At 59.3% G+C, this 69,263-nt stretch overlaps 1 protein-coding gene across 4 annotated transcripts; it reads right to left on the reverse strand.

Moving 5' to 3' along the window:
* Window positions 1-5,031: 5,031 nt before the first annotated feature.
* Window positions 5,032-58,907, reverse strand: TMEM51 (transmembrane protein 51). 4 transcript variants are annotated; one of them, XM_070077043.1, is made up of 3 exons: window positions 58,773-58,907; window positions 8,540-9,071; window positions 5,032-6,092 (listed from the first exon to the last, which is right to left on the reverse strand). In XM_070077043.1, the coding sequence occupies exons 2-3, from the start codon at window positions 8,878-8,880 to the stop codon at window positions 5,690-5,692; spliced, it is 744 nt and encodes a 247-aa protein (XP_069933144.1). In that variant the 5' UTR covers window positions 8,881-9,071; window positions 58,773-58,907; the 3' UTR covers window positions 5,032-5,689. The 4 variants fall into 4 exon arrangements, with proteins under 4 accessions (XP_069933144.1, XP_051692485.1, XP_051692487.1 ...); XM_051836525.2 differs by lacking the exon at window positions 58,773-58,907 and adding an exon at window positions 57,798-58,060; XM_051836527.2 differs by lacking the exon at window positions 58,773-58,907 and adding an exon at window positions 38,892-39,665.
* Between the last annotated feature and the right edge of the window lie 10,356 nt (window positions 58,908-69,263).

Consider the following 69,263-nt stretch of genomic DNA (forward strand, 5'->3'; position numbering starts at 1 on the left):
AAAGCCAGGAGCCAGAAACTGAATCCGGGTCTCCCACACGGGGCACAGGGACCAACCGCTGGGGCTGCTGGCTCCCAGGGTGTGCGTCAGTGGGAAGCTGCAATGAGAAGCAGATCTGGGACTCAAACCCAGGCACTCTGAGTTGCAGGGTCCCGAGCCGTGTCTCAATTGCTAGGCCCAATGCCTGTCCCCGGAGGCAGCCATTTTGATATGGCAGGTGCATCTGTGCCCCTGCTTAGGTCAGATCACGAGGTTTCTCCCGTGAACGCATATACTCATGGCTTGCCAGATTTTATCCAGAAAGTAAAAGCACTTTGCTATCCCTTTATTACATGATTTGTTTTCTCTTTTGTGCTTTGTTAAAGCAGATGCAAATGATTTTTCTTGGCTGGATGCAGTCACTAAGGACACTCCTGACATGAGACACCTCGCGGATAGATCCTGAGACACCTGCTTGGTTTCGGAGTTCCGGCGCGCGCCTGCTGGACTCGGCCCGGTGCTGAGCCCGGCTCACCTCAGGGAAGCACGCTGTGGTCTCCAGCACTGTTTCCTCCAAGAAGATTCATAACCAGAAGGAGTTACGCTGTGTGCACTCTTTGCTTCCGAAATTGTGTTGTTTTGTTTTGGTCTATGCCTTCCACTGCTTCTGAGCATGCTTTTTGTTAGAAAAAGAGTTGCAGATCGGTGCCTCCCCACACAGGGCACCAAAATGTTAGGAAAAAAAAAAAAGGAGTAGAATAGAGAGGAGGCAGTGCACGAATTTACAGCCAGACAGAATTCGTTCAGAGAAAGTAAATCCGCAGAGGTGGGTGACCCACTGCCCGTGTGTACAAGATGGAGCACGTGGCAGAAGGCCCGACCCCCAGGGGGCTGGCCTTTTTAAGGAGGGCTGGGGCTGGGGTGGGGGTAGGGAGCAGCAGCAGAGAGGAATTCCTGGAACTGGGTGGGGCCTTGGGATCCTGGAAAGAATGCGGGGTGGGGTATGCAGGCCATGGGTGTGAGACCCATTTGAGATTCAAGGGCAAGGAATACACCCCGATGTTTATCTGACTTTCAGGCAATGAGCAGGATAGCTGAGGCTTAGGTCCTTGTCCCATCAGTTTTAACTAATCTACAATTGCTCAGTCTGAGTCTGTGAAGCTCCACTGACCATTACCTGTCTCATATCGTTCACCTTGGAGTTAACAGCTCCCAAGTTTGGGGCCAGGATTGTGGCACAGCAGGTAAAGCCACCTCCTGTGATGCCAGCATCCCACATGGGCGCCGGTTTGTGACCTGGCTGCTCCACCGCCAATCCAGCTCCCTGCTAATGGCCTGGGAAAAGCAGCAGAACTTGGTCCAAGTGTTTGGGCCTCTGCTACCCATGTGGAAGTCCCAGATACAGCTCCTGGCTCCTGGTTTCGGCCTGGCCCAGCCCTGGCCATGTGGCCATCTGGAGAGGGAACAGGTGAATGGAAGACCTTTCTCTCTTGCTGGCTCTCCCTCTTGCTCTGTGTCTCTGACTTTCAAAATAAATAAATAAATCTTAAAACAAAATGAGCTCCAGGCTTGCATGCTCAGAGGGTGAGGCTGGGACCGGAGAGGGGAAAAGAGAGAGGGAAGACAGATCTGCTTCTGTCATGCCTGGGAATTCAACGTGCAGTTCTGGAAGAGAGGAGCAATGGGAAAACAGTGACAGGTTTTTTTCCCCCAAAATTTATTTATTTATTTGAAAGGAAGAGTTACACAGAGAGAAGAGAGACAGAGAAGGGTCTCCCAACCACCTGTCTCCCCAAATGGGAGCAATGGTCAGAGCTGGGCCAATCCAAAGCCAGAAGCCAGGAGCTTCTTCCATGTCTCCCATGTGGGTGCAGGGGCCCAAGGACTTGGGCCATCCTCCACTGTTTTCCCAGGTGCATTAGCAGAGAGCTGGATTGGAAGAGGAGCAGCCGGGACACAAACCAGCACTCATATGGGATGCAGGTGTTGCAGGCTGCAGCTTAACCAGCCCGCTGTGCCACAGCACCAGCCCCAAGTGACGGTTCCTAGACAAAGAATGACAAGGTAACGCTCAGGCTGGTCTGCAAGGATGCCAGCTGCTGGCGTGGACTCGGGGTGCCCGGCAGCCAGGCCTGGAGTCCCCGATGCCCAGCAGAACAGGGCTGGAGCTTGGTGCTCCTGACACCTGGGGCGGAAGCACGCGTTCTCGTGGGGACTGCCCTGGGCGATCCAGGATGTGCAGAGCATCCCTGGCCTCCTGGGTGCCAGCAGCGCCCCCGCCCCCTGGCCGCACTTGACCTCCAGGAGCCGGTGGGGCCATTTAAGGCCCTAGAACATGGGTGACTTTTGGTGTCATCTCCCCATCTCTGTCCTCACACTTGTGTGCACCTAAAACAAAAAGGAGACAGGGAGCAAAGGACGGGGGTCTTCCTTCTGGGTTTTATCTTCCTAGTTCTTTTTTTTTTTTTTTTTCTTCTTTATTCTTTTTTTGGTAGTCAAAATTCAGAGCTGAGATCCTGGAGGGTGGAAGTGTCAGGTCTTGGCCAGGATTGGGCCAGGGGGCTGACAGGCCGAATGTGCCTGGTACCCTGCCTGGACAGCTGTTTTTAACTTAGTGTATCAGACAACTTCCCTGCCTCTCCGGCACAGTTCAGGCCTCCGCCTTCACTGTAGACAGACGTCAAATACCCATTATACAAGGGGTCTCCAGAGGTTCTCGGGAAATATGTATATATGAGAAAACCACGCATGGGCTTAAAAAATAGGCTTTCACCAAAATAAACCTTGCTTTTTCAGAGTGTGTTTCATTGAGAAGCAGAGACAGAGAGCTGGGTCACTCCCCCAGTGCACAAGATCCCAGGCTGGGGGCGGACACTGGCAGCCAGGAACTCAGTCTGCGTCTCCCACATGGGCGGCGGGGACCCAACTGCTTGAGCCATCACCTGGTGTCTCCAAGGGTGTGCAGTAGCAGGAAGCTCCGGCAGGGAAAGAGCTGGAAGTTGAACCCGGGGGCTCCGGAAGGGATGTGGGTGTCCCAGCTGGCAGCCTGAGTCCTAGGCTTATCGCCCACCCTGAGCGTATCTTTTTTTTTTTTTTTTAATTTGAAAGTCAGAGTTACAGAGAGAGAAGGAGAGACACACAGAGAGATCTTCCACCCACTGGTTCACTCCCCAAATGGCTGCAATGGCCAGGACTGGGCCAGACCAAAGCCAGGAGCCAGGAGCTTCCTCCGGGCCTCCCACGCAGGTGCAGGGGCCCAAGCACTTGGGCCATCTTCTCCTGCTTTCCCAGGCCACAGCAGAGAGCAGGATCGGAAGTGAAGGAGCCAGGTCGCAAACCTGCGCCCATGTGGGATGCGGGCACCGCAGGTGGCGGCTCTACCTGCTATGCCACAGCACCGGCCCCTAAACTTATCTTTTAATTCCACTTTCCCACAGACTTTCGGCAGTACCCGTGTGTGCTGAGTAACAAGAATACTTTTCTCCTGGATCACTTCCACGCATACAAAACCAGCAGGGCTCAGCTGTGTCATTTCTAATGCTCCTTTGCCTGCCGGAGGGGGAAAGGTTGTTCAGGTCATGGGAGTGGGGGGCAGCCCAGTGTCGCTTTCCTACGGGGACTGTAACAGATGATGACAAACATCTGAAGCTCCTTCTCCCTCAGGTCTGGGGCCAGCTGTCCCCCGTCAGCTGGAACTGGGCAGAAGCACAGGTGTCAGCAGGGCGGGGCCACGGCCCAGGCTCCGGGAAGGGCTCCGCCCCTCCCTCACCTCCCGCCGCCTCCGGGGCTGCTGCTCGCCAGGGCTCGCCCACGCTCCCATGCAAGATCACACAGCTCCTCCTCTGCGTGTGCACCTCGCTGCCTCCGGCTGGGGCGGACACGGGGAGCTGGCATCCCTCCAGCCAATCCCGGAGCGATCGCTCACATCCCTTTAATTCAATCACCATCCTATGAGGAAATGGTACCCTGCGGGCCACTGGTCAGCCCGCCCCAAGTCGCCCACCTCTTCCTTCCCTGAGGAGGGGCCTGCAAAGGTGTGTCAACCAGAAGCCAGACTGAGGGACTGCCCAGAAAGACGTTCCTTGTCTAGGTCCTGGCTGATCCTATCTTATTTTCCCTCCTGCTTGTCCTGCGGCCAGGGAGAAGCAGAATGAGGGAAGAGCGAGGCCAGCACAGACACGGACACAGATGAGACACAGCACAGACACAGCACACAGCACACAGACACAGCACACAGACACAGAGAGCCACAGTTGGCCCAGGAGTGGGCTGGGCAAGCAGAGCAAGCCAGTCCCGACCTCTCCCCTAGTTACAATAAATTTGCATAAGCAAAGCGAAAGTTTGCGACTTTATCCTCTGCTGCCAGGCCTGAGATTAGAAGCCAATTCACTTCCGCTTGTGCTTGTGGGAGAAGTTACTCTTCTCACCAGGCTCCTGCTCACTCCCGCTGCCACAGCCGGCCAGCTCCAGACCCGCCAGTTCTGCGAAGGTGTTCTTGGCACTCGGGTCCGCCTTCCCAGAAGCCCGCCCCAGAGTCAGGATCCTGACCATGGACACCCCTGTTCCCGTGTCCCAGCCTCATCAGGCCGCCACCCCTGGGTGTTTCTCTAGGAGAACACGGGGCCCAGCCACGGCACGCGCTCACACGGCACTCCGTTTCAGGGCAGCTGAGAGGCTGTGCCAAGCTCCCCCCAGGGGAGAGGAACGTGGGACAGATGCTCATGCAGAGAGAGCACCAGAAGGTTCTTTTGGGGCCCCGGGTTGTTGGGGACAGCTGTCGGGAAGGGCGAAGTCAGGAGAGGCTGGTTACGGCTCGGAAGACCAGGGGCCCCGAAGCCAGCCCCGCCACTTGCCAGCGAGGCGACACAGGGCGCTTGAATGAACCTCGCGACAGAATGGCAGTGGTGCCGGGAGCAGGAACAGGCGACCTGGCCTGGCACATGCGCACCCCTGCACGGCGCGTGGCCCTGGCTCATCTGGTCACATTAGCTGTTGTCACCGTTCCTGTTCCGGAGCCGCGAGAGCTGCTCTGTAACTCAGCACCCGGACGCACACCATATAAAATCGTTTATTATAAAAAGCTCACCCGCGCGGCGCTGCGGAAGGAACGGAACAGCCGGTGCGTGTTAGAGCCCGGCCCGGGGAGGGGGCGGTGAAAGACTCATTTTACACGTCATGTGCCCGGGTTCATCAGGCCGAGGCCCTCAAAGAACTGACAGCATCGGGGGCTCCGAGAGCCGCCACCTGGGCCCCCACCTCCCCATCATCGCTGAATTCACAAAGCAGCCCTGTGTCCTCCGGACAAAGCCAGGCCTGTTTCTGACCCACACGCCAGGACTCCAGGGAAGAAAGCAGAGGCAAAAAAACGAGTTTCCAGTCCTAGTAGAAGCAAAATGAAACCACCACTACCTCCCAACCCAGCGGCGGGGGAGGGGCGCGTGTCCTGGCTGGGGAGGGGCATGTGTCACCACCACTGACTCCGGGTGGGGAAAGACCGGGGAGACGCCTGTGCCACACCCGCGCTGTGCTCTCGGGCAGCACGGCTTCCTGGTGCACCTGCTCCGTGTGGTTCTGCGAACGTCCCTCCTGGCACACGAGAGGCCTCTCCGCCCGCCCAGACGGCCAAGTGCGCCTCTGGTCCCCCTGCTTCTCGGCCGTGGCTCAGGTGGCTTCCTCGGCGTCTGGGGGTGCAGAGGATGTGAGGGCCAGGTCAGTCAGGTGGCCGGGCGTCGGAGGCCTTGTCCTGGACCTCGTCGTACTGGGGTGGGGGCGTCAAAGGTTCGATGGAGGGCGGGGCGACGTTTTTGTCCGGAAGGCTGATCCTGAAGTCTTTGAGGTGCAGCTTCTCGGATTTGATCCTCCGCACTTTGAGCGGCTTCAGGTGTTTGGCCAACCTGGAGTTCTGTCTGTCGGGGGCGTGCCCCGGGCCCGGCTCCGCCCCGGTGCTGGTGGGGGTGGCCTCGTCCAGCCCCGTCAGCGACTCATAGGAGGGGAGGGAGACGCTCATCCCCGGGTTCTGCCCCGCGTCCCCGCCTTCCGAGTAGTTGGTGTTCATGACCTCCTCGTAGCTGGGGACGTAGTACCTGGAGGACGTCTCCTCCTCTTCCTCCTGGCTGAAGGCGACAGACGCAGACGGAGAGGGTTAGCAGGCACTGGCGTCGGTGCAGTCACAAAGAGATGGGCCCCAGGCTCCACACTGGCCCTGGGCGCGCACACCATGAATGCTTTAACTGTTCATGGCGAACACGCTATCTAATGTTTATGAACCCATTTCGTATTCCTAACAACTCTGCGAGCTAAGTACTAGTGTTATACCCATTTTCAGGATAGGGAAAACTGATACAGCAAGGTTAAAGCTCACCCTGTTAGAAGGTTCACTCTGTGAACCACACAACTGACCACTGGGGAGTTCTGCTCCCTGGCCTTGAAGCCTTTCCCACTTTGCAATGAGCCCCACGGGCCAGGCCAACGTGCAGCCGGCTCCTCTGGCCAAAGGCGACACAGCAAGGTGTGAAACAGCCGCTGACCTGAAGCAGAGCGGCCGCCTGCAGCGGGCGAGGAACGCCTGGACTCTGACGCCGACCTGGACCTCACTTTGTCCTCCGGGGTTCTCCCGAGGCTTGAGATCAGGTCCTAAGCCTCACTCTTATTTGGCTGTCACCATGGGAACCAACACGTTAGGGTGTTTTTCACCCAATTACAAGGAGTAAGGCCAACAGCCACTTTCCAAGGTGCCCCTGGGCCGGGGGCGGGGGGGGTCTGTGTCCGGAACCTCCCTCTCGCTCTGCCTGCAGGAGTGAACCTGTGTGTGCTCAAGGCCGAGCAGGTAATTAAGGGCGGCTGATTGTCCTTCTTCCTCCTTTTCTTTTTTTTTTCTTTTTGACAGGCAGAGTGGACAGTGAGAGAGAGAGACAGAGAGAGAAAGGTCTTCCTTTGCCGTTGGTTCACCCTCCAATGGCCGCCGCTGCGGCCGGCGCACCGCGCTGATCCGATGTCAGGAGCCAGGATCCAGGTGCTTTTCCTGGTCTCCCATGGGGTGCAGGGCCCAAGCACCTGGGCTATCCTCCACTACATTCCCTGGCCATAGCAGAGAGCTGGCCTGGAAGAGGGGCAACCGGGACAGAATCCGGCGCCCCAACCGGGACTAGAACCCGGTGTGCCGGCGCCGCAAGGTGGAGGATTAGCCTATTGAGCCACGGCGCCGGCCTTCTTCCTCCTTTTCTACAATAAGATTCTCCTTCTTCCTCCTTCTCTACAATAAGCGTGTGTGGGGCCCAAGTGTATGGGTCAACTTGACCGGCCACGGGGCGTCCACACTGCACGTCCCCTCTGGGTGTGCCTGGGAGGGGGTTCCCAGCTGAGGTCAGCTACCGTGGACCCAGGAGATGGCCCTCCCCACCTGGTGGGCATCACCCAGTCCACTGGGGACCAGGACCGTGCTACCCCACTGGTTCCAGTCTCTGGGGAGCACTCCCTCATATAGCAGACGGTATCTTGTATTATCAGAAAGTGTGTTTAATTTTTCTAGGATCAAAACTACCAATGCTTCTAGAAAATCCCACCAACATAGGGAAGTCTGCTGAGGGAAAGATAAGCATCTTGGCTCCTTTCCCTTGGGATAAGCCCTGGGGTGGGCACCTCTCCGTTCCCCCAGCTACAGAATGTGACGTCCCCACCGATGCTGTGTCGCACGACCTCCTCTCAATGTCGTCCCCAAGGTCCCTCCCCGACTACAGATCCGCAATGGCCGTGCAGAATCCGTGATTCAGCTCACAGAACGACACTTGGGTGGGCCGGAGTGTCTGCTCCCTAAACGATGACCTGGTGAACATACGGGGCTCTGGTCACCAGCCCACCAGCTACGTGGCTTCCCTGAGGCTCCCACGCCCTGGGCTGCCTCTCCTGGCCAGTATGACGGACACAGGAAATTGACAGCTGCCCTGTGATTGCATCTCACGGCTAATGAGCTCATGCATCGCTGGCTGGGCATCTATGAAATGCATTCACCTCTGTCCCTCTTTCTCCTGTCTGTCCGTCTGTCATATTTGTTTGCGAAGGCTCCTTAACTAACAGAGCTATCAACCCTCACTGTGCGTCCCCCCCGCCCCGTGTCACCCCGTGTGTCACTTATCCCTTCCACTCCTGCCACCGCTGGTCAAACAGAATCCTGCTTCCCAACCTTCGCACATGGAAGCAAGCATACCAAGTGCACTAGAGGGAACAGAGAAGCAACACAGGAGGTCCTGCCCCCCAGACCCCCACCGGGTTCCCCTCTGTTTCCCCAGGGCTGTTGGAATCTTGGTAATCTCATCCGATCTCTCAGGCAACTCTGATACAGAGGAGGGCAAAGTTATCTGGGAAATGACAAACGGCATTAGGGAGGTGTGTGCAGGGGGGTGGGGAGGCAGAGCCTCGCAGACTGAGCGGGGGTGGGGCCGGGCCATCCCCTCCTGTCTTCCTCCTGGGCACCGGGCTCGGCGCCCAGGGGGTGGGGAGGCAGAGCCTCGCAGACTGAGCGGGGGCGGGGCTGGGAGGAGGGGCGGGGCCGGGCCGTCCTCACCTGTCTTCCTCCTGGGCGCTGGGCTCGGCGCCCGCCTGCTGCTGCATGCGGGCGATCTCGTCGCTCTGCCGCTGCTTCCGCTTGTCCCGGATGCTCAGGCAGATGGACAGCAGCAGCAGCATCACGCCGGCCCCCACCAGCACGTAGGCCACGGAGAAGGACTTGCTCTTGAGGATGCCGCTGCCTGTCTCGGTCTTGTTGCCCTGAGCTGCGGGCTTGTCAGCAGTGCTGAAGCCGGGCACCAGGTTCCACATGGCCATGATGACCCCGAGGACCAGCATCCCCAGGCCGATGGCCGTCAGCGCGTAGTGCGAGCCATTGGCTTTGGACTGGGCCATCATGGCAGCGGGAGGGCTGGGCCCCGTGCGAAAGAAAAAGAGAAATAAATAAAGGTGGCAGCAGTGGCAACAGCGGGTGCGGCAGCAGCCTCTTAAATGCACCGAGGAAAATCTATAGCACCACGCTCAGAAAAGTCTGCTGAAGTCTCCCAGCAAGCTCAAGGCATCCCGCGTGGACAGCGGCGGCCGGGGCTCTGGAAGGGAAGCAGAGCGGGGAGATCGATCAGTTCCGATTCAAGATGCTTTTGGGGCACGCAGCGGCACGTCGGGAAGCAGCAGCGAGCCCCGAGCCGGAGGCCTGGCGTGGCCTTGCCTGCGGTGCGCTCCCCGTGTCTGCACTCACAGCCGCAGCCTGCAGAGGAAGCCGATTGGCCCGGCTCCGCTGCAAGGCACAAGCCAAGCAGGAGGCCTGCAGGGGGCCAGGCGGTGAGGGCTCAGGGCCTTCCGACCTTTTGTGGGATTCACTGAAGAGCAGTTAGGACCTCGGCTCTCCTGGGAGACAGCAAGGAGAGGGGTAGGCAAGCGTGCGTCGCGGCCCAGCCACGTGGCAGAGCCGCCTCTGTGATGGCCCCCGTCCGGGCCTCCTGTGGTCGGTTCACTACCCTTAGTGGCTCCCCACTTCCTGCAGGAGAAATCCAGCTCCCCACAATGATGCTGCGGGCTGGGCTGCCTTTGGCTGGCCCTGGCCTCTCTCCCAGCCCTCCGTCGCTCAGCCCCTCCGGCAGCTGGGCAGCTCTCCGTTCACTCGCACCAACAATTGTGGCACGGCTGTCTCCTGCCAAGACCACATACTCACAGTCTCTGAGCCTGGTGATCAGCAGAGACGTGGGAAACGTGAAACCAGCAGAGGCGCCCGTGCCACCCGGCAAGCCAGTGGCTCCTCAGCCACATCGAGTTTCCCTTTCTTTTAAAAAAGATTTATCTGTTTGAAAAGAGAGAGAGAGAAATAGAGGGAGAAGGGGAGAGAGAGAGAGAGAGAGAGAGCGAGCTTCCATCCAATGGTTCACTCTCCCAATGGCTGCAATGGCCAGGACTGGACCAGGCTGAAGCCAGGAGCCAGGAGTGTCCTCCAGATCTCCCATGTGAGTGCAGGGCCCCAAGCGCTTGGGCCATCTTCCGCTGCTTTCCCAGGCGCATTAGCAAGGAGCTGGACGGGAAGAGGAGCAGCTGGGACATGAACTGGTGCCCATGTGGGACGCTGGTGTTGCAGGTGGTGGCTTAACCCACAGCACTGCAGCGCCGGCCCCGAGTTTTCCTTTTCTTAAAGTAGGCAGAAGCCTTTCTGTTCCCTATCTCAGTTCTGTGCCTGTAAAACAGCTTGGAGATGCGGTGCCAACAGGGGCAGCCAGGGGCCCCAGGGTTCCATAGCCCCACGTGGGCCCGGGCCACCAGGGACCAGGAAGCCAGGGATGGGATGTGCAGGTTACACTGCAGGGAGCCGGGGTGGGGGCGCAGTGCCCTGGCAGCCCCCTCCTCCCAAGGGCTCCCTGCAGCAGGAGCCTGCGAGACAGCAGGACGCGGTGTTTGGAGGGGCAGGGCCCTGCGGTCCGTGCTGCATTCTTTCCAGGCTCTGCCCGCGGCCTGAAACCTGAGGCCGCAGAGCTGTTTTCTTGTCCAGGCCCAGGATCCCTGTGAAAGCGACCCCACTGTCAAAGGCCGCTCTGAAAATACCCCGGACAACATCCGCGTCAGCGAGCGGTCTGGGCCTCCTTCTCTCGTTCGAACTCAGCAAGTACTTCTCCCGCATCGCACTGTCAGCCAAGAAGCAAGGCAGATACTGGAGGAGGATGGCTGGGGAAGTCGGGGATGCCTGGGGCTCCAGCCCGGGGCTGGTGCTGTGGCGGAGCAGGTAAAGCCGCTGCCTGCAGTGCCGGCATCCCATATGGACGCCGGTTCGAGTCCTGGCTGCTCCACTTCCAGTCCAGCTCTCTGATGTGGCCTGAGAAAGCAGTAGAGGATGGTCCAAGTCCTTGGGCCCCTGAACCTGCGTGGGAGATCCGGAAGAAGCTCCTGGCTCCTGGCTTAGGATCAGCACAGCTCTGGCCATTGCAGCCAGTTGGGGAGTGAACCAGCGGATGGAAGACCTCTCTCTCTCTCTGTCTCTACTTCTCTTTGTAACTCTATCAAATAACAAAATAAATCTTTTTTTTTTTTTTGACAGGTAGAGTGGACAGTGAGATTGAGAGACAGAGAGAAAGGTCTTCCTTTTGCCGTTGGTTCACCCTCCAATGGCCGCTGATCCGAAGCCAGGAGCCAGGTGCTTCTCCTGGTCTCCCATGGGGTGCAGGGCCCAAGTACTTGGGCCATCCTCCACTGTACTCCCTGGCCACAGCAGAGAGCTGGCTTGGAAGAGGGGCAACCGGGACAGAATCCGGCGCCCCGACAGGGACTAGAACCCGGTGTGCCAGTGCCACAAGGCGGAGGATTAGCCTAGTGAGCTGTGGCGCCGGCTACAAAATAAATCTTTAAAAAACAATGACCTAGGCCGGCGCCGCGGCTCACTAGGCTAATCCTCCGCCTAGCGGCGCCGGCACACCGGGTTCTAGTCCCGGTCGGGGTGCCGGATTCTGTCCCGGTTGCCCCTCTTCCAGGCCAGCCCTCTGCTGTGGCCAGGGAGTGCAGTGGAGGATGGCCCAGGTGCTTGGGCCCTGCACCCCATGGGAGACCAGGAAAAGCACCTGACTCCTGGCTCCTGCCATCGGATCAGCGCGGTGCGCCGGCCGCAGCGCGCCGGCCGCGGCGGCCATTGGAGGGTGAACCAACGGCAAAGGAAGACCTTTCTCTCTGTCTCTCTCTCTCACTGTCCACTCTGCCTGTCAAAAAAATAAAAAAAAAAAAAAAACAAAAAAAAAACAATGACCTATGAGGAGGAAGGGAAGAAAGGATGGGAACAAAGGAATTAAACAGCAGGGGCTCGGGGCAAACCTCGGTGACAAAGTCCCTCTGTCAGACTAGGGCCTGCACCCCGCATGCACAATACCACGTGCATTTGGGAGTCAAAAGTTTAAAAACGGGTCACACCGTTGGCCCTGCAATTCCTCCGAGGGTGATGTGCAGAAGCATGGTGACCGGAAGCCACTGCGAGGGCCCGAGGTCCCGATCGGGTCGGATAAATGACAGTCGCTCAGCAGGAGTGACAGAGGGAAGGCAGCGGTGTGTCCTGTGCGGTTCTGTACACACACAGCTAGCTACCAATATACAGGGAAAAAGACCGGGTGAGTGGACTTTGGCTCAAATGAAAAAGAGACGATACGCTTCCAAGCATGCAAACACGCGTGTAAAACTCCAGACTCGTACCCATGATTGCCGCTGGGGTGCAGGGGCGTGGAAGGGGACCCTCTATCCTCTCTCTCCAGCTTGAACTTCTCAGTGGGGACACGTGGGTGCAGGGCAGCGCGGCTGGTGGAGGGGGCGCTCCGGAGCCAGGCTGCCTGGGCTCAGCTCCTCGCCCTGTGCCTTCCCAGCCGCGCAGCCTTGGGCTGCACCTCCACAGCGGTGAGATGCCCACGTCACAGGGGAGTCCCGACCAGGACACAAGAAACAGTACACAAGGCGGGACCAGCACGCAGCAAGGGCTTCTGAAGGGCTTGTCATTTAATAGAACTCAAAGCTGGTGTTCGCAGCGGAGTGAGGTCATGCAGGGGGACAAAAGCTGGATTTTGGGGGAAAACAATCTTTGATAGGGGCCAGTGCTGTGGCATACATAGCAGGCTAAGCCACCACCACCAGCATCCGATATGGGCGCTGATTCGAGCCCCAGCTGCTCTTCTTCCAATCCAGCTCTCTGCTGTGGCCTGGGAAAGCAGTAGAAGATGGCCCAAGTGCTTGGGCCCCTGCACCCAGGCGAGGGACCCAGAAGAGGCTCCTGGCTCCTGGCTTTGGATTGGCCCAGCTCACTTGGGGAGTGAACCAGCGGATGGAAGACCTCTCTCTCTCCCTCTCCCTCCCTCCTTCTCTCTCTCTCTAAATCTACCTCTCAAATAAATAAATAAAGCCTTAAAAAATCTTAGATATGATCGTCGCCTGTGGCCTGCCACAGGGCACAGTACACAGGAAAACACTCAGCACAGCCTTGGCATTAAAACTTCCTGGCCGTGGAGGGAGCAGCCCAGAAGGAGAAGTCGAAAAAGACTCTGTGAGGAGGGGGTTGGAGAGAACAAGGCTGGGAAACACTGTTCAGCGTATCCGGCTGAGTTCTGAAGCACTCTCGGGGCATCCGCTGCCACGGTGACAGGTGACAGGTGACAGGTGGTTTTTCTGTGTGGTCTAACGAGTCAGGGTGATCTGAAACATTTGTAACAAATGTACTGGGGGGCGGGGCAAGCGAGGGAGCTCTCACCTGCTGACCTGCAGGGTCAGCCCCCTGCTGTCTCTAATGACCAGGACTGGGTCCAGCTGAAGCCGGGGACACAGTCCAGTCTCCCCTGTGGGTGGCAGGAACCCAGCTGCCTGCCTGGGCCATCGTGGCCGCCTCCCCGGTGACACGGCACGTGGGCTTCTTAGCCGCTAAGGTCTGCTCCTGGAGGCGTTCCCGTTGTCTTTTTCTTACTGAGAGACTAGAATTGGAAAAGAGGAAAGTGTTGCTTTCACACCCGAGGTGAGACGCAGGCCTGGCCCCTGGGCTCGCGGCAGGGCTGTGTGTCCGCCGGGGGCGTCAGCAGGCTCGGAGCCGGGTCTGGACTGCCCGGGCTGTGACATCCAGGCCCAGCTGGCCAGCTGTGGCCCTGGTTTCTGCCTCCTTGACCCAGGACGGCACCCGTGTTATATTTAGCACGGTGTTCTTTCCCTTGGAAAGCGATGGAAAGAAGCTAATTCTGTGCTTAGAGGATTCGGGCCACATAGTTTCCCCAGCAGCCTTGGGGGACCGCATGGGGTCCCAGCTTGGCCAGACTCACGGAGCTGGAGCCGTCACCGCTCACGGTTAAGAAAGTCCTGGGGGACACGCGAGGGACTTGTTTCTGGATTTTTAAGGCAGGGAAAAAAGTTAATGCTTTATCTTAAAATTTAAGTTTTTAAACAAGATTTCTTTATTTATTTGAAAGGTAGGATCGGAGAGTGAGCAAAAAAAAAATCTTCCATCTGCTGGTTCAGTCCCCAAATGGCTGCAACACCCAGGACTGGGCCAGGCTGAAGCCAGGAGCTTGGAGCTCCACCTGGGTCTCCTACATGGGTGGGCAGGGGCCCAAAGCACTCGGGCCACCTCCTGCTGCCTTCCCACATTCACGGGGAACTGGATTGGAAATGGACAAAACCCATTGGGCGTGGGGGACACAGGTGTCACCGGTGGCGGCTTAACCCGCGGCACCACAACGCCAGCCCTGATTTTGATATATTTGTATTTATTTATGAGGTACAGTATCAGGGAGCTTCAAATGTCCACAGAAATGGAATTTAAAGGTAAAATCCTTGGCTCCTGTGCTGCTGCTGGCTGAGCCCTGGCCATTGTGGCCATCTGGGGAGTGGACCAGAGGATGAAAGATCTCTCTCTCTCTCTCTGTCTCCCCCTCTCTGTGTAACTATGACTTTCAAGACAAATAACTTAAGAAAAGTTTAAAAAAGTAATCATTATAGCTGATGAGAAAACGTGTTAGCTAGTTAAGAGCGGGGCCTACGTGTTTGTTCCTGGGAGTGAAGGCCGGCCTGCGAGCGGCTCCTGACAAAACCCACAGAGACGCAGGGCTCCAGGCGAGCTGCAAGGCGCCTGTCGGGGAGGCAGGTGCAGGTGCAGGTGCGAGACAGACGCTACCAGAAGCCCCCACGAACCCAGCTGTGCAGCCGGCGGCCAAGTCACGGAGCCCCACGGGGGCTGTGACTCATTGCACACAAGCACCTCCCAAGGAAACAGGAAGCATGCCCAGGTCACGTCATCCAGGAAGCAGGACCTCCGAACAGAAACCAGAAACGGACAAGGCGGCGGGGACACGAGCGGCCGCTCCGACCCCCCCCCCCCCCCAGCCCACACTGGGTATCCCAGTCCAGCCTCAGCAACACTCTCGGGACAGACAGCGCACCACGCTCTGGCTCTCAGGGTCGGCTCAACACTAGGAAACCGAATGCACGGCCCAGGAGACGAGCGAAACCAGGCCAGTGTCACCGCGGAGTAGTAGCCGGCAGTGAAAAGGAGGGAGCGACAGCAAGGGCGTTGGCCAGGAAGGCCACCTGCCGGGGGACGTCCACGGTGTGACTGCCACCTGCGGGGGGACGTCCACGGCGTGACTGCCACCTGCGGGGGGACGTCCACCACGTGACTACATTCAGATGAAGTTCAAGACCACCCCAGGCCAACCAATCCACTGCTCCAGCTTTGCAGAAGAAAGGCAAAGCTTAGAAACCGAATTCACAACAAAGCGGGCCCCCTGGAGGAATGCAGAATGGGGTGGGGCAAAGTGACAGAGAGAGGCCTCCATCCTCTCGTTCACTCCCCAAATGGTCACGATGGCCAGGGCTGGGCCAGGCCAAAATCAGGAGCCTGGAACTGCATCCCATGTGGGTGCAGAGGCCCAAGCACTTGGGCTGTCCTCCACTGCCTTCCCAGGTGCATCAGCAGGGAGCTGGATTGGAAGTGGAGCAGCCAGGATTTGAACCTGCGCCCATATGGGAGGCTGGCATTGCAGGTGGCGGCCCAATCCAGTGCACCACAGCACCGCCCCTGAATGAAATATTTAATAATAAGAATCCCCAAATCCAATAAAGACTTTTTGTTATTCTTAGCATAAAACCCAAACTCCTTTGCTGCAGCCTTCAAATCCCCATAGCTTAGATTGGACTCTCGTCTCTGGCTCCCCAGGCCTCAGCAGACTTCATGTCTCTGTTCACACCAAGCACCTCCTGCCACAGGGCCTTTGCACAGGCTGTTCCCACCAGCGCTTGAAGACTCTTCCACCATTCTCTTTTGTTTGGCCACTTCTGTCTCTCAGCTCAGACGCCACCATGTCTGGAAGGATTTCCCTGATTGTCCTTTGGAAGAGCCCCTGTGAGCCCCCACTTAGCTCCTTGGTGATCATCGCCATGCACCCCAGTCTATGGCGCGACAGCCCCGTTTCTGCCTCCTGGTCGGTGCCCTGTGCCTCGCGGAGGCGGATGCTCCCCGACAGAAGTTCCTGGTCTTCTCGCTTCCCTGCTGCGCGCCCAGCACCTAGTGCAGTGGGCCAGGAATTTACCGGGTGCTTCATAAATATTTGTGGATGGAAAAATAAATATCTGGCGAGTTTAAAGCTCTACCAAACGGCCCGTATCAGTTCAGGGAAATTGCCGGGCCGGGCTGGTGCTGGGGCAGGTGCGATCAGGAGGAGTTAACTGTGTGGGCACGCGGGTACCCACATCTTATTTCCGTATGCAAATGACCTGCAACACGGGAAAGCTGCCCAGATGAAACGTGATTTGCTCTGTGACCTGACGGGACTGCCCAGTGTGCCCCGGGGGCCGGCGAGGTCAGCAGCTTCCTGGTCTCTCCAGCTGGCCAGCAGCAGGGCAGCAACACTGCAGGAGTCCCGAGCTGGGCTCCTCCCCCCGACGTGCGTCCCTGGGCAAGCGCAGCCTGCGGGGGCGGGGGGCGGGGGGGCTGTGCCCAGGGCAGTGGTCCCTGTTGGGACAGCTCGGTGGGGCCATCACCGTTCGTCCACACCTGGATTGGGTCTCCGTGAACTTGAATGCCAAGGCAATGATTGGCACAAAGATCAACGGAAGCAAGCAGAGGTGGCTCGGAGAAGGGGCCCCACGTTGGTGCCTGAGCCTGCCTGCTGAATCCTAGCTCTGCACTCACAGCTCAGATACCGGGGGCTGCTCCAGACCTGCACCTGGCCTGGGCTCTGTGCCGCAGACTGAGAAGCGCCCTGGAGGCGGCGGCTGGCAGCGCTCACAACCCCAGGACAAAGAGGCTTCTCGCTCCCTGCCCTGACCTCGTCCTGCCACGCCACGTAACTGGGAAAGGGATCCGAGCTCCCCTGCAGGAGCCAGGCCGGGCAACATTCGCAGCACAAAGGCCTGGAGGCCAAGTTTAAGCTCACACACGTTTGTCACCAAGTTCCAGTCCCGTGGTGGGAGGGAGGGGCAAAGCCTCGGAGCCACTGGTGCTGCTCTGTCCACCTGGGAGGCAGCCCCCCCCCCCCCACCGTGGATTAAGGTCAAAGGGGGCGGGGTCCTGTTTCAGCTCTCAGATCCTGTGTGTGTGCGCTCTGGAAATGAGTCAGAGGAGGGAAGGTGCCTGCGGAGCCAGACTGCGCCCAGGGGGAGGAGAGGCCATCGGTGAAGTCTGCAGCCAGGGAAGTCACAGGAGGGGCCGCTCAGCAGGGGCGGGCGCCTTTCTACCCTGAGCCTCCTCCCTGCCACCTGCAGGCAAGGTCGAGCCCTCCCTCGCCACGTCTCAGAGAGGGTGCGCCACCTGCCCTGGGTCACACAGCTAGGACGCACTGTCAGACCCAGCTGATCTTGACACCAACTCCTAGTCCTGCAGAGGCTCCCAGGAGGCGGGTGGCTGGGGCCACACCCCGGGCTGGGCAGACAGGTTCCACAGCGCCACGTCATCACAAAAGCACGAGGGGTGACAGGTGACTGTCTCTTTTAAAAAGATTTTTGTCATTTTTTTTAAAATTTGAGAAACAGAGAAAACAGAGAGGCAAGGAGCCGAGAGAACCCCCTTGCACTGGTTCATTCCCTAGATGGCTACCACAGTCAGGGCTCGGCCAGGCTGAAGCCATCCAGACCCCCCATTCGTGTGGCGGGGAACCATCTGCTTAGGTCACCACCTGCTGCTGCTGTCTCCCAGGGTATGCACTGGGGGTGGGGGGACGGGAAGGGGGGGTGGAGCCTGAACTTGAACCTGGGCACGAGGCTGCGGGATGCAGGAGTCTTAATGGCAAGGCCAATAGCCTTCCCCTGAAGATTTTCCTCTAACCAACCCCTGGGCCCTGCTGCGCGCTGGGGGCTGTGGGGGCCTATTCTAGAACCTTGCAGGAAGAGAAGTCAACATGTGAGGAAGGGCAAAAGCGTGCTGGCTGCGGCTCCCTGCCGGCCCTCTCGGGAGCTCCTTCTGCTGCATAGGCACTGGTTCTCGGGGCCAGCGCTGTGGCGTAGCGGATAAAGCCGCCGCCCGCAGTGTCGACATCCATGTGGGTCCAGCTGCTTCACTTCCCTTCCAGTTCCCTGCTAAGGTGCCTGGGAAAGCAGTAGAGGATGGCCAAGTGGGAGACCCAGGGCAGGCTCCTCGCTCCAGATTGGCTCAGCTCCAGTCGTGACCATCTGGGGAGTGAACCCGCAGAAGGAAGACCTCTCTCTCTCTCTCTCTCTCTCTCTCTCTCCCTCTCTCTCTCTCTTTTCCCGCCCCCCTCTCTCTGTGACTCTGTTTCAAATAAAAGAAATCTTCTTAAAAAATAGTTACTAGTTCCCTTTTATAGATGAGCATCAGGAGTTTCAGAGTGGGAAAGTGATTTTCCCAAGGCCACACAGCTAGTGCGAGGCAGGGAAACGCAAGTCTGACTCTGGAACCCAGAGCACCACGCAGTGCTGTTGGCGGGGCACGGAGAAGAAGCCTGCGGAGGGCGGAGAGGAGGAGGACAGGGCAGCAGCTCGCCTGGCCTGGGGGCGGGGCCCTGCAGGCTTCCTCTCTGTGGAATCTGGGGCTGGGGGAACTGGGGCATTCTAGGGACAGGTTCAGCTTGAGTCACCCACAGAGACGAGAACGTGGGCGTCTTCAGAACACCCCACGGCTGGCAGAGCAAAGGGGCCGGGTCCCTCTCCTGACTCCCGCAAGTAGTCCGGGAATTTGGATCAGATCCGACATCACCAGGCTCCTCGCTCAGCCAGCTAAGTGCTGGTGAAATTGAGGAAGGGGCCGGCGCTGTGGTGTAGCGGGTAAAGCCGCTGCCTGCTCTCTGCTGTGGCCTGGGAAAGCAGTAGAAGATGGCACAAGTCCTGGGCCCCTGAACCCATGTGGGAGACCCGGAAGAAGCTCCTGGCTTCTGGCTTCAGATTGGTCCAGCTCTGGCCATTGCAGCCAATTGGGGAGTGAACCAGTGGATAGAAGACCTCTTCTCTCTCCTTCTCTCTCTGTGTAACTCTGACTTTCAAATAAATAAGTAAATCTTAAGAAAAAAAAATGGTGTCTTGGACTCATACTTTAAAAAAAAAAAAAAAAGCAGAGGAAGACAGGTTCATTTTGACGACTCCCAGGAGCAAGTTCAAGGACCACGTGTCTGCTCTTGGGGGCCTGCCGCAATGTCTTTCTCTAGGCAGGTGGCCAGCGTGTGCCCCCGCTGGGGAGGCTGGCACTGGAGACCCTGCCTCAGGGGCCCAGTCTTCACCATTTCTCGGGAAAGGTGACATCTCTGGACCCTCCTGAACCGGGACAGGACAGGGGCGCAGAGCAGTAGCCGGCCCTCCCGTCACCATCTGCTCACAGCGAACCTGATGCTTTGGGCCAGCTCCAGGCTTTGGCCTTTGGTGTCCCTGGGGATGAGCCACCAGGGGTGGCCGCCCCCCAGCAGACAAGGCCAAGTGCAGGTGCCGGCTCCCAGCCATTTCCCCGCGGCCCACAGAGACGGCCTTCACGCGATTTAGCTTGTTTATCCCTGCAAGACAACCGGACGAGGCAGGGACTTGGTCCCCTTTCCAGAGCACCCGAGGCTGTCTTTCAGAAGGGAGAGAGTTTACAGTGCTCACGGTTCTGGAGGCCGAAGGGCTGGCCCTGGCCTCCGCGGGGTCCTGGGGAGGGCCTTCTCGCTGCATCCCAGCATGGGGAGGGGGCAGCAAGAGGGAGAGAGGCTGTGATGTGAGAGAAAGGCGCAGGTGCAGGGCCAGGGTCTCCCTTTTCATGGCAGCCTGCTCTGGTGGGAGCCAGGCAGGATCTTGCCAGGACGACATCCATCCCTCCCAAGGGCGGTGCCTCCACTGGGCACCCCCACCTCTTACAGACCCCACCACCCCCACACCAGGGCCCCAGCTCCAGCACATGAAGCTCTTGGGGACACCCCCCGAACCACATCCACTCCACAGCAGGGGGTTCACTATTACGCATTGTTGCTGTCCATCTGACCCCACAGAGAGGTTGAGAAACTCGCCAGGGGCCTCATAGCTTAGTGAGCTATGTACAGCTTTGTACAGGCCTTCCTTATCCACTGGGCTGCAGAAACCCAGCCTGTGGGCCGAGCCTGATGCAGGAGCCCACGGCCGGGCCGCATTCCTGCTAGTATGGGCTGGCTCCACGGTCACGGCCGCTGACAGCCAGGAGGAAGTGAAAGCCAAACGCCTGGAAGCCAGGAGTGGCCAGGAGTGGGGCCCGACCTGATTCTCCACTTCTCCCCATCAGTGTCCCGTGTGAACTTGGCCGTCCCAGACACGGCATGTGACTACATGGAGCACGTAGCCCATGAGACACGGGCGGGATTCTCTGGACTCTGCCCCCAGGGGGCCTCTGCAGGGGAGGGCAGAGCTGGTGAGGTCAGGGCCTGCGGGCTGTCTGCCAGCACTCACGCCCCTCCCACAGGCAGGACCCCAGGCCGGGCTCCCCACCTCCACCAGCTCGGCTAAGTACTGGTGACCCAAAGAGACCTCTCGGCTCTCGGTCTCAGTGAGAAGGCGGCGAATCCAGGGGGTGGGCCCATCTTGCTGGGGCTCAGGAGCGCAGTGAGCTGAGATAGGGGTTAAGTATTCACTCACCCAACAAAACAGTAACTGGGCCCCCACCCTGGGGCGGGCCTGCTGCGTGCTGCGAGAGAGGAAGTTCCCCGCGGGGTTCACCGTCAGCCATGCCGGCAGGGCAAAGGCCAGGGAACCCCGGGAGCTAACGGGAGGCAGAAGTGCAGTGCACCCAGTCCCCACGACTGCCAAGAACTGATGGAGGGGAGGAAGGGACAACCTGGCTGGCCGGGGAAGGACATTCCAGGGAGAGGGAAAGTCGAACAAAGGCCCTGAGGCAGGAGCCTGCGTGCCAGTCTCCAGAGACCATAAGAGGTGAAAAATCGACGGGTTAACACAGGACAGGCCTGAGCCCGGCCCGGCAGAGAGGAAGGCTCTGAACGCGAGTTATCCGTGCCATGCCGGGGTCAGGCTGCCACTTGTGACACCAGCATCCCTTCCTGCGAACGCGTAGAGGATGGTCCATGTGCTTGGCCCCTGCCACCCACGTGGGAGACCTGGAAGGAGCTCCTGGCTTCGGCCTGGCCCAGCCCCAGCCACTGTGGCCATCTGGGGACTGAACCAGCAGACAGAAGACTGATCCCTCTCTTTGTCATTCTGCTTTTCAAATAAATGAGTAAATCTTAAGAACAACAGAAGTGAATGTGTGAGTCACCCTGGGCAGGCCACCGGAGGCAGGCGAGCCCTCAGCCAGCTTTCCAGAGGCTGGGTTGGGAGAGGCGCTAACCCGAGGCAAGGCCACTGAAGTCAGAGGCAGAGGGCTGGGGGGTCGGCTCAGGGCTACTTCCCTGCTCACCGGTGGTTCTGAGTCTGGGAAAAGGCACGTGGCAGGCTGCATCAGGGCCCTGGAATCTGTGACCATGACCTTATACGGCCAGAGGGCCTGTGGGGCTGGGATTAAGTCAAGGGTCCCTGGGGCCGGCACTGCGGCGCTTGCAGTGCCAGCATCCCATATGGGTGCCAGTTCAACTCCTTGCTGCTCCACTTCCGATCCAGCTCTCTGCTATGGCCTGGGAAAGCAGTGGAGGATGGCCCAAGTCCTTGGGCCCCTGTACCCGTGTGGGAGACCCGGAAGAAGCTCCTGGCTCCTGGCTTCAGATTGGCCCAGCTCTGGCCATTGCAGTCATCTGGGGAGGGAACCAGTGGATGGAAGACCTCTCTCTCTCTCTCTGCCTCTCTGTAACTCTGCCTTTCAAATAAATAAATAAATAAATCTTTAAAAAAAAAAAAACAAGTCAAGGGTCCTGAGTGGGCCACACTGCCAGGTGGATCCACTCCCACCACAGGCTCCTTCCAGAGGGAGGTGAGGAGGGCAAAGCGGGAGGAAGGAGCTGGGGTGACGCCAGGAACAGGTCACAGCCCAGGGATGCAGGTGCCCACGGGCTGCCTCTGGCCCCTGGTTTTGGACTTCTGCCCTACAGCACCGCAAGCGGGCAAACGTGAGCTGCTTCCCACTGCCAGGTCTGGGGTCTGCAGTCCTGCCCACTCCGTCCCAGGCCAAGGCTGTCCACTTACCCAAGAGTTGGTCTGGTTAGGTGCAGGGCCTTAACCCTGCACACACCGATCACTTGGCGAATTCTGTGCTATCGCCGGTATGCAAGGAGGCTCAGCACCCGGGGCCACCCCCCCACCCCGGGTTTGCATTTTAACCCAGGAGGCCGCTCAGGAGCCAAGCGTGCACCTGTTCTCCTTTGCAAGGGGCGAAGAGCAGGGGTGATCTCACCCGCGGTCACGGGCACGCGGCTCTCCTGCTGCCCCAAAGGGCACAGCCTCAGGACCACACAGGGCCCAAGTTGAAGCGCTCATTGCAGGAGGAATTTTTGACCCGAACCAGTGGGAGCTGGAGGAGCCAGCCCTGCGCGGACCTACCGGGCCGGCCTTCCCGCCGCAGCCCCAGCCCTCTGCTCCCGGCCCAGATGCAGGAGACCAGCCCGCGCCTGGGGGCCGAGGGTCCTGCCCACGGCGGGGCACTTTCCTTTCTGGCCACAGCCACGCTGTGTCCACAGAAGTGGTTCCCAAAGTGCCTGCCCAGAGCTCTCTGGGTCTCCGGCTGAGGGGGGTCTGGCTGCACCCCCTCTCCCTCCACCCCTCTTCCTCCACTTTCCATCTTGAAGCATTTTAGCCAGCGCTGCTCCCATGAGCCCCCTGGCTTCTTCCTGTCACGGGTTCGGAGGAAGCCGCTTGTCACACTGAGTCTCCCGACGATTCCGTTCTGTGACCACAGCAACAGCGAGCGTCCTTCCAGGCGCGAGCTGGGCGCCAGGCACGCATTCATTATTCACTAATGACGATGATGACAGTGTGTCCTATTTTATTTATATAACTCATATTATAATCACATCTCCACTTGTTGGTTAATCACTTACTATCAATTATTTAATGCAGATGGAACACCCCTTATCCCAAAACCCAAAGTTTGAAATGCCCCAAAACTTTTGAGCTCCAAAGACTCTGAAATCTGAAACATTTCTGGTCCCAAGCAATACAGATAAGGAGCCTTCGCGCCGTGCGACCGCACTTTAATGGACGGGTTACTACTTATGAGCCTCAGGACAAAGTTTCTGGAATAATCCCCATTTCACAGATGGCGCGCGTGGCCATCAGAGGCGCTAAGCAACCTGCTCAAATCACACAGGTTGAAACCAGACGTTCGTGCGTGCGTGCGCCCACCACCCGCTGCCTCCCAGTCTCCCTCCTCCGCCCCGGCTGCCGGAAACCTTCTCTGGGTTGACCTCGGTCTCCGGTCTCCGTGGTCAGGAGGTAAAATTCCTGGTTTCCCTTGGTATCGTTTCCCCTTCATCAAAACCAGCTTCCCCCGCGTGAGTCACCCTGGGTGCCTGTGGCCCTGATATCATCTGGATGTGTTGTAAATAATTGATGGCGGGATGTTTAATCATAACACTGGAATTAAGGTGAACACGGGGCAGCCCGGGCTCGCTGGCGGGGGCTGCTCTACCCAGCACCGCTGACTCGGGCTTCGACACCAGAGGCGCATTTTGTCATGGTGCAGGAGCCGGGGGTGGCCCCGTCCTCGGCTCTGCCCGGGCACCCTCCTCCCATGTCCTCCCCCTCAATGTATCTCTGAGCCCTCGCCCTCTTGTAAGGACTCCAGTCATGGCGGATTAGGGCCCGCCCGGGTGACTTTATTTTACCTTAATCTTCTATTTAAAAGGCTCTATCTCCAAACCCAGTTTCATCTGGGCGGGACTTCCATAGGCAGCCTTAGGGAGGGACGCGGTTCCGCCCCGAGAACGGCCCCAGGGAAGGGTTCGTCCAGCGGGGCCAGCACTACCCTCAGCCTCAGCTGAGAGCTCACCACCTGCAGGTCACCGCTATTGCTACCGCTGCTGCCGCCGCCGCCAAGGCACAGTGGGCACCTGGGCGGGAGGGAACCCCGCCTCCATCCAGCAAGAGCCATCCGCCAAGATCACGGGGTTGAGGAGCAAATGCCCCATCCGTGCCAGGGCAGAATGCTGGGTATGCAGTAGGCGTCAAGACTGTGCGCCAGAGGAAGAGTGACTTTCAGATTCCCACAGCGGGATGCTGGCCCAGCCTCGCCCCCACTCACTCTTCTCAGGTCTTAAGTCTGCTGGGAACTGGTCGGCGCCGCGGCTCACTAGGTTAATCCTCCGCCTGCAGCGCCGGCACCCCGGGTTCTAGTCCCGGTCAGGGTGCCAGTTCTATCCCGGTTGCCCCTCTTCCAGGCCAGCTCTCTGCTGTGGCCCGGGAGTACAGTGGAGGATGGCCCAAGTGACCAGGAGGAAGCACCTGGCTCCTGGCTTCGGATCGGCGCATCGCCGGCCATAGCAGCCATTTGGGGAGTGAACCAATGGAAAGAAGACCTTTCTCTCTGTCTCTCTCTCTCTCTCTGTCTAACTCTATTTGTTAAAAAAAAAAAATTCTGCTGAGAACTGAACAGAGGTGGCCTCGGCGGCCACAGGTGACAGCCCTGAGCTGGACAGCCGCCTGCCGCTGCCCGCTGCCCTTCCTCTCGCCAAGGTGATCTGAAAATGGCGTCAGGACCAGCGAGGTGCCACCCGCCACCTGTAGGGCACAGCTCACCGCCAAGCAGGGAGCCTGCCGAGGGTTCCTCTCCCACCTGTGCTGGAGGCAGAAAGAAAAGCAGGTGGGGCTGACGCACCTGCCCGACGCACCCGCCCCACGCTTGCATTCGGTCAATGGGGGCTTCCTTTTGCCCGTCTGTGTTCCTGGTATCCCCGTCCTCCTCAGTAAGGAAGGAAATGGCCGCTGAGCTTTCTGGAGTTTTCCAGGGTGAAGACAGCTCCCCCAGCCTCGCAGGCAGCCAGGCGGCTGCTCCGTGTGAGTTCTGGCCAGTGGGATGCATGCAGGCGTGTGTACAAGGGTAAGGGACATCCAGCAAGGGCTCCTCCATGAAGGGGACACATCGTTTTGGCCTTTTCGTCCTTCCCACTGTAACGCAGATGTGATGGCAGGAGCTCAAGCAGCTCTGCTAGGGATGAGGCAGACCGTGAAATAATAAACGCGTTACTCTGCACCGTTGAGCGGTAGGGACCGACTACACTGTGCTGGTTGCAGACGGCAGCTTCAGGAGGCGGAGGCGACAGAGAATGAGGGCAGGGGAGAGGAGGGGCGGGGGAGGACTGCAGGGCGGGGTGGGCAGCTTCGAGGGCTGAGGCCGGACGGAAGTCGCTGTGGCGGGTGCCACAGGCAAAGGCACAGAATCCCAGAGCCAGGGCGGCCCTGCACGCGGAGAGCGGCCATGTGCAGACGAGGGCTCTGGCCCAGCCTTGGCCTCTCAGCTCACGAGCTGCTCCCTGCACCCCTGGGAGCCTGTTTGCTCATCTGTAAGATGGCAATCGCGGTACTTTCCTGCAGAGAAAATGCAGCCGGCCCTCTCCTCCCTGGAATCCACCAACCACGAGCAAAAGCATTCGGAAAAGCCTGCCCCTGTGCCGGGCCGGCTGGCTTCTGCTTGTCCCAGTGGCCACTCCACCCATGGTGCTCTGAGCCACCCAGAGACCACTTAAAGAAAACAGGAGCGCACGCAGGCTCTGGGCACCCATGGCGCCCCCTACAGATCTGGGTCCTGGACAGGGAGGACGCCAGGGGCCGGCTGTGCACTTAGCGCCCATCCATGGAGGGCCGGTCAGCTGGGGCGCAGACAGTCAGGGCGGGCACAGCCCGAGCCGGAGGCGGGAGCGAGCAGGCCCAGGAAGGAAGCTGAGAAGGTTCCCGGTCACAGAGGCTGGGGCCGCGGGTTCAGAGGGGTGGGCTCCAACGGGGAGGGGCCGCAGGCAGCTCTGGTGCCCCAGGAGCTGGAGGACGCCACTCCCACCCGCCCAGAACAGCACCTGCCTGTCCCTCGTCCGGGCCCTCCCCACTCTCGGTTCACCTGGTTGCCCCTGGCTCTGGATCTGGGGTGGGGCTATGCCCCAGGTCTGGCCAATCGGAAGGGCAGGTGACCCAAGTGGGCCAATGAGCTTCACATTTCTGCGCTGGAATTGGAGAGAGAGAGGAGAGAGAGAGAGAGGGAGAGAGAGAGAGAGAGGGAGGGAGGAGAATCCTTGGCACAGGCGAGCTGGGAGCTGTGGAGAAGCAAACTTGCACAAGGCACCGGCGGAGTCAAGAGGCTGAAGAGTGAGTGCTGACGGTGCCGCCTGCACACCTGCAGCCCCAGCAGGTTCTCTGTGGGGGGCTTCTGCCCCTTGCAGCCGAAAGGGTGCTCCCTCCCACAGGAATAAAAAAGAGGAAGAGGGCCAGGACCAGCAACCGCCCTCCGACCACAGCACGACTCCCCTCCCCCGGGCCACTGGATGCGCCCAGCGGGGAGTTACAATATTCCGTTGTCACCCTCATGACACACGTTCACCTTTCTCACACGTCCCTTTGAAACAGAGAACACAGGACTTTTTTTTTTCAATGATTATGTGTGGATGGTTATTGTGGATGGGGGCCACGTAATTTCATCAAAGTCAGTCTTCACAGACCCATGGCAGTGGGCTGCCTCTCTCTCTCTCTCTCTCTCTCTCTCTCTCTCTCACACACACACACACAGTCCGTCTGGAGTGACCAGCATTGTGCCAGCACTGGCAGGTCCTGTGGCGTCCATACTCCCAAGCTGCCGACACGGTGGCCCTGAACGCAGAGCTGGCAAGACAGGGACACGACCGGCTGGCTCTTGGGAAAGGCACAGCCAGCTCCGGCCGGTGCAGAGACCCGGCCCCTGCACTCCCGACCCAGCAGGGGCGCTGTGGGGCGCCATGCTTAGGGTGGCAGGCAAGAGAGCTGCGTGGAGTCTGCGGGTGCAGAATGGAGGGGCGGACGAGGTGGACGCACACCTGGCTGGGGGCGGGGGTGGGGCGCAGCCCTCGGAAGCCGTGGATTCTACGTCTACAGCCGAGCGATGGCATTCACAGCTCCAGGCTGACGGCTGCCTCCAGCGAGGGTGACAGGAGCTCTTTCGGGGTGAAGCCAGGGGACCCACAAGTACTCAGACCTCTCATCACATCTCAGGAAAAGCGGTTCAGCCAGGCCTGCTGGGTGTCGCTGCCGCAAGCCACGCCTCCTGCACCCCCTCCTTCACCCCCCCCCAACAGGGTCAAGGCCGAGATGTGGGAGCCCTGGGACTGCCCAAGCTGGGCTCTGGGGTCTGCATCTGCCAGCGCGAGGCCCTGGGCAAGCTCCACCCCCAGACTCAGACTGTGAGGACGATGTGACCTGTGCTGTGACCAGATCCAGGATGTGGCAGGCTCATCGCTCAAGCAGAGCTTGTGCCAGACATTCCAGACCAGGAAGGAAAACCCCAAAGGTGTCCACAAGCAGCTGAATCAGGTGGGGGTGCGTGAAACAAACTGTGGGACACGCGAGTCCCAGTATGATCAGGAAAACCAAAGAACTGGCTGACAAAAGCAAGGGAGGGCTGCGTTACGGCACAGAGGGCTACGCCGCTGCCTGTGGTGCCAGCATCCCACGTGAGCTCCGGGGCGAGTCCCGGCTTCCACTTCCAACCCAGCTCCCTGCTCATGCGCCTGGGAAAGCGGCAGAGGGTGGCCCAGATGCTTGGGTCCCTGCACCCACGTGGGAGACCCAGAGGAAGCTCCCGGCTCCTAGCCTTGGCTTGGCCCAGACCCTGCTGTTGTGGCCATTTAGGGAGTGAACCAGGGGACAGACGACCCCTCTTTCTCTCTCTCTTTCCCCGTCACTCTGCCTCTCAAATAAATAAAACGAATCTTTAAAAAGCAGAAGGAAGGCGGGGAGTGAGTTATGCAGGAAGCGAGCGATTGAGGCTGGTGCTCCGGGGCTCCGGGCGACACATCCAGTACTCCCCATGGGAGTGGGAGACACTCCCGCAAAGCCACAAGAGGCAGCCACCAGGACGATGTCCCTGGAGAGGGACGGGAAGTTCGGAGTAGGGGAGGGCAGAGAAAGGGAGCGCTCATAAAGATGACAAAAAGAAAGCGAGAGAGCGGCCTGCAGGGGACGCTGAGGGTGACGGGGCACAAACGGGGGGGGGATTAACGCACCCCTCTGAGGCCCCCCACTTCCCCCACTGCACAGAGAAATGCTGCTTCCCCATTCCACACCTCAGCAGCCACACGGAGCCACGGAGCCCCCAGCGTGGCCAGTGCAATCCCAGCATGGAAGAGGCCGGAGTGGGTGGGTGGGTGGATGGATGGACAGACAGTACGGCTGCTGAGCCCACTGGTGACAGCCAGCCAGAGTGAATTTGCTTCAGATGACAGGAGCCACTAGAGCAGCCACGCGTGGCTCCGCAGAGCTTGAAGCACGGTGAGTTTGCACTGAGCTGTGCGGCGAAGGGGTTAAAACACACATCAGCGTTCCGAGACGAAAAGAACAGCTCACTAATACTTCTACATCCATTCCACAGTGAAATGACGTGTTTTGGACAGGTTGAGTGAAATATGGTATTAAAAGGACTTTTGTCTGTGCATTTGAAAAGATGATGTAGTTAGCAGGGAACTTGTAGACGGGGCTCCCATTCTGTCCCCGCAGGAACGCACTGTGGCAGAGTGCGGGCTCGCCAAGGCACGGGGTCTCGTCTTGCTTGTTCATGGCTCTTCTTCCGGTCCCGGAACAAGCCCGGGGCATGCAGGAGGTGCTTAATTAGTGTCTGCTGAGTGACCGAGTAGTTGGCATCGCAGCACCATAGATCTCCCTCACCCATGGCTTCAACTTTCCGTGGCTTGTTGCCCACGGTCAACCCTGGTACAAAAATACTACGTGGAAAATTCCAGAAATAAGCAAGTCATAAATCTCTAACCACATGCCATTCGGGGTCATGTGAAGAACTCTCAGGCCATCCCGTTCTGCCCGGGATGGGAGCCAGCCCTGTGGTCCATGTAGCCATGCCGTGGTCCCCACCTGCCCGCCAGCGGCCATCTCGTTATCACACCGACTGTTGCGGTGACACAGTGCTGTGTCCAGCTCATTCTTATTTGGCCCCAAGGTGCTGGCAGTTTTATTCCAGTATATTGCTTTATCATTGGTTATTGTTCACCTGTTAGCATGCCTAGTTTGTAGGTTAAACTTGATTACGGTCGTGTATTCGTCTACAGGAAAAGGCATAGCCTCTGTAGAGTTTGGTGCTATCTGTATATGAGGGGCTTAGAACACTACTTGAGGGGGCCGGCGCCGTGGCTCACTTGGTTAATCCTCCACCTGCAGCGCTGGCATCCCATATGGGTGCTGGGTTCTAGTCCCGGCTGCTCCTCTTCCAATCTAGCTCTCTGCTGTGGCCCGGGAAGGCAGTGGAAGATGGCCCAAGTGCTTGGGCCCTGCACCCATGTGAGACCCGGAGGAAGCTCCTGGCTCCTGGCTCACCTGGGGAGTGAACCAGCAGATGGAAGACCTCTCTCTCTCTCTCTGTATCCCCCTCCCTCCCTCTCTCTCTCTCTCTCTCTCTCTCTGTATCTCCCTCCCTCCCTCCCTCTCTGTCCCTCTCTCCCTCTCTGTCTCTGTAACTCTGCCTTTCAAATAAATAATAAAATAAATCATTTTTTTAAAGGGAGGGCTACTCTATAGAGGGAAACACACAGCCTGTGGAGTCTGTGGGACTTGGGTTTAATTCATTTGCCCTCTGTGAAGGAAAGGGCCGCCTACGTCCCCGGCCACTTCTGAGGTCCTAGCTTGGTGTGGGGCAGGTGCGCTGCTTGCCACAGCTGTCATCTGCTGTGGGAAGACTCGGGGCGGGGGAGGGGGGAGGCCAGAGGCCCGCGTGCATGAGAAGCCCAAGTCCAGTGCCAGCCTGCGGCCTGGAGCAGGTGCAGGGAGGTTGATCCCCGAATGCAAGTGCCCATACCTATGCATCCCACTGCCGGAGCTGTAGCCAGCGTCCCCTTTATGACGGCAGCGGCAGCTTGGAGAGGGAGACCGAGGGCCGGTGTCCGGCGTGACTGAGGACCCGGGGCGGCACGTGGCAATGGCCCTGACTTAGGAATCCCCAGAATGACAGGGCACGCTGTTCCATGGGCTCAGACTCCCCTCCAGGGAAGAAACCACGGCTGAAAAACCCATCTGCACTCTGGCTGCACAACACAGGAATGCAGAGGCCCAGGAGGAGGGGGAGGGGGAGGGGCAGAGGGCCATGGTGACCCAAGCAGGGGTGTCCAGGGACACTCTGGGCCCCTCATCAACACAGGGAAAATCTGCTAACCAGCTGCCGCTGCTCCCCTGGGAAGGGCTGTGGGAGTCTCCGACGGCCGCTGCGACAAATGACCACACGTGTTATGGCTTAAAGCAACGTCAACTCCTCCCCCAAACATTCCTGGAGCTTCGAAGTCTACACTCAAGCTGTGGTCAGCGCTGCCGCCCTTCTGGGGGCTTCAGGGAGGGTCCGTTTCCTTGTCTGCCGGTCTGCATCCCCCCGCTTCCTCTCTCTTTAAAGTGCTTCTCCCCAGGCCCCGCCCCCAGCTCCCATCACCATGTCTCCCTCTCTGCCTCCAACCCACCTGCCTCTCTTACAGGTACTTGCAACCTGACATCATGCCCACCTGGCGAACCCAGGACAACCCCCGCAAAGACCCCTTTACCACGCAAAGGCGCAGTCACAGGCTCTGGGGTTAGGGTACACATGTTTTGTTCTGGGGACAGGGGCAAGGGGCATGATTCAGCCTGGCCCAAGGGCCCTGAGCACAAAGCCGGTTCAATTTCCCGGGCTCACTGGCTTTCCTGGGACTGCCCCCTGGAATAAAATTCCCTACTCTGTTTTTTTTTTTTTTTTCTGATTTATTTGACAGGTAGAATTGGGGAGAGAGAGAGAGAGAGAGGGAGGGAGGGAGGGAGGGAGGGAGGGAGGGAGGAAAGATCTTCCTTCCATTGGTTCACTCCCCAAAATGGCCGCTACGGCCGGAGCTACGCCGATCTGAAGCCAGGAGCCAGGTGCTTCCTCCTGGTCTCCCATGTGGGTGCAGGCGCCCAAGCACTTGGGCCATCCTCCACTGCACTCCCAGGCCAGAGCAGAGAGCTGGACTGGAAGAGGAGCAGCCAGGACTAGAACCCGGCGCCCATATGGGATGCCGGCGCCGCAGGCGGAGGATTAGCCAAGTGAGCCACGGTGCCGGCCCCCCTACTCTGGTTTCTAACACATGGCTCTTGGAGCTTCAGGTGCAGACAGCAAACTGGGAGAACTGCACATCTTCCCACAGGGTCCTCTTTCCCAAAGCATGCATCGAACGCTGCCTCTGAGCCTGGTGACAGCCTTTACCCTCCAAGAACATGGTGCTGCCATGGTCCCCAGGCCGCAGGTGCAGAAGCCAAGGCCACACAGGTTCCTTAACTTGCCCGGTCTCCTGTTAATAAGTAGCAGGGCGAAGCTGTGAACCATATAGCCTGGGTCCAGAGTCCACCTTCCCAGCCCTTGGACAATCCTGCCTCTCACCTGCCCCCAGCCATGCCTTAGAGAAGGAGGCTTGCACCCTTCCACACTGCACCGTGAGCATCAGAAGCAGAGGTTTTCTGGTAACACAGGCAGTGTGCGCTTGTGCCAGACCATCAGTGGCCAGGAGGGACACCAAGGTCTAAATTCACCTGACTTAGAAGGCAAAGGTCCAGGCGGAATGCGGAGCCCCAGCGTCTCCGCCAGCCTGGCTCAGCCCCCGCACTCCGGGGCTCATGGACTGCCTGAAGCCTTGTCCCGTGTCCGAGGACTCTGCCCTCCCTGAGCTGCCACGGCACCGTGTCGGGGTTAAGACTCAACCCCCAAGCTTTGCACAGCTTTGTAAAGCAAATCAGCAGCAGGCTCCCTAGCTGCCCTCTTGTCTGCAATGCATGACGGCAGGGAGGACGAGGCCACCCGCTCCTAGCCAGCCCTGTCCTCATTCGAGCCCAGATCCTGCCCCGAGAGCCCCACAGAGGAGCCAGGATCCCCAGTGCATCATGGGTGCATCCATGGTGTTCCTCTGAGGACCCCTTCCGCGCAGGCCAGGAGCCATGCCAGCCTCACATCCACCCCTCAGGGTGTCCGGATCCGGAAGGTGCGCCCAGAACTGCACCTGCAAGCATTCGGTGTGGAGGAATCATGGGAGCAGAGGCCCCGGGGCTGAGGGTTTGCCAGGGTCAGGACTCTCCCTGAGCCTGGACAGACGGCGGCCATGACCATCACAACAGCGGCTGCCATGTCCTGAGTGCCCTCTCTGAGCTGGGGGGGGGGGGAATGGAGCCGCCAGGTGAGGGAGGGGGGCCTGGGGGGAAGGGGGAGGTGGGTTCCAGGAGCAAAGCTGAACTCTGGATGCCACATCTCCCTGCAGCCACCAGGTACTGGGGGACGTGGCAACAAGCAGGCAGAGAAAACAACGCATGCCAGGTACCCATGGCTATGCCTGCTCTTTGCAAAGTTTTGACACCAAACAGGAAAATCCCGAACAGCTAAAACCAGGGACGAGTCTTGTTCCCAGGAAAAGGAGTCGCTGCAGGATCCTTCGACGAGGACGCTACTGTCTCTCCCAGGTGTGAAGCTACACGAGTGCCTACCAAGGGCCTTGGGGGCCCCCAGGAGACGGCCAGGCTGCTCTGGGGTACCTGGATCAGATACATGCCTGCCTAGGATCCAGGTCCCCTCCTTCTGGTTCTAAAACTGGGTGTGTCTGAGGCTGGCCAATGAGTTCCTCCTATTTCCCAGTGGGTGGGGCCAGACCTAGCCAATCAGCTGGTTCTGCTTCTTAGAGGGTGTGTCTAGCCCCAGCCAATTGGTTCCTATTATTTCCCAGTGGGTGGGGCCAGACCTAGCCAATCAGTTCATCTTGTTTCCCAGACGGCAGGGCCTCACCCAGTCAGAACCCCAATTCCTTAGGAAGCACAGGCTGCAGCCTGGAGCTGCCGGTGACCAGGGGTCAGGCTCCTGACAGCCCGGCTGAGCACGAGGGGGACGTGCCCTGAGCCCAGGGACCCGGCTGCAGCGCCCAGTACTTCTATTTCAGGTGCATGAACCAAGAAAGACCCTCTTTGCTTTAGTAAAGACAGTTGTAAAAATCACTTAAAAAAAAAACAAACAAACCCAATTTACAAAACGTACCAGTTGTCCTCCAGCTCCTTGCCCCAGGCTGGCTTAGTGCTGAGCGAACAAGCAGCTGGCGCCACCAACCCCCCCCTCGGCGTGGCCTCGGCCTGCGCACTCAGCTCGCAAACACCCGCAAAAGCGCATGTTCTGGAGCCCAAGGCCCGAATCCCAGGGTTGCGGGATCTTCTCTAGGGCCAGGATGCTGTGAGGATGACGTTCGGCTGCCTGCTAGGAGACGCCTGTGGCTGTGGCCGTGGCCGTGGAAATGACCCAGGAAGAACACAGTCCCAGGGAGCTGAGCTGAAAATCTGTCCCCAGGCCACTGGCCTGGAACTTGCCACCCACAGACGCTGTCATCGGTCGCCGGTCTGTTAGTGGGAACAGAGGGTGGACGAGCCAGGCTTGCCCCTGGAGTGTCATTGTCAAGGTTATAGCACACATGTAGCAAACAGACACACAAGCAGGAGACAGGGGAGAGGGAAGGCGATGCATGTGCAGGCATGTCGGGGCAGGCTGACACGCGAGGGGACCCTGCCTGCCACACACCCAAGACGGGCCAAAGAAAGGCGGAAACACAGCCAGGGAGGCGGGGAGGGAGGACGGGCAGGAGGAGACGCAAACGGCCCAAAGCAGAGGAGAGCGAGCAGAAACAGAGGAGGCGTGGGTGGGCGCGGCAGCGGCACAGGAGAAACTGACCCTGTCCAGCAGCAGGCTAGGCAGTGGCTGGGGACAGAGGGGCGGCGCTGGGGGGCGGGGTGCCTTGCTGCATGGGGCAGATGAGTCAGGATCTGGGTGCTGGACTCCCACCAGGAGCTGCTCTCTCTGGCCCAACAGCAGGGTTTTTGCTGAGTGGTAGCTGTCAGGGGCCAGGGGGACGCGGGTGTTGGTGGTCCAGAGTAGTCTGTGCACCTGGAAAGGCCAACAGCCACGGCGGGGGGGGGGGTCCCAGACACAGGCCTGCCCCCCCAACAGTCACTGCTGAGGCTCCCCAGGCACGGAGGGGAGGCAGGCAAGCAAGCAGGGCTGGGGAGGGCACGCTCCAGGAGGGCTCCACTCCCGCTGTGGGTGCAAGGCAACCGCCCCTGGACACGGACAGCAAAGGCCTCTTGGGTGGTCTCCCTGCCTCCAGCCTGCTCTCTATGCTGCTCTTCACAAAAGGCAAAAGTGCCCACCCCACCCTCGGGGAAGATCCCTCCCCGGCTCCAGCACCCCCAGGAGCAAGCCTTTCAGAGTCCTGCTGCCTGGCCAGCTCCCCCTTCGGCCTGGGCACCTTCCATGCATGATCTCATTACATTTTCTCCCCGCCCCCGGCCTCCATAGAACCCCATTCTACATCCGGGCACGGTGGGCCTCTAGCAGGGTCTCTGGCCTCCACCTACCAGTGGCCGGGGAAGCGTGTCCCCAGTCAGGGCCGCGAATCTTGCCCAGTGTTCTCTGGGAGGGCATAATAGCCCTGCTGAGAACTGCTAATGAACTCCACTAATGGCTTACGAAAGTTAAGAGAAGCACACTTAATAATTAATATCATTCAAGTTATCGGTATGTACCATCTCAGCAGGTGTGGCCAGTTTTACCTGCCCACGGATCTCAAATCCACCCACTTCCTGCCTCTGCTATCGCGGCCACCCTTGTCCAAGCCACCGTCACGTGGGCAACTACCTCCGTTTCCTACCGGGTGTCCCAGCTGCTGCCCCGGGCCCAGCACACAGCAGCCCACCAGGTTTCTAAAACCGTCCGTCCGTCTGTCGCTCCTCTGCCCGGCTTCCAACTGCCCCGAGAATCAAACCCTAACCCCAGCTCTGCCATCTGGACCCTGGCTCCACCCTCTCTGCCTCTTCCAGCCCCTGGCCCCCCCGCAGGGTGTCCTGGGATCCGCAGCCCCCGCTGCCTGGAAATGCAGCCGCTGGACCACCCTGCAATTTCTCTGCCTTGCTTTGCACCTGTGAGTCTGGAAAGGGCTCCTCTAGCTCACGCCCCATCATCATTGGCTCCTGCACACCTGTCACTTAAATGTCACTTCCCCATGGAGGTTTTCGAACCAACATCTGCAGTCACCCCATGTAACCCCACTTCTTGGCACCTTCCACAGCTGTGCTCGCACCTGGCAATCATCTTGTTTGCTGGTTTTATGTTTGCTTCTCTCCCCCACCCCCAGTGGCCCATCCCAGAGGTCAGCTCAGTGGGGCCTGGTACAGGCAGATGGTGCCAGGCACACAGAAGCAGCAGTACCAGGGGCTGGCACTGTGGCAGGGCGGGTAAAGCCGCCACCTGCGATGCTAGCATCCCATGTGGGCACCAGTTCGAATCCTGGCTGCTCCTCTTCCGATCCAGCTCTCTGCTAATGGCCCGGGAAAGCAGTGGAGGTTGGACCAAGCGCTTGGGCTCCTGCACCCACACAGGAGGCCCAGATGGAGTTCTGACTCCTGGCTTCATTGTGGCCATTTGGGGAGTGAACCAGTGGATGGTAAATCAACCTCTCTCTGTCTTTCCCTCTTTGTTATTCTTTCTTTCTTTTTAAAAGATTTCACTTATTTCTTTGAGAGGTAGAGTGACAGAGGGAGAGACAGAGGCCTTCCATCCGCTGGTTCACTCCCCAAATGGCCATAACAGCTGGAGGTGGGCGATCCAAAGCCAGGGTCATCAAAGTCGGTTCATCGCTGAGAACAGACAGTAAGGGAAGCTCGAGGGCCTGGCTGGCCGTGACCTTGCTCCTGGGACTACAGTCTTGACCTCTGCACAATACCACCTTCTTACGTGTAAACCAATCAGCACAGCACTCCACACTGGGCAGAAGGAGCCTACAAAGCAAAGACTTCGGCCTTGGGGAACAGTGAACCCTTCGCACGTTTCTTCGCTAAGTGACATCTTTGTGTTGGGAATCCGTAAGCGAGGTCTGTGGGTCCACATGCTGGCAGACTGCTGATGGGAACCGTCCGCCTGCAGGCAGGGGCGACGCGGGGGCTACTCCACTCAGGAATCGGCCCGCATCTCTGTGCCCTCTGTCGGGCTGGCACGGCTCCAGCCTCAGAGCCACCGGGCAAATATCCACCCCCCACCCCACCCCCACCCCCGCCCCGGGATCTGCTGCTTTGTCTCCACAGCACTTCCTGCCTGTCTGCCCCCAGCCTCCACTCCAAGCCATACAGGAAGTCGCCTCCCTGGGTTTCGTCCTTTACAAAGGGAAGGCGGGGGTTGGGGGTGTCTCAACTTTGCAAATGAAGTGCCTGAAGCTCAGAGGGGTGAAGTAGAAGTCACACAGCGGATCAGAGAAGACCCTGGAACTCTGCAACTCAGCGTGGTGCTGGCACACCAAGGACCACGTGCACTGACGCTCCCTGAGTGCGAACGGTGTGCCCTCAACTGCGCTAACACCTGGCCTGCTTGATCTCAACAGCCCCACCGGGGTGGGTGCCACGACTGTGCCCATTCTGCAGATGAGAAAACTGAGGCTCACAGAATGGCACACCCTCAACGTCCCACAGCCAAGACAAGAGCAGGGATTTGACTCCAGAAGGGACACTCTCTGGCTTCCGCCACACGTTTTTAACTCACAAACTGGCCCCTGTGGAGTTTCGGGCAGGCAGCTGCATGGTGAGGTTTGATGGTTCACCCTTTATTGATGTTTTCAACCCAAAGGCAACAGAGCAACTTGAAAAATCCACACTGTGGCTCTCAAGACTCAGGCCAAAAAGAAAACAAACACAAACTAAGCACACATAAGGGATGTTTGTTCACCTTGAGCCCAGCCTTGTCCGGCTCCTGCCGCCGCGCCGGCCTCTAACCTGCAGGCTGGGTTGGTGCCACGAAGCCCACAGCTCGCTCAGACACAGCCCGGTGGCCGAACCGGGGCACCTGGCGTGGAGCAAAACGGGACGGCTAGGAAGTGGCGCCTGGGAGCAAGGCTCTGAGGGTTTTACACGAGGGAATCCAAGAGATCACTTCGCAGGGGGCCTTCTGGTTCCCTGGACAGGGTTCCGAAAGGCTGTTTTGCAACACCTGCTGGGAGCTGGCCCGGCACTTCCTGGAGGGCAGCCAGGAGCCCTGCCCAGCAGGGTCACAGACAGAGCAGGTGACAGGACGCCAGGCTCGCGGCATGCAGGGTGCCACTGACCCTGCTCGCCCTCACAAGACGGCCTCTGCAGGCAGCAGCCACCTCCACGTTACAGAGCAGGGCCGGGAACGGCTTTGGGAGCACGGCCGGCCCTCCTGGAGCAGGGCGGGTCTCCTTCCCCTCTGTACTGCCCTGCGCCCCCCGGAGCAGCAGGTGCACTGGGCCCTGTTCCTTCCAGCTCCTCCTCTGTCGAGTGAGCGGCGTGACCTTGGCGAGCGGGCTGGCCCTGAGCCTCCGGCGTTTGCTCTAGAAATCAGGATAAAAGAGCACCTCGCCCACAGGGTTTAAATGAGGATTAATTTAGGTAATTCGGGCTGAGCACCCCTAAGCTGACCATCGGAAAGGCCAGACGCCCCAAAATTCCAAACTTCCTGAGCACTGCCGAGGCGGCCCGAGCCGAGACTCCCACACACCCCACCTCCCCGACAGGGCGCGCTCGGAACGCAGGTGCACTGAGAACGCGGTAGGACATCACCCTCAGGCTCTCGGGAGAAACTGTCTAAAACGTGGGAATGAATTTCGTAATGATGCTTGTGTCCCCTCCTCAAAATATCTCATCATGTACGGGTACATGCAGATACCCCAAAATCTTGCTGAGCGCTTCCGCAGTCAAAGTTCTGGGAGGGAGGAGGGAGGGCCATCTTCATCATCATACAGATGAAGGGCTGGGTTCAGAGAGGCTAAGTGACTCCCACAAAGATGCACAGCTGATCGCGGCGGGGAGGGACGCTGAGTGTGTAGGAGCCGCACACTGCATCTTGTCCTAGGACTAAACACACACCCGCAGGCGGGTTCAGCCGCCGCCTGGGACTCCTGCAACCATCCTGGAGCGCTGGTTCACGTCTCCGCTGCTCCACTTCCGATCCAGCTCCCTGCCAATGTGCCTGGGAGGCAGTGGAGGACGGCCCAGGTGTTGGGTCCCTGCCACCCCACCGTGGGCCACCTGGCTGGAACTCCTGGCTCCTGGCTTCAGCCTGGCCCAGCCCTGGCTGTTGTGGCCATTTGGAGAGTGAGTCAGCAGACAGAAGATCTCCCTCTCTGTTACTCTGCCTTACAAATAAATGAATCAGGCTTAAAAATAAATAAATAAATAAACACATACTCCAAACCACCAGCGTGCTGTCTGTATCACACCAGCTCCTCCACATAAGGCCTGAACCGTCACTCTCCGGAGGCAGCCGGGGGCAGAAGCCCAGTTCCACCTGATGCCCGGTGCCCGGTGCCCGCTGCAGGCAGTGAGGGCGCCCCGCCCTCCGCCCCAGCACTGCAGGCCCTGGGCTGCCCGCCACGCGGCCAGGATCTGCCTGCTGACTGAGGCCGCTTTGTCTCTGGCTTAGAGCTGGTCTCACGTATGGTCAGGAGACAGCCCTGGGGCCAGACTTGACCCAATTAGGCTTACACTTTTGAAAAAAAAAAAAAAAAAAAAAAAAAAAGGACCCACAGTTGAGTGCCTGGCATCTTCAAAGACTCAGTTGTCCAGGCCAGAAGAGGCTTCAGCAGTGAGAACCGGGCCGTGGGCAGCCTGGGCCGGGCAGCGGGTTGCCTGAGGCGTGCTCCACAGGCGGCCCCGCCCCAGCCTGCTGGCTCTGGGCGGCCGGGGCTCTCTACTCACATTAACGAATGATTTGTCCGCAGCAACACGCACAGATCTCAGCACACAGCCGATGGGTTTTGACAACCGGATTTGTCCACGTAGCTACCGCCCGCATCAAGGTATAAACTGACCCTGGCCCCAGGAGAAGTCCTGAAGGTGCGCCCCCTTCCCTCCACGCTCACCCTGCTCTCTGCTGCTGTCGGTCCAGTTCAGGCCAGTGGAATCCTGCAGTCCGGGCTCCTGCGTTTGCCCCTGCTCCCCCGGGGTGGGCTGTGCAAGCCCCTTTGCTCCCTGTCTTCCCGAGGTTCACTGTGCAGTTACCGGGCGGGGTGTCTGCCCGTTCACCAGCTGATAAAGAGGCTCTCTGGGCCGGCTCCCGGGGGCTCCTGAGACGACCTGCGCCCCCGTCCACGAGGGCAGACGCCTGCTCTTCTTTCCTTAAACACCCAGGGCCAGGACGGCAGGGCCACAGGAGGAAGCGCCTCCGGCAGCCCTCCGCCCGGTGCTGCCGCCTCCCAGGCCGGGTGCGGATCCTCAGTCCGCCCCGTTGGAAGGCCTCTGTCTGGGTGAGCAGCTCCTGGAGGTGCCAAGCCCTGCTCTGGGTCACCGAGGACTCGGGCTTCCTAATGAATGGCCCTTGAGTCATCCCCCACTGGGATTCACATTCAGCTGCCGGAGCTGGGCTGGCTCCGGGTGGTTTGTTCTGACTAATGGTACCAGCTGCTCCTCCCAGGGCGAAACGCAGTGCGCTGGCTGCCAAGGCTTCCAGCGGGTTTCAGGCCCCTTATCCTCCGGGCTACGGGCTGACTGTGCCATTCAAACACACCCCTCAGCGTCCCCCTACCTGGGACCCCAAGGGCACCAACACCAATCTGACAGAAGCAATAGAGCCTGGTGCTGACACAAATCCAGTGGCTCTGGGCTGTTTTACCTTTCTGAGCCTCAGTTTCTTCATCTGTCAAATGGGCATGCTCCCCATACGACCGAATGATGCCGCTGTCTATGAGGTGTAGAAAGGCAGGCCGTGCAGCAGATGGGGTCGGGAGGCGGAGGAGCCAGCACCTGAGGCCCTGCTGTTCAGTGGAGGACCCTTGTAGTCCCGGCACTGGGGTTTGCTAAGGATCCAGATTCTCAGGCCCTAGCGGGGATTCAGAGAACGGGGATCTGCTGCCCTGATGTTCCCTAAGCTGGGGAGCCTCATCCCAGGGCACGGTTATTACTAGGTTATTACTAACCACCATCGTGCCAGACTTGATCTCGCTTCCTCTGCAGCTTCGGGGAGGGAAGCCCCTCCCCGTGGTCCTCCCTCCCTCTCTTCAGCCCCATCCATCTCCTCCAGGACACTCTGGGTGGGCCTCCTCGCCCAGCTCTGTATGGCACACAGCGGGGTCCCCAGACGGCCCCCACTCTGCAACCCAAAGGAGGGGGAGAGGGAAGCAAGCGACTTCCCCTCCCCCAGGCTCGGTTTCCTCCTCTGTAAAGGGAGGCCCTGGCGGGAGCTCCCTCAGCGCAGCACTGGGGGGCTCTGGGGACACCATGTAAGGCAGGTGGCCCGGGGCTGCCCGCAGTGAGCGCTCCGGAACCTGGGTGCTCTCTCCTCCTCCCCCTCCCCCCCACCATGCCACCTGCTCCCTGGTCTCCAACTGGCAGCCCAAGGACGGCATTGAAGCGGCCCTGGCCTTCGAGGTGGCCTTTGTGACATGCAATAAGGAGGGGTGCTGCTTCTGACAGCGTGAGTAACTGCACGCGCAGGACCCGACAACCTGGTAACTCTGGTGCCGTTGGTTTTGCCACAGTCACCACCGCTCCCTGCTGCCTCATGCCTCCCCTGCGGGCTCCTTGGAGGGTGTGTGCCTTCCCTGCCCAATTCCATACTTACTGGGTTTCCAGCTTCTCCCCAAAGCCAGGAATTCTCCCAGGGATTCTTCCTGGCCCCGCCCACCACCGCTCCCACGGCCAGCTTCTCTGAGCCCTCCCCAGCCCCAGCAACACCAAACCTGCAGCCTCCATGTCCGTCTCAACCCCAGAGGAGTCACTCAGGGCACTGAACTAAGTCCCAGCTCCTGGGGAGGGTCCCGACCAGCCCCTGTGCTGGGGTGCCGTGTGCAGGGCCCTGGGCCGGGCACCGAGGAACCCAGGGCTCTCCGGGGAGGGAGACCAGAGCCCCATCAGGGACGCAGACCTGCTCTGGCCTCCACCTCCCCTGTCCGGCTCTCCCTGCGCCTTCTCTCGGGGGCCTCTGGTCTCCCCGGGCCCTGACAGCGCAGGCCACGTGCCTCAGCCAACCGTGCCAGTCCCGGACGCCTACGCGAAGCAGGCAGAGCCGCACGCCAGGGCTTCTTGCTGCCACCCCAGACTTCTCTGCGGCTCCCCTAACGCTGAGCTCACAAGGTCAGCTCATCTCTGTGGACTTCACGCATCCCTCATCTCCACGGACGTTTCCTGGGTGCCCTGAACACGGAGTCAACGAGACGAAGGCCGGGTTGCTCTGAACTCCTGGGTGCTGACACCCAGGAGAGTCCCTGAGGTCCCCTCTGAACACAGGGGTGGAGGAGAGAAAGCCTGCTCTCCCGGAGCTGCTCTTCACCGGAGAGACACACAGGCACGGCGAGACGGCCAGACCGGCAGCAGAGCAGTGTCGGAGTGGGGGGGTGGGGGCCGAGGGAGACCCCTCACAGACGGCAGCGAGGTGGCAGCGCAGCAGATGTGGGGCGTGGGGGAGTCCCAGTCGTGCAAAGGCCCTGGGGCATAAATAACTTGGACATGGGCAAGGCAGGGGGCAGCAGGGAGCCCGTTAGGAGCTTTACTGCCCGTGCCCAGGGTCAAGGCCGACAAGTGGATACGACCTTGTGGTTGGATTTGTACTTAGGACTGGAAGACGAGGGGGTCGGGGGATTTTAGCCTCAGGAACTGAGTGGATGGTAGGGCCCTGTTATAGACTGAATGCTTGTGTGTACCCAAAATTCACACGCGGAAGCCCTCATCCTTCGTGTGACAGTATTAGAGGCGGGGCTGGGGAAGGTGGCAGGGGTTGGATGAGGTCGTGAAGGCGCGGCCTGGGCTCGGGGATCAGTGCCTGCTCACGCTCTCTCCACGCGGGCGCCAAGGAAAATCCACACGAGCACAGCGGGCAGGAGGCCACGCGCGAGGCCGCGCCCAGGCCCACCAGCCTCCAGGACGGCGAGAAAACAGTTTCTGCTGTCTGTGTCCCCCCACCCCCTGCCCAGTCTGTGGTACCTGTTACGGGAGCCCCAGCAGACACTCCCCCAAATACAACAGCCAGGGGCCAGGAACTCCATCTGGGGCTCCTACGTGGGTGGCGGGAGCCCGAGTGCTTGGGGCCAGCACGTGCGCCTCCGCAGGTGCCTTAGCAGGAAGCAGAGCAGCCAGGTCTGTGGCCGGGATGCTGATAGGAGACACAGGGGTCCCACTCGGGGACCGGCCCCGCCCCCGCCTTTCATCAGAGATTGCCCACGCACCTTTGTCTCTGGGCCTCTGGCCAGTGCTCAGAGCTGCTCCCGGATTTCTGACCACTAAAATCCTCCTTCCCTCCCCACCCCTTCCAGCTGAATGGCAAATCTCTGTTTTTTACTGCGGCCCTTGCGGGCGTTGGGAATAACAGCTTCTTCAAGGGCGCACTTGTGAGTGGCGCTAATGCTCCACTTACGAAACGCCTGGCCCGGGACGCGGGGCCTGACTCACCGCGGAGCGAGCGTTAGGAACGCCTGCCACCCCTTTCCCGAGAAATGCGGCTCCCGCTCCGCTGCAGGCCACAGCCACGCAACCTGCACGTCCTGGCTTCCGGGGAGCCGGCAGTGGAGCCGCTGCCCTCGGCGGCACTTCCACCCACATCTCTGCTGCCGCCTGTGGTTTCCCGTGATCCAGCTCCCGACTAGGAATTCTGACACACACAGAAGCCTGAGACCACTCGTGGGGGCCCGTACAAGCCGTCCTCAGGGTGGGCGCCGGCCTCGTGGTGCAGGCGCAGGCTAAGATGCTGGGATCCCTTCCTGGAGCGCCTGGGTTTGAGTCCCGGCTCTGCCCCCAATTCCAGATTCCTGCTTAATGCTGACCCTGGGAGGCCGCAGGGGATGGCTCCAGAAGAGATCTGGGCTGAGTTCCCAGCTTTGACCTGGCCCAGCCCTGGCCCTGTGGCCATCTGGAGAGTGAGCCAGAGGGCGGAAGCTCCCTCTGTCTTTATCTTTGTCTCCCAAATAATATATATATTTTTTTACAGGCAGAGTAGACAGTGAGAGAGAGAAACAGAGAGAAAGGTCTTCCTTTGCCGTTGGTTCACCCTCCAATGGCCACCGTGGCCGGTGCGCTGCGGCCGGCGCACCGCGCTGACCTGAAGGCAGGAGCCAGGTGCTTCTCCTCGTCTCCCATGGGGTGCAGGGCCCAAGCACTTGGGCCATCCTCCATTGCACTCCCTGGCCACAGCAGAGAGCTGGCCTGGAAGAGGGGCAACCGGGACAGAATCCGGCGCCCCGACAGGGACCAGAACCCGGTGTGCCGGCGCCGCAAGGCAGAGGATTAGCCTAGTGAGCCGCGGCGCCGGCCCCAAATAATAACTTTTAAACAGCCTTTCTCCCTTAGCGGCAGCTCTGGGTAAAGACAGTGGCGACTGCGTGACCACCCTTGGTGACGTAGCTACCTAATGCCACTGAAATGCACACGTCACTCAGGAGCCACACACAAGGTCCACTGAAAGGAAACGGCCAGAAAGGCAGGAAGCTGATAAGGGTTTGCCAGCAGCTGAAGGGAAAGAGGAGTGGGAAGTGACTGCTTACCGGGTATGGAGCTTCCACTTGGAGTGCTAGAACATTCCGGAACTAGCCAGAACTGCTGGTGGCCTACCACTGTGAGTGTTTATACTAGGTGCCACCAAATGGTTGTCTTTTTTTTAATTTATTTATTTTATTTTTTGACAGGCAGAGTGGACAGTGAGAGAGAGAAACAGAGAGAAAGGTCTTCCTTTTGCCGTTGGTTCACCCTCCAACGACCGCCGCGGCCGGCGCGCTGCGGCTGGTGCACCACGCTGATCCGATGGCAGGAGCCAGGTGCTTCTCCTGGTCTCCCATGGGGTGCAGGGCCCAAGCACTTGGGCCATCCTCCACTGCACTCCCTGGCCACAGCAGAGAGCTGGCCTGGAAGAGGGGCAACCGGGACAGAATCCGGCACCCCGACCAGGACTAGAACCTGGTGTGCCAGAGCCGTAAGGCGGAGGATTAGCCTATTGAGCCGCGGCACCGGCCAAATGGTTGTCTTTAAAATGGTTAATCTGGGGCCAGAGTTGTGACATCTCAGATAAAGATACTGCCTGCAGCACCGGCACCACATGAGCACCCGTTCCTGCTCCAGCTGCTCCACTTCCGATCCAGCTCCCTGCTAATGCACCTGGGAAGGCAGTGGAGGATGGCCCAAGTGCTGGGGCCCTGCACCATGTGGGAGACCCAGGTGAAGCTCCTGGCTCTGGCCTGGCCCAATCCTGGCTATTGTGGCCATTTGGGGAGTGAAATCAGTGGATGGAAGATCTCTCTCTCAACTCTGCCTTTCAAATGAATCTTTAAAAAAAAATGGTTCATCCACTGTTAGCTGCATTTCTGAGGTTTGACGTCCTACGTCTGCAAGTTGGCATTGACGGAGGCGCCGTGCTGACGTCACCAGCACCGTGAGGCTTCGTCCTTGCCATCCCAGGAAGGTGCCGTCATGGTTGCCTGTTAATGAGCGTGGAACCCAGGCAGTCCGACTCCACCCATGCTTTTCACCCCACACCAGGATGCCCAGGACACTGCATCATTTCTTTGTGTGGAGGACAGAAACCAGGCAGCAGCTGGGGCAGCCCGGCACCGACGCCCCCCAGCACTATCAGAGGGCAGCGGAGGCCAGGGGCTCGGGCTTGCTCACCGGCCGTCACCCCAGGCCTCCTGAGATAGAGCCCACGCGTGGCAGGTGTGGCCTGTTTGATGATGATAGGATCCATACAAGAAAACACACTGGGCGCTGACTAGCTCCTAAGTACCTTACTTTCCACAGGCTGCTCATGGAATCCGCACAAACCCTAAGATTATTCTCCCCATTTGGATAATTAAGTAATAGCCAAGGCTACTGAGGTCACAGGACCAGGACTTGAATAAACCTGTGGCTTCATGGATTTTATAATGAGAGAGAAAGAGAGAGAGATCAAGATCAAGATATCAATCTTCCATGCGCTGATCCACTCCCCAAATACATGGGCCAGGCCAAAGCCAGGAGCCAAAACCTCCATCCAGGTCTCCCACGTGGGTGGCAGGGGCCTGCGTACTCAGGTCATCACAGGCTGCCTTCCCGAGCGCAGTAGCAGGAAGCTGGATTGGAAGTGGAGCAGCCAGGACTCGAACCAGTGCTCTGATACAGGATGCCAGTGTCACACGCAGCAGCTTAACCCACTGTGCCACAACGCTGCTCCCTAGGTCTGTTTGTCACTTTAATACAGATAATGCAATCTCTGTAGGAATTTTGGAACGTACAGGTTGGGGCCGGGGAGAGAATAAAAATCGCTGGTAGTGCATTAGCGATATCTTGGGAACATTGATCTTCAATGGTTATTCTTGTATCTTTCCGCACAGACGTTCTGGGGTCAGGTCATCTTTCCAGGTCACACAAGGTCATCGCCATTGCTGCCTTTAGTGGCCCTGTGATGCCCTCCTGCCTGCCCACGCCATGGTCAGTGTCCAGGCCTTTATGTTGGGTGTCTGGGCTGTTTCTCCACCAGAAGATGCTTAAATTGGAAAATACATTTTTTAAAAGGTTTATTTATTTATTTATTTGAAAGGTGGAGTTACAGAGAGGGAGAGGCAGAGGCAGAAGAGACAGGTCTTCCGTCCTCTGGTTCACTCCCCAAATGGCCGTCATGGCCAGGGCTGGGCCAGACCGAAGCCAGGAGCCAGGAGCTTCTTCCAGGTCTCCCACATGGGTGCAGGGGCCCAAGGACTTGGGCCATCCTCTACTGCTTTCCCAGGCCATAGCAGAGAGCTGGATCAGAAGTGGACCAGCAGAGACTTGAACCAGTGCCCATATGGGATGCCGGCACTGCAGGCAACAGCGTTGCCCATTATGCCACAGCGCCGGCCCCTGGGAAATGCATTTTACCAGGGTACTAACACACATCAACGCCTCCCCGACAAGGAGCAGCGCCGTGGGGCAGCCGGCAGCAAGGTGGCAGCTGTGCACCTGTTGTGGCACAGGTGTCAAACACAGAAGTTCTCACCTGAAACACAAAGGCATGGCGGCCCTCAGACTCACCCACCTCACAGCTTAGCAAAGAGCCGGCTTCTGGGGCAGGAGGCCCGGCCCGGGTCGGAGGCACACACCAGGTATTCGAGCCAACAGCCAGTCCTCCTGTCTCCCACCACAGGGAAAGCTTATGGCTACAGACTCCGGGTCAAATCCCAGCTCCACCTCTCACCAGCTGTGGGTCCCGATTACTGCCTCCCAAGCCTGACAGTGGCGGAAGCCTGGGTCCCCAGACGACCCTGTGGGGCTGACACCCTCCCTCTCCACCCCCCCCCCACCACACTGCACGCCCAGTGTCCGACGTCCTCGCGATGTGGGGCTGTTTGCGCAGGAGCTAGCCTCAGTTTCCCCATCTCCCGGGGCGACGGGAAAGCTTGGCGGTTCTTCCCTGAGCCCACCCCTCCTCCACGCAGTGACCCCAGCAGACGCAGCCCCCAAACCACCCCTTCCGGGCCTTTCATCACCAACCGGATATGGCTCTGCCTCCCAGGAGTCCCCTGAACTCTTCCTGAGCAGCCTATAGCCTGCTCCCCTCCGGGAGGAGTCCCCGGGAACCGGCTCAGCCTGAGCGAGCGGCCCACAACTTCCTCGCGTGTGATGAGTCAGCGCAGTCATGTGGGGCCGAAGCACCCAGCACCGTCCTCTCTGCCCCCTTGGCCCCAGAGAGCACCGGCAAATCCATGGCCTCATCCGGGCCTTAAGGTTCCTTAAGAACTATACACAACCTGGGCCGGCGCTGCAGCTCACTAGGCTAATCCTCCGCCTTGCGGCGCCGGCACACCAGGTTCCAGTCCCGGTCGGGGCGCCGGATTCTGTCCCGGTTGCCCCTCTTCCAGGCCAGCTCTCTGCTATGGCCAGGGAGTGCAGTGGAGGATGGCCCAAGTGCTTGGGCCCTGCACCCCATGGGAGACCAGGAGAAGCACCTGGCTCCTGGCTTCGGATCAGCGCAGTGCGCCGGCCGCGGCAGCCATTGGAGGGTGAACCAACGGCAAAGGAAGACCTTTCTCTCTCTCTCTCACTGTCCACTCTGCCTGTCAAAAAAAAAAAAAAAAACAACTATACACAACCTATTGTCACTCTCAGCCTGTGACGTGGGGGAGGGAGAAGTTGCCAATGAGGAGGAAGTGGGGGGTGCCAACTCCACCCCTGCCCCCCTCCCTCCCCCAGCAAGACTGAGCCTGCAGCTGCAGGTCTTCAGCCCCTGGCGTTCCAGTTCCAGGTGGGAAGGGAGAGGTTCTCATTATTCCATGAGGTCCCAGGGTAGCCATGGTGATGGCAGTAGGGACTAGTCCAAACCTTCTAAGTTTGGCCCATGGATAAAGCCAGACACACACTCGCTACGCATGCCCTGTGACTTCGCTCCTTGCTGCTTGTCGAAGGCAAATGAACACCTAGGTTGATACTAGGACCTGCGCGTGAATGCCCACGGCAGCCAGAGTTGTCACTGCCAGACAGCCCTTCCACGCAACGGAACCCACACCGCATGGGCGAAGCTCGTGGGCCCCGAGTCCAAGAAGGCGGCCTCCAGGAGCTTCCTGCAGGACTGCACCTGCGTGACCTGGAGCGAAGGGACAGAGGACAGAGCAGGGGCTCTGGGTGGCGGGAGAGACCCTGGGGGTGCGGGGCCACCGGACTGCTCACGGAGCCGTGTGGGGACGCTGGAGAGGGGGACTTTCACTGTGCCTGCATCACCTGCGTGTAAAACCCGAGCTGGGAGCCAGGGTCTCAGACTCCTAACCTGGGAGGGAGGCCCGGGGCTCCAAGCCAGCACCAGGGACACAGCGGCCAATACTCCCCAAACCCCTTATGAGATTGGAGTGACCCACGTGGGACCCCCACCAAATGCACAGGATTACAAAACCTTTTCTCTTGTTATTTCGCTTGATCATAGCCAAAAGGCTGAGAAGCAATTTTTCTCATTAAAAACGACTGTTGGGGCCGGCGCTGTGGTGTAGCAGGTAAAGCTGCCGCCTGTGACGCTGGCATCCCATACAGGTGCAGGTTCAAGTCCCAGCTGCTCCACTTCCGATCCAGCTCCCAGCTAATGTGGTTGGGAAAGCAGTGGAAGATGGCCCAAGTCCCTTGGCCCCTGCACCCGCATGGGAGACCCAGAAGAAACTCCTGGATCCTGGCCTTGGATTGGCCAAACCAGCAGATGGAAGATGTCTGTCTCTCCCTTTCCCTCTCTCTGTAAGTCTGCCTTTCAAATAAATAAATAAATCATTCTTTAAAAAATCTAAAATATCTTAGAGGATAGTTTCTCTTAGAAATATAAAAAAAACCTGTTTTTTAAATACAAATTAGCAAACCTAGATTAGCAGAATAAACCCAACCACCTTTGACCCCAGCACCTCCAATCCTCACAGTGTCTCTGGCATCTCCAGAATTCCTTTGGTGTTGTGCAAACTAACACTTCTTTGTTTTGCAACAAAGATGGGACATTACCGCAATAGGACTTGGGGTCTAATTTGTAGGCAGCTGATAAGCAATCTTTCAAATCGCAGATATGCATCTATCCCATACTTCTGAGCGGGTGGTGGGTGTTCAGGACTCGGAGCGGTCCATCATTTGAACAGCCATCGCCTCCTGCGACACGTGCACTTGGCGTCTAATTTTCTTATTGTTCTAAGTAATACCAGGGTGAAATGAACTCCTGACCCAACCACGAGTTGTCCCCGCAGGATAAAACCGAGGCGCTGAACTTGCTGAGCTTGAACAGTCTTGAGGTGTGTTCTGGAACATTCCTCCAGCTGCCCTTCCTCCCACGAGCCCGGGAAAGCACCCGCGTTCCTTTCCTAACTTGCAAATGTAAAACTACACACACTGCAGATTTCCTAGGCGAAGGCGGTCTGGCTCTAATCAGCACCTCTTCCCGACAAGGGGCGGCCAGGTCTCATCCTCTGAGTCACGCGGGCATTAGGCTCATGTCGCCGCTGGATTCCATTTCTGGACATGTGAGGCAGGCGGCTTTTCCCGGCTGCCTCGGAAAGCTCCTGGGGGTTTTCAGAGAATAATCCCCTAGCTGCCGTTTGCTGCAAATATCGCCCCAGCTTATCGTGCGAGGGGCAGAGTCTTTTAATCGGAAGAGCCACGTTGGTCATTTTCTCCTCGTTAACGCTTTTCACTGAGCGTAGCTGTAACTATTTATGGGCTACGGTGCAACATCCCAATACGATCAATACGACCAAATCCACGGACTCGGCATTCCCCTTCCTTGGACGACTGGCGCCCTGGAGCTCTTGCTGTTGCTGCGGCCACCCTGCGGTGCCGGTAGCACCAGGAACTGCACCCTGCGACGTGCTGTGCCCTCTCCATGACTTCTTTCCTGATCTTCCCTGCGCTGGGCAGGCTGGCACAGCAGTGAAGCTGCGCCAGGGACACCTCCTGTCCCTCCTGCTTCCTGTGCCCACTTCCAATCCAGCTCCCTGCTAATGCACACCCCGGGAGGCAACAGACGATGGCTCAAGTACTTGGGTCCGCACCAACCACGTGGGAGACCAGGACTGGGCTCTGGGCTCCTGGTTTTGGACTGGTCCAGCCTTGGCTGCTACAGGCATCTGGGAGCGAACCAGCAGATGGAACATCTCTGTGTCTTTCTTGTTGCTTTTCAAATAAAAATTTAAAAAAAAAATTTACCTTTTGGGGCCAGTGCCAGGGTGTAGTGAGTAAAGCCGCTGGCGGTGGCACCAGTATCTCATAGGGGTGCCAGTTGGAGTCCTGGCTGCTCCACTTCCTACCCAGCTCTCTGCTATGGCCTGGGAAAGCAGTAGAAGGTGGCCCATGTGCTGGGGGCCCCTGCACCCACGTGGGAGGCCAGGAAGAAGCTCCTGGCTCCTGGCTTCAGATCTGCTCAGTTTCAGCGGTTGCAGCCATCTGGGGAGTGAACAGCGGATGGAAGACCTCTCTCTCTGTCTCTCTGTAACTCTGCCTTTCAAATAAATAAATAAATAAATCTTTAAAATTTTTTTTCCTTTTACCAACATACTAAAAAAATCTCTTTCCAAAAAGGGCTGTAGTCTCTGCACAAAGAAGAAATTTTGCAGGGAGTACCTTCCTCGAGAGAACAAGGTCCACCGTCCCCCAGTGAGCCGTGCTGGTAGGTGCACCCGTGCAGAGCCCCCCCCCCCCCCAATGCAGAAAACACGAACAGGAGGAGGCACCGACAAAGCCCACGTGGGGACAGTCTACACAGCACTGACCAGTACTCCTCAAAGCTCTCAGGTCATGAAGTTCAAGGACAGACTGAGAAACCGCCAGAGACTCGAAGCGACCAAGGAGGTTCAATAGCTGAGGCCATGCGGCATCTCGGAGTAGATTCTGAATCGCAGAAGTGGCTGTGAGAACCGGTGGGATCCAAGTGAAATCTGTGTTTAGTTACAGCCACGCCGACCTCCGAGTCTGGGGGACGCAGGGGGCCTCGCTACCCGTGGTCTCTGCATGCAGAGACTCAACCAACTGTGGATCCAAAAAAAAAAAAAAAAAACAAGTGCCTCTGGGTGAGTGTCCGCTGCAGCCGGGGTCACCGGCATCTCCTGCGATCGCTGGTATCTCTCAGGTTCACTCGTATTTCTCAGGGTTGCCGACATCTCTTGGGGTCGCCGGCATCTCCTGGAGTCGCCGGCATCTCTTGGGGTCGGCAGCATCTCTCAGGGTCGCTGGCATCTCCTGGGGTCACTGGCATCTCTCGGGGTCACCAGCATCTCTCGGGGTCACCAGCATTTCTCGGGGTCGCCAGCACCTCCTGGCGTCGCCGGTCTCCCACGCGGGAGCATCTGGATGTGGGGCCTGGCTCTGCTCCTGACCCCAGCTTTAATGCAGACCTCGAGAGGCAGCAGGTGGTGGCTCAAGGCCCAGCGCCTGCTACTCACAGGGGAGACCTGGTTGAGTTCTGGGTTATCAGCTTTGCCTGGCCCAGCCCTGGCTGTAATAGGCATTTGGGGAATGAACCAACGGATGGGATCTTTTCCTCTTGTCTCTGTCTCTTTGGCTATCGAAAAAATTAAGGCAGATCAAACCTCAAAGCTCCACACACACAGGCTCTCATTCTCGCCACTATCCCCTAAACAATGCATCTCAACTATTTCCGAAGCATCCACCTTGTATTGGTAACAGCAGCCACCCAGAGCTGACTTCCAGTGCGCAGGGTGACGGCGTAGGTTCTGTGCAAATACCACACCACCCTACAAATGGAACTTGAACTTCAAATTGGGGTGTCCATGGGGGGTCCTTCAGGGGCGATCCTCCACTAGGGCCCTGTGAGATGCTAGCCTTAGGGGATGTCAGGTGAGCCCCTCCAGGCTGTCTTTCCAATTTTCTATGAATCTGAAATCACCCCGAAGTAAAACAGCTCCCATTTTAAACAGTCTGGGAGAGCTGCCTGACACAGACCAGGTTTATTAAAGCAGCGACGGGGCAATGCTGTACCTCACACAATCACGGGCTGTTTCCCCCGGACCATGGCGGTTTCAAAGCTTTTGAACAGTCTGGGCAGGGAGCGGCTTGACCAGGAAGGGCAGCGCCATCCGAGCTCGGGGCCGTGGGCGGGGGAGGCGGTGGAAGCGGCTCCTTGTGACCGGTGTGGGGTGCAGGGTGGGGGTGGGGGTGCCGCGCGGCAGTCCTGGTCTGATTAACTGGGGCTGACGCCAGCGGGGCCGTCTCCGGGGCCCTGGCAGCTAAGGAGCTTGGCCCACACTTGATGGTGCCGGCAGTGGGGAAGCAGCGGTCAGCTTGGCGAGTGACGCGGTGACGGTGACGGACTGGTCGGCGGGCCTGCTGCTCCCTAACTCACGGCCCCTTCCCTGCGGCCGGATCTGAGTTTCTCTTGGGCACTGGGCGAACACCTGGCCTGCAGTGAGCACTCTGTGAACACTGGTTGGATAAATAACTGAATCTCGTTTCCAAACTGACTTTTAGTTTAATTGTGGTGGCATCCACAGGACATCAAATGTACCCGTCACCAACTCAGGTGCACAGTGCATCAGCACGAAGTGAATTCACAGCCATGTCCACCGGCCACCCAGAGGACACTTGGTGCCTTGCAAAACTCCCTAAGCACAGCCCCCTCTTTCTTCCCTCCCCCCAGCCCCTGGCTCCCACCATTCTACTTCCTGTCTCCATGAACTTGACCTCACGTAAGTAGCATCACAGTAGACAGAGATGGCATTTTGCTTGTCCATTCCCCTGCCGGGCACTTGAGCCAAGTCCACACTTTCATTATCGTGAAGGACGCGGCCTCTTGAAGACCCTGCCCACAGTGCTTCTGAGCCCGTACCCACAGGGCAACCTGAATCCTATGGTAATCCTATTTCAATTTTTTGAGGAACAGCCATGCTCAAAATAACTTTAAGGAGGAAATGTCATAACAGGCTTTTCCCACCCCATCCTTCTCAGTTTCCCAAGTTAGGACTGAACCTCCTCCCTCCCAGTCCTGACTCCCTTATCACAGATTACATTCTGGAACATTCCTGTCTCCCGGCGGGACGAGCGGCTCCAGCATGGGTTGAAGCTGCCTCTCTCCTGTTGACCACTGGCAGTGTTAATTCTACTGCATTTATGTCAAGCGACAGTATCAGGTGGGGGCGAAGATTGCCCCCCATGTAGGGGAATTTGCATCTGTCACTCAAAAAAGAAAACAGCGATTATCCCAAAGCAAAGACTGCACCCTCCAAAATGCAGCTGACACATCCGTGACAGCCGAGGCCTCCTATGGCAGCTTGAGAGAGGAAAGTCCACTCTGTTTAGTTTCTTTTTGCTAATTACAGTCCCCCCATCAAATAGCAACAAGCCACGCCCACACCCTGACACACACAAGTCCGCCTGGGAGAATCCGGGTCAGGCAAGCACACCCTCGGCCGCTCTCTCTGGGGACCACATGCCACGATTCACTGAGACTCAGAGCCACCTGGTTCTACCTGCTGACTATAGCACACGGCGGAACCTTCTGGAAATAGAACCACACATCACGCGAGACCACAGTCACACGGAGCTTGTGGTCTCTCAGAACTCGCCCACCGTGCTGAGCTCTCATCCCACTCCGCCTGGACTCAGGTGACCCGGGGCCACCACCCCCCACCTGGCCTCTCGGACCAGGACACCGGCCTGGTAAAAGCTGCAGGAATAGGAAAAGAAAGACGAGAGAAAGAGGAAACGAGGCGGGGGGCCTGGATGCTGGCACTGAGCAAATGAACCGATGTCTGGTGTACCGCGGCCACGGGGCCGGGCTGCTGTTGCATCCGACGGTGCATCCGACGGCGCAGCCCCTGGGGCGCCACCAGGCACGTGTGCAGTGGGGCAGCTCACTGCGAGCAGGTGTCAAAGGCCAACAGAGACCCCGGCCAGTGCGCGGCCTGAGCGCCGCCTGCCCGCTGTAAAGACCCCGCGCCTAGCTTCTTCCTCCAAGAACCAAGGTGGCCAGGCGAACAGCGGCTGCCAACTTTCTGTTGTCCTTGTGCTTAAATCGCAGCGTTTTTAAGGGTGTCGTGCACCCCAACATCTAGAACATGCGTAAGCAGAGCTGCACTCCTGCCGGCCCCGCCTCCTACCACTCAGCTCTGACCCAGCAACCACCCCCCCCCCCCCCACTGGGTGCTCTGGGCTCAGTCCAAGGAATCCTAAGTTTCTCAGGGTCAGGTCGCAGCATAAAAACCAGTGGACCAGGGCAGTGCTGGTCAAAAATATATTTCATCTGGTGACTCAGTGCACACCCACGTCAAGCAGATTACGGCGAGATTTATTAAAGAATGCTTCCCCCGACAGCCTAGGCACTCCTACCTTCTAGCCTGCCTTCTCCCGCGGCTCCTTCTAAAAGCCCGTGGAACACTACGTAACTGATGTTCAAACCCACTAACAAGGGGCTGCCTGTAGTCTCGCAAAGTCAGCCTAGACAATCTCCAAGGTTCTCCTCGCTTCTAGAACTACTGGGAGCGCTGACAAGGTACAGCATCGGCCAAACCGTGATCCCGGCAGAGGTCGGCAGACCCCGGCCCTGGAGATCCCTGGCCACACGGTGCGGTGCCAGCAGCCCCACCGACCACCACCTGACTCAGAAACAAATTCTCTGCATGTGGTTGCCATGGAGACACCTGCTTCCACCCCCCCCCCCAGCCATTCAAACCCTGATTTTTCTAGGGATCTGCTCTTGCCACCCCAGGGAGACTTGGGGTGAAGGTGTGACGGTCGGTGGGTACAGGGGGCTGGAGGAAAACAAATACAGCAAAAAAAAAAACTGGAAGAAACTGGGTTCTGCTTCCCTCTGTGTAACACCTGGGCCACGCTCAGGCCACGTGGACGCCTCACCCCTTCCAGGCCGAGGAATCCCAGTGAGAAGAGTTTGCAAACACAACCCTTGCCTTGGATTGCAGATTTCAAAAAGACCAGAAGGGAAAACTTGGATGTTCTCAATGCCCCGAAACACCTGATTTGAGGGGATGGATATGCGAATGATATGCTAATGAGCCCAATGTGAGGATCGCACATCATGTGATACCTCATGAATATGTAAATTATGTGTCCATCATAATCTGGGATATATATTACATATGTAACATAGATACTTTCATATAAGCATAAACACACGTCCAGGAACCCTTTTCCGAACACTCACAGTAACACACAAAAATGGTCCCCTGGTGTCCCACGGCGCTGATCAGAAACTCTGTTGTGACATTACGGGACTGTGGCCAGGGCAGTGACCCGGCTGAGCCAACCCTGGCCAGCAGGTGAGAGAAGCACGTGAGACTGGCAGGTTAGAGCTCGTGGGAAAAAACTCGTCACGTGGCGCGAGGAGGTGGAAGATCAGGACAGGAGCCAGCAGAGCAGTTCTGATGCACCCACTGCGACCACCGTCGCCCCCGCCCCTAACAGCCTGGCCAGCATCCCGCGAGCTTTCCTCCCCCGCGTGCCTCTTCTGTAGGCCGGGGAAGGAAACCACGTTAGCCGTCTGTCTGTCTGTCTGTCCAGAGGCACAGGGAGCACCGTGTAGCGCCATCGCCAGCTCGGAATCCACGCGGGGAAGCGCGCCCTCAGCCTCACCACCGCCAGTGTGCAGGGCGGCAGCAGGGGGCTCTCGGCGAAGGGGAAGGCTCTGCTTTGGCCTTCCAAGAATCACCCTCCAACTCAACCCAGAATCCGGGGGCCTGGGTTCCAGCCTGGCTCTGAGCGCGGGCAGGGCTCTGTGCTTCCCTGGCCTGGGCCGCTCTGTTTGTAAAATGAGCAGATGGGACGCTCTGATGGCCCTGGTCCCCGCTGGCTCCAACACGCCGAGAGCTAAAGCTGCCAACCTCGGGGCTGGAGAGCTGCTAAGGCTGATCAATCCCAGGCGAGAGGGAGAACCAAGAGACGTTGGTCTGCCCAGCCCAAGAAAACAACACTGGACAGAGGGTGAGGCCCACCCCGCGGTGTGAGGGGAGGGTGGGGTGCAGCGTCAGCCCGGGGCTGCCAAGGGAGGCACAGCTTCGCAGGCTCCCTTGGAGCGCTCGCTCTGGCCGCTGTGCCCAGGGGCAGGGCAACCTGGCTTGAACTCAGGAAAGCCAAACAGGGCGCTGTGTCTGCAGGCAGCAGAGCTCCCAGCACGGGTGGCCACGGCACCAAGACGCTGCCAGGTGAGGCTGGGGCCCCTGGCCAGGCTGGGCAGCTGCTGGCAGAGACCGGCCGTTGAGAAAGCATCCAACCTGGTCTCCACTAAGGCTTGCGACAAGTCTGCCGTGACCGCGGCTGGGCCTCCTGGGACAATGCAAAGGACCCTAGAGGCGGAGTCAAGGGGCCTGGGTGCCAGCTCCCAGGTCTGCTGTCTGCTGTGTGGTGTTGGGCCAGTCCCTTGCCCTCTCTGAGCTCCTTTGGTCAAATGGGAAGGGCAGCGTTGATGACCTCAAGGTCCCTTTTGGAGACAGCCTAGGACCTTCTGCCGCGTCCAAGCAAAAGGAGACGAATGTGGAGAGGCCAGGGACGCCGGCTGCAAGAAAGGGTCCCAAGCATCCTGAGCGGAGAGGACAAAAGGGAAAGCAGAGGGCAGCGGCCAGAGGCAGGCCCCCCACTGCCTGCCCGCCAGAAGGCTCCAGCAGGCAGCACTCGTCACTCCTCCAGCCCTGCACCGAGCAGAACGGTGACCTGGTTCACCGGGAGCCCCGGGAGGCTGGCGGCCCGGGCGGACATCAGCAGGGGCCCGGCTGCCAGCTCTGCCTCCGGCTTTGCAGTCCCCCTCCCCCCCCAACAGACACCTCCAGGCCTCGCAACACCTGCCTTGGGGAGCCACAAAGCCTCCGTGGCAGGGGCTGGGCTGCCACCCCCGGCCCAGGCCCTCACCACCTCCCTCCGGCAGCAGGCAGGGCCTCACACCGAATCCACGACGCTGCTCCGTGCCCAGCGGTCACGTGAGGAGGCTTCATCACCACCAGGGGCTCCCCCGCTCTCCATCCCAACTGGCCCCCGCAGCCCCCAGCCGGCCCCCCTCTCGCAGCCTGCTCAGAAACCCCAGCCAACTTCCCCGTGGGCAGAATTAGCATCTTTAACCGGTAGGAGGCGCTTGGTCAGCACCTGTTGGGTGGTCTGAAGATGGCCCCCTGCAGTGCAGGCCAGCCCAGCCCAGCCCCTCCACTGCCCTTCCCTGCCCCCACCCCTTGCCTGCCTACCCAGCCCAGCTCGCTGCTGGTTCACATCCCCACACCTTAGCTGGGACAGCCCGCCTGCCCCCACCGGTGTGCCCTGCCCCAGGGACTAACACATGACGCTCTCTCCTTCCCCAAGCCTCCTCAGCGAGTTTCTTTCTTCCATTCCCCTCTGGGTCCTGCAGTACAACCTACTATAGAGCACCTGCTCTGTGCCCTATCTTGCCTTAGGACGCCATCATGCCTGGGATCCAGCCCAAGCAACAGGATCAGCCCCAGCAGCCCCGACTCCCTCCCTGGGCTGCCAGCCCCTCCCAGCCCAGGGCCCAGTCCCTGGGGGCAGAGGACACAGAATCACCACCGGTGCGGGCCCCTCCCCTCCAAGGAGGTGTCTCTGGCAAGCCGGAAGGGGCCCCCTCTAGGTCAGGGGCTCACAGGTCCCAGGGCTGCCCTCTCCACAGCCAAGCCATCCTCCAGGTAACCCCATGCAAACAGAAACCAGACCCTGCCCAGGTGGGCCACCAACCCTCTACCTCACCTGGACAGGTCCCGTCCACCGTGCCCACAGCCTGGCATCCTGGAGGGACCCTGCCCAGGGTGCCAGGGCACCCAGCGCCGCTCCCAGGGAAACCGTGGGGAGTGGGCGTCAATGGCGGGATAAGAGCCCCTCCTCAGAGAAGCTGGGGCAGGCGGCAGGTGCGCCCCAAGCTCCGCTCTCCGCCAAGTCCCAGGGCGCTGTTACTCCCATTTTACAGAAAAACCAAGGCGCAGGGGAGAAGCAAGCGAGTTTCCCCCGACTTCGCTTACCCCTTTTGGTTTTCATACGTAAAACGCACAAGAATCTGACCCCCACGCCCCCGCCCCGCCAAAGCTTCACTTTCCCAAAAGAAGCGAGGGACTGGGAGGAGGGCGCGGGCGGACGGCCCCAGGCTGCCTTCCCGGGACCCAAATTCTCCTCTGCGCCCCCGCGCCCACCCGGTCGCACCCCGAGGGGCGGAAGGCAGCCGTCCCGGCCGACAGGGGGCCCCCGCGGCCGGCCGCCGACCCCGCGCGTGCCCCGGAGGCGGCGGCGCCCTGCACCGGCCCCGCGCGGCGCGGGGCACGGAGGTCGGCCACGGCAGGTGGGGCAGGGGGCGCCTCTGCGGGCGGCCAGCCGCTCCGGGCGGCCCCCGGCTCCCCGCGGACGGAAGGCGAAGCGGCGTTAGGACTCACCGGGCGGCGGCGGCGGGTCGGGCTGCGGTTCAGCCGGGCGGCCCGGGGCTGGGGGCTCCGCGACCCCCGCCCCCCACCCCGGGCTGCCTCCTCCGGGAACGCGGCGAGCTCGCGCGGCTGGGGGGCTCCGGGGAGTCTGGATCGCGGCGGCGGAGAGGGCACCGGGATGGGGGCGCAGGAAGCGCGCGCGGCCTGGGAGTGCCGGAGAGCGGGAGAGAGGGAGGGACCGCGGGCGACGGAGGGCGGCGCCGGGCCGCAGCGGCCTCCAGCCCCAGGAGGCGCCGCCCACCCGTCGACCCTCCCTCCCCGGCCTCCGCGCCACCCCGCTGCCCGCGGCACGGGACCCAGGCCACGAAGGGCGGGCACCAGCGCCTCGAGTCCACCGAGCGCGTGGGGCGTGGGCGCCGAGCCTGGGGCCGGCCCCCGCGGCGGGCGCGAAGAGAGGGTGGGCCTGGGCTGGGCAGGGATCCGAGCCTCGACACCACCGCCCCCAGGGACCGGGTGCATGGGGAGCGCTGGAGTCTTGGGCCAGGAGTCCAGGGCATTTGCGGGTTTCGATCCTTGTGGGAGACGCCCCCCACTCCTTCCCACATCAGGCGTGGGTGCATCCGGCGGGACCCTCCCCTCTCCTTCCCGCAGGGCTCGGGGCGCCCGGGCCCATGCGCACTGCCAGGACTGGAGCCCTGCGGGGTGAGTGCCGGGCGCGGGTAGGGAAGGAGTCCGCTTGCGTCCTCGGCCCTGCTCCCCACCGGCTCGGGGCTGGCCTGCGCGTCCCCCCGGGTCGCACGCCGGAGCCTGGCCCGGGGTAGCTCGCTCGGGGATCCTGCGCCCGCGCACGGGACGGGGGTGCCCTGGCTCCCGCGTGTCCCCTCTTGGGCGCGCATTCTCAGCGACCCCCAGCCTGGCGGCCCCCAGGCGCCGCGGAGCCCAGGCTCCCTCAACAGCGAACCTGCCCTCGGGGCGGGCGCCTCTTACCTGCGGCTCCGCCCCTGGCCTGCGCGTTTGTCCGGGAACCGCCCGCTCTGGCGCCCGAAGGAGCGTGGGCTGGTCTCAGCCGGATCTCTCTCTCACACACACACACAAAGTGGATGCTAAACCCGGAGGGAGCGCTGGCCCGCCTCCCCTGTCAACTCGAGCTGGTTCTGAGGTGCGAGACGGGTCAGGACAGGGGCGCGGTGCTGAGCGCGTGTCCCAGCGGAGAGGCCGAGGCCCGGGTGAGGGCGCTGAGGACCGAAGGCGCCTCCTCCTGGGGACCCGCCGCCGCCCAGGCGGAAACAGCCCGGTGCGCACCTGCCAGTCAGCGGCAGTCCCCACCCAGGGCCCATTCCCGGGTCCACGTGGTGCCCGCGTGTGTGTCCCTAGGTGTCACTGGAGGGTGCCCGCCCCTGTGTGCTTCTTGAACAGTGCCAGTTCAGCGGAGCCCTTCTGGTGGGCAAAAAGGCAAACTTGGGGCTGTCTTGTGATTTACGGGGTGGGGAGGGCGTTTGGGGAAAATGCGCCTGCCCACCAGCTGGGAGTGGGCTTGCCTGGACTTCCCCTAAACCTTCTCCTTATATCCTGCCCAGAACCTGGGAGGTGGCGTTGGTTATGCTTGCTTCCAGACCCCAGGAGGTGCCGGTCATTTTGGAATGTCTCACCTGGGCAGCGTCAGGATCTCCAGTCCAGAGCTGGGGTCTTCCACCTGGAGAGCCCCCTGCCCCCTTTGCCTGACCCCTGCAAAGTGCGGGATAAGCCTGTGCTCACTGGCTGCGTGGAACCCCCAGTGCTGCGTGACACCTTATTCTAGCAGGTGGGGGACCGCGTCCTGGAGGCAGGGACCTGTGACAGCAGGCTCCCATTTGAGGGCTGTGCGAATCCCTCCCAAAGTTTGGACAAGGAATTTGGGGGCCTTCCCAGGCTCCGTGGGAGTGACAGGAAGCCGGCATGCGGCTCTCCGATAAGGCCAGGAGCCTGGCTTTGATTACACTCTGAAAGGCCCGGGCTGGGCACCGTCATCTCGGAAGGCTGCCACAGCTCCCTGGTACTTTTCCATGCCAGGATCCAAGCCGGACCCGCCCCACTCTGCCGCAAAGCCAACCGGGCAGGTCGTGTCTATCTCAGACAGCCGTCTGCACGGTGTTCACCCTGGTGGAGCTGGGTAGAGGCTGCACAGAGTCAGGCAAAACTGAGACGCCGGCCAAGGCACCTGCTTCTCCTTATCACCTCCCCTCCTCAGCCCTCCCCTCTCTGGGGTCAGTTTCTCTGAGGCTTCCCAGGTTCCCCTTGTCCTGCTGAGGACTTAAGTTCCTGCCAACTTATCTCACTCCGTGTGAGCTGATAAGGGCCTGGAAAAAAGAGCCAAAGAAATGAGTCTCCTGGTGCAGTTTCTTCTGTTATCCTAATACGCGCTGGGGGAGAGGACGGCGACCTCATCCCGAGCTCTGTGGCTCAGGTGCACGGCATCCACTGTGTTATTGCATCTCTGTGACAGCCTTAAAAGGAGGAGTCTACCAGGCCAGTTTTTCAGGAGAGGCCGCTAAGACTCGGGCGTTATGAACCTGGATCTGCTGGAGCCCCGCTTTGAGCTGAGGTCTTTGCAGGGCGCTCGCTGTGACGCGCTGTGCTCGGAGTCTCCGTGTGGGAGGCAGAAGAGTAACTGCCCCGAACTGCTCACGCTCTGGTCCTCAGAACCTGACCCCTCGCGTGGCCAAGGCGGCTGGGCAGCTGGGGTCTGGCTGAGGATCTTAAGGTGTTGGGGGGGGGCGGTGCATGGATTGACCAGCCGGGCCCCACGTGGTCGCAGGGATTCTGATATGAAGGGGCGGGAGGGTCGGAGTCGGAGAAGGAGACGTGGGGATGGGAGCAGAGGTCAGGATGGTGTGATCCTCAAGTCGGGGCTGTGAGCCAAGGGGTGGGGGCCGCCCCCGGGAGCGGGACCGGTGAGGAACGGGTTCCCAGCGGCCACGTCAGGAAAGAGCACAGCTCTGCAGGCTCAGCCCCAGCCCAGCAAGGCCTGTTCTGGATGTTTGGGGCCTGCAGGGAGTGCGTTTGCGTGGCTCTGAGTCATGCAGTTGAAGGTGATCTGCCACCGGAGTGCCAGCGACTGTGCCGTGCTTGAGTTCACCTGCCTTTTCAGCCGACTGCGCTGTGGGTTCCCACGGTTTCTGAATGTCCCAGGCGTTTGGGAGCCGGTGACCTTAGGCTGCTATCTTGTCCTCTCTCTCTCTCTCTTTTTCTCTCCTTCCCTCTCCCTCTCCCTCTCTCTCTCTCTCTCTCAAGATTTATTTGCTTAAAAGGCAGAGAGAGAGAGAGAGAGAGAGAGAGAGAGAGCGCGCTTTCATTTGCTTGTTCACTTCCCAAGTGGCTGCAATGGCCAGGGCTGGGCCAGGCAGAAGACAGGAGCCCGGAACTCCATCCAGGTCTCCTGAGTGGGTAGCCGAGGCCCCAGCACTTGGCCACTTGGCCAACTGCTGCTGCTTTCCCAGGCTTTTAGCAGGGAGCTGGATTGGAAAAGGAAGAGCTGGGATTCGAACCAGCAGTCCGACGCTGGTTGGCAGCATCGCAAGCAGCGGCTCAACCCACTGCGCCACAGCGCTGGCCCTGTCTTGTCCTGTCTGACCTCGGTCTCCTCTTCTGTAGAAACAGCGATGCTAACAATCCCGCCCGGCAGGACCAGTGCGAGGACTGGGGAACCAGTGTGTGACAGTGGCCCGTAAACAGTGCGGCGCTGTCGGGCCGTGCATTCACAATCCCGCCTGGCAGGACCAACGCGAGGACTGGGGAACCAGTGTGTGACAGTGGCCCGTAAACGGTGCGGTGCTGTCGGGCCGTGTGTTCCCGGGGGCCCCGAGCCTGCGCAGCTTTGAAGGCCTGGATTTTAGGAGCAGGAGGCACATCCCTGGTGTGTACTTGTACTTGATATGGCTGAGTGAACAAGTCATTATTTAAAAACACTAGAGTGGGGCGGTGTTGTGGCACAGCAGGTTAAGCCGCTGCCTGCGACGCATTCCATATGAGCTCGGGTTCGAGTCCCTGTTCCAACCAGCTCCCTCCTTACGTGCCTGGGAAAGCAGCAGATGATGGCCCAAGTATTTGGACCCTGCCACCCACGTGGGAGAGAGGGCTCCAGCCACTGTGGCCGTTTGGGGAGTGAACCAACAGATGGACAATCTCTTTCCCTCTCTCTGTAGCTCTGTCTTTCAAAAAAGTAAATATATATTTTTTAAAAATGTATTTTTTGGAACCAGCAATGTGGCATACTAGACTAAGCCTCCATCTACAGTGTCAGCATCCCATATGGGCACCAGTTCGTGTCTTGGCTGCTCCTCTTCTGATCCAGCTCCCTGCTAGAGCCTGGGAAAGCAGTGGAAGATGGCCCAAGCTTTTGGGCCCCTGCACCTTCCTGGGAGACCTGGAGGAAGCTCCTGGCTCCTGGCTTCAGATCGGCTCAACTCTTGTCATTGCAGCTATTTGGGGAGTGAACCAATGGATGAAAGATCCCTCTCTCTCTTTCTCTCTCTGCCTCTCAAATAAATAAATAAATATTTAAAAATCCAGTTTTTTTTTTTTTGAAAGCTGTTAGGTTGTCCCTGGTCGGTGACTTAGATCCTGTGCCGCGGGCTCTGCAGCCGTCCCCGTGGGAGTGCAGCTGGGAAAACTCCTGGCAGGAATGCCGAACGGCTCCCGCGTGTGCCCAGGGACGCGAGCTCCAGGACCCGCTGCTGGTTATTTCTAATGGTGAAAAGGTGTTAGGAACCTCAGGGCCACCCCTCGCAGACGTGCGGAGTGGACACTGTGGGCTCCCGCCGGAATCCCAGGCAGAGCCGAGATGGAGAAGAATGTCCGAGGTGTGTCGCTGGCTGAGACAGCCCAGACCCTGCATTCCTGGGCTATGCACCTCCCTTACCACATGCCGAAACCTATGCACAAAGGCAGTGCACGGGCAGGCTCAAACCAAACGGGCTGTCCTTCGCAAATGCGTGTTTCTGTGGGTGGGCGGGTCGTTATTGTGTGCTAAATTCATGGTAATTTTTTGAAATGGCCGGGAGCTGCCTGCGTAGTCTGCCGTAGTCTGCTGGCATCTCCCGCTGCACGCTCTGCGCTCTGTCCTCTGCCACTCTCCTCCCCGGCTTGGTTCTAAGCAGTGCACTCATTTCTAAACCCGCGAGGGGCTGAGCAAGGCCTCTCTGCCGTGTGACTCCTGCCGAAGTCGGCCGTCAGTCCCATCTGCGTTGCTCGCAACCTGCTCTTGTCTGGAACGGTTCCCGTGAGTCAGCGGGGAAGGGTGCGTCCTGTTTCACCCGCGGCACCCTGGCCCAGCCTCTCCGAAATCTGAATCAGGTCCATGTGGCAGAGAAACTGCGCTCTTGGGGGACAAAGCAACGTTGGATCGCCTGACTATTTGATGAAACGGGGCTCACACCACTTCCTGAACAGTTTTAACTCCAGCACGTGTCCCTACCTGAGCTGCCCCTGGATCTGGGCCTATGGGACAAGTAGCCCCAAAGGAAGGGAGCGAGGCCATCACAGCACTGGGGGACCCCTGAGCACAGAGAAACAGCGACTCTGTCTCCGTGTCACCCCACTTCTGTGTCCCAGCTTCTAGAAGCTTCCCCCCAAGCCTCGTCACCCTTGCAGTTCGTCCCAGACGCCCCCTGTCCTCTGGGCTCCTTGATGCAAAGTCAGCAGTGTGCACAGATCCGAGCCCTGGCATCCAGGGCGCAAGTCCCTCATCCCGGGGTGGGCCCTTCTGATGGGCTCGGCCCCTTACTCACCGCTGCCTCGGGCTCTGTGCCCTGGCACGCCCCCTTCCTGTGGGTCTCTTCACCATCAGTGACATCACCTTGCTCAGATGCTCCCCGGACACGTCCCTGGTACCTCCCTTGCCAGAGCCGGGTCACACAACCCAGTGACCAACGCTGGGCTTGGTGTGGACCCTCTGGATACACCTGGAGTCACCCTGGGGGTCAGAGCAGATCCCTGAGGCTCTGCCATCAAGAAGAAGAAGCCCCCAGCAGGCCCCCTCCAGGGCAGGGACCGCGTAGGGCAGGTGCACACAGGAGCAGGGAAGCCAGCGGCCGAGAGCGCAGGGGAGAGGAGCCACCTGGGTCACTGCTGGCCGTCCCGGTCCTGCGTCCTGAGCAGTGTCCTGTCTTCCCCGAGTTTGCTTTCTGGCCTAACCGTGTCTGATGAGTTTCCCTTCCTTCCAACACAAGGCCCCTAACAGGGTCCCTTTGTGGCATTGACAAGCACCCAGCGGCAGTGCTGGGGCTCAGGCGCCGACGCCCTGACCCTCTGCCGAGAAGGCAGCAGCGGCCAGCGCAAGGCCCCGTGGGATTTGCCATCCGGAAATCCAGTCCCCTCCTCACTGAGTCAGTGGCAACAAACGTGACAGCAGCGACACCCACGCAGTGCTGACCACGCGTCAGGCACTGCCTCACGCACGGCCCCAGGGCTGACTTGGGTAAGAATCCTCATAACTGCGAGGTAGTCCGTCCCCCACTTTACAGATGAGGAAATGAGACCGAGAGCAGGCGGCCGGTGAGTGCTGGGGTCTGGGGTGAACCCGGGAGTCTGGGCTCCTAGCTCTTTTCCTCCCTGGCTTCCGTGGGAGCTGTGCCCGTGGTACCCTCAAGACAAGGCGCCGCGATCCAGGTTTGGGAGATGAGACATGAAGCTGGGGGCAGAGGGGTTGAGGGGCCCCCAAAAGAGGAGCACAACAGGGGCCCCACACCTGCCAAGCTCTGCCAGCCCAGCCACACTGCACGTGCCACTGGAGTGAGGCACTATTGAACAGTCTGATTGATTGATTGGCTGATGTGAAGGGCAGAGGGACAGGGAAAGAGAGACAGAGATCTCCCATCTACTGGTTCCACTCCCCAGATGGCCACAACGGCCAGAGCCAGGCCAGGTGGAAGCCAGGAGCCTGGAACTGCATCTGGGGCTCCTCCCACCTGCTGGCTCGCTGGGCGCATTGGCAGGGAGGTGAGTCAGAAATGAATCAACCGAGGCCCAGCCCAGCTCTCCGGTATGAAATGCCAGCGTCCCCAGCAGCAGCTTACGCACGGTGGTGTGTGCGGAACCCCCTGTTTGCGCTCTTGGTAAAAGGCCCCCCACACCCCGCTTTGCTTTCCCAGGCAGTGCTCTTACGTTGGGGGCCTCTGATCCAGCAGAAAAGCATGGATTCTTTTTTTTTTTTTTTTTGTAAGATTTATTTATCTGAAAGGCAGAGGCATAGAAAGAGAGAGAGAGAGAGAGAGGGAGAGAGAGAGGGGTCTTCCATCTGCTGGTTCATTCCCCAAATGGCTGCAACAGCTGGAACTGGGCTGATCTGAAGCCAGGAGCCAGGAGCTTCCTCCGGGTCTCCCATGTGGGTTCAGGAGCTCAAGGACTTGGGCCATCTTCCACTGCTTTCCCAGACCATAGCAGAGAGCTGGATCGGAAGTGGAGCAGCTGGGACTTGAACTGTTGCCCATTATGGAATGCTGGCACTGCAGGCAGCAGCTTTACCCGCTACACCACAGAGTCAGCCCCAAGGGGGTGGGTCTTTAGAATTCCAAGAACCAAGGCTTGGGCTTGCAAGAGGCTGGGCTTCGGGTCTCCAGAGTAGAAGCCTGGCAGCTGGAGGCCTAGCATTGATGTCATCAGCCAAAGGTCTGCGAGATCAAAGGTCCGTTTGCCCCTGACCTGGAGGAGGCTGAGTATCCTGGGCTGGGGGTCCAGGCAGAGGGGCAAAGGACAGGGCTGATGCTGATGGGGTCTGCAGGGAGGTGCGTGTGGCTCAAGGGCAGCCTGCGCTGTTTCCTGAGTGGGTGTGGGTTGGGGGCAGGCTCTGGAGAACGCCTGCCCCTCCCCCTGCAAGGCCCAGGAGCAGTGGGGCAGGGGTGGCCCCGTGGAGTGATTGATGGAGGGCAGAGACACCAGGCGGAGGGTGGCCAGGCCCTGCCAACGTCCCCCTCTGTGCCCAAGAGGAAGACAGAAGCCGAGGAAAGGAGAGCTGGGCACAGAGAGGCTTCCAGAAGGTGTCCTGCCATCTGGAGCACAAAAACGAGGCCATCTCAGCAGGTGCCAGAGAGGGCCAGGCTCTGCCCCTGGCCAGAATGCCCAGGCGTTGGCCCTCCGCGAGCCGCCCTTCCCCCACCAGCAAGTATAGACGCCGCCAGGGACCCTGCGTCGTCGTGGGTGAGTGTCCTCCACCCGCCAGAACGGGGACTTGAAAGGCAAATGAAGTCCAGTCTTGAAGCTCAAGTCGCCATCCTCGCACACTCTGGGGCGTGGGTGGACAGTCCTCCTCCTTCCCCGCGGCTCCTCCAAGGGCTCTGCGTGTCCTGCTCTGCTCTCTTGCATGGATGTGCACCAAGCAAGGCAGTCACTGGGGTCCTCTGGGAACAAGACACTCGGCAGGGCACCGAACAGGGTGACGCTCCCTGCTGTGAACACCCTGCCAGCCTCCCTCTCCTCCGCTCCCCGTCTTCCTCCCCTCATCCGCGGAAGAGCCTCCCCGTGGTGACAGGGCAGAGCTGGGTCTTTGCACCTGCTTCATAATAGCCCCATCAGCCCCTGGCTGGGGTCGCACCTGCACTAACCTCGCCTGTGGGGCAGGTCCCCGGGTCTGCTTGGGTGGAGGTTCAGCACTGTGTCGCGTGGCTGGGGAGTGATGGTCTTGGTCCATGGCTCTCAGATCTTTAAATCTGGTTTGCCCCCAGGCTGGGTAAGTCTCTGTGGTGGGGCCGTCCTGGGCATTGTAGGGTGCTGGGCAGTTACCCTGGCCTCCCTCCCTCCAAATGCCAGGAATACCTCATTTCGCAGCTCTAACAACCAAAATGGCCCCAGACGTGGCCGCACGTCCCTGGGGAGGATCCTCCCCCCAGTTAAGGACCACTGCTTTGAACACGGGGCCCCCGGGATAGTCTTCTGCCCTGCAGTGAGGGTAGACAGTAAATTATGCGGCCTCTCGTACAGTCAGAGACGCGGTGGCCAGGGGGTCGGAAGGCCTGGGCTCAGATTCCTGTTCTGCCTCTTCCTCTGTGTGACCTTGAGCCAGTCGTACAGATCCTCGGGGCCTCACTCTCCCCGTCTGTGTTTGGGATGATAAATGAGGAGAGAGATTTCACCTGCTTTGTTCACGGTGGCATTCCCAGTACCTAGAGTCAGGCATGGCACATAGCATGTGCTCAACAAAAGTGTAGTGACTGTGCGAAGGGCTTCCTCCCAGGGCTTCCACAGGGCTCAACTGAAAAGTCTGGGACAATGTCCATGACCAAGGGGCCGCAAAAAGTACTGCGCCCGCCTCTGAACTCAGAACACAGCTGCCACTGGGTGCCGTTTTCCAAATCAAACTTATAAACATAGGAATGTATAACAGCTCAAACTTGGATGCAACCTGAATATCTTTCGGAGGGCGGGTGGTTAAGCCACCCCACTTCATCTCCTTGTGACCCTACGGTCCCAAGCCAGCGATGCACCTGCCCTGACCATTCCTGGGGTGCTGATGGCCGCGTCTTTTGGATGAGAGCTCTGGTTGTCTGGGGAGCAATGGTTTTTGTCCACGGCTCGGGCTCTTTAAGTCAGTTTTGCTCCCTCGGCACTACTGACAGACATCCTGGCTGGGTACTCGTGCCAGCGCACACTACGGAGCTAAAAGAGGAACAGATCATTGATGGGTGATTCAGAGAGAATGCTGCTGAGTGCAAGATAAAGCCAGTCTCAAGAGGCTGCGGGGCTGGTGCTGTGGCGTAGCAGGTAAAGCCGCCACCTGCAGTGCCAGCATCCCATATGGACACTGGTTTGAGTCCCGGCTGCTCTACTTCCGATCCAGCTCTCTGCTGTGGCTTGGGAAAGCAATAGAAGATGGTCCAACTCCTTGGGCCCCTGAACTCGCGTGTCAGACCCGGAAGAAGCTCCTGGCTCCTGGTTTCAGATCAGCGTAGCTCCAGCCATTGCGGCCATCTGGGGAGTGAACCAGCAGATGGAAGACCTTTCTCTCTCTCTCTCTCTCTGCCTCTCCTTCTCTCTCTGTGTAGCTCTGACTTTCAAATAAATAAATCTTAAAAAAAGAAGGCTGCCTACTCTGCGGCTCCGTTTGTAGAATCTTCTGGAAATAGCCGAATCGTCGCACTGCAGGCCCTTGCTTGGCTCTGGGATTGGTGAGGTCACAGAGGGGTAGCGCGAGGGGCTCGTGGTTCCGGTTACACAAATCCGCACGTGTGAACCAAGCTGCGTGGAAGCCCCGCCCTCTGACACACAGGTGCAAGCGCCGGAAGCAGAAAGCCTGAGCGAGCTCTGTGGCTGAACCGCGGTCAGTTTCCCGGCTGCCGTACTGGAAGCATCCCAGATGTTACTGCTGGGGAAGTGTCCTTAGGAGCCACTGTGAGTATCTTGTTTCAGTTTCCTGTGGCTCAGTAATTATTCCAACACAAATACTTTAATCTACGTAGCACAGAAGTCCCCTTATCAGCGATTTTCCTTTCCACGGTTTCAGTGACCCTGAAAATATTAACTGGAAAATTCCAGAAGTAAACAACACACAAGTTGTAAAGCACACACTGTTCAGTGGAGAGGGATGAAGTCTGCAGCCCTGGGTGAGCATCCTCTCCGTGTCCGTGGCGTGTGTGCTGCCCGCCCAGCGTTGTTGTGGCGCCTGTGTCCCAGGCCGTCTTCCCTCTGACCTGGCCTGCGTCACTCTCCCCACCTCCTCCCGCCGTGTGGGCACAGGACTCGCCCGCCTCCACGGGAGAAGCGTGAGAAGAGGAAGGACACCCGTTCACGTGACTCGGCGCAGTGCTCATCAGAGTTGTTCCATTTCCTAAGTAGTTATTGTTGTCTGTCTCTCACTCTCCTGATTTGTAAATTAACCTTTATCAAAGGGATGCATGGGAAAAAGCGTACATGTCTAGGGTTCTGTCAATCCAGTCTCTGGGGCTGGCACTGTGGTGTAGCGGGTAAAGTCGCCACCTGCAGTGCCGGCATCCCATATGGCCGTCGGTTCGAGACTCAGCTGCTCCACTTCCGATCCAGCTCTCTGCTATGGCCTGGGAAAGCAGTAAAGGATGGCCAAGTCCTTGGGCCCCGGCACCCGCGTGGGAGACCTGGAAGAGGCTCCTGGCTCCTGGCTTCGGATCGGTCCAACTCCGGCTGTTGCAGCCAATTGGGGAGTGAACCACCGGATGGAAGACCTCTCTGTCTCTCTGCCTCTCCTTCCCTCTCTGTGTAACTCTGTCAAATAATAAATACATCTTTAAAAAAAAAAGACCCCACAGTCTCTGGCATCTGTGGGGGCCTTAGAAAGTATCGGCTTTGAGTGGGGGGGAGCACCTACTGCAAATGAGGAAGAGCCCACATGCGTCAGGGTGGGGGGAGAGCGCTGCTGGGAGCAGCGCAGCGCAGCAAGAGTTAACTGCCCCGAGTCCCCGAGGACACAGAGACACAGGAGACTCTGGACAGATTCAGGTGGGCAGGAAATCAACAGTCTTCCAGCGGCCCAGCCTC

The sequence above is a fragment of the Oryctolagus cuniculus genome, chromosome 7, assembly GCF_964237555.1.
Source record: "Oryctolagus cuniculus chromosome 7, mOryCun1.1, whole genome shotgun sequence".
In the NCBI taxonomy this organism is placed as follows: Eukaryota; Metazoa; Chordata; class Mammalia; order Lagomorpha; family Leporidae; genus Oryctolagus; species Oryctolagus cuniculus.

What these genes read in the sequence shown, in the direction of transcription:
- TMEM51 (XM_070077043.1), bottom strand. Translation starts at nt 8,880, where the DNA reads ATGATGGCCCAGTCCAAAGCCAATGGCTCGCACTACGCGCTGACGGCC. An exon ending in AGCGCCCAGGAGGAAGACAG is followed by an intron (nt 6,093 to 8,539) that starts GTGAGGACGGCC and finishes TGTCGCCTTCAG; the next exon opens with CCAGGAGGAAGAGGAGGAGA.